This window comes from Phodopus roborovskii, unplaced genomic scaffold, assembly GCF_943737965.1.
Source record: "Phodopus roborovskii unplaced genomic scaffold, PHOROB, whole genome shotgun sequence".
Taxonomy (NCBI): Eukaryota; Metazoa; Chordata; class Mammalia; order Rodentia; family Cricetidae; genus Phodopus; species Phodopus roborovskii.
In genome coordinates this window covers 423,547-495,635 of record NW_026126446.1, presented here as the reverse complement: position 1 = coordinate 495,635, position 72,089 = coordinate 423,547, and the positions used below count along the sequence as shown (strand labels likewise).

General features: G+C 42.5%; 1 protein-coding gene across 1 annotated transcript; it reads right to left on the bottom strand.

The window, feature by feature from the left end:
• Nucleotides 1–39,350: 39,350 nt before the first annotated feature.
• Ugcg (UDP-glucose ceramide glucosyltransferase) lies at nt 39,351–69,095 on the bottom strand. The gene is made up of 9 exons (XM_051187876.1): nt 68,595–69,095; nt 51,233–51,374; nt 47,926–48,028; nt 46,531–46,632; nt 44,592–44,704; nt 42,494–42,672; nt 41,382–41,468; nt 40,267–40,456; nt 39,351–39,697 (listed from the first exon to the last, which is right to left on the bottom strand). The coding sequence occupies exons 1-9, from the start codon at nt 68,690–68,692 to the stop codon at nt 39,527–39,529; spliced, it is 1,185 nt and encodes a 394-aa protein (XP_051043833.1). The 5' UTR covers nt 68,693–69,095; the 3' UTR covers nt 39,351–39,526.
• Between the last annotated feature and the right edge of the window lie 2,994 nt (nt 69,096–72,089).

Here is a 72,089-nt window from a genome sequence, read left to right as displayed (position 1 = left end):
GTTACAACAAAGCCCGTGCATCACAAACCAATCATCTCATAGCATCCAGTGTGAACCAATCAATTTGAACTATCCAAGCCCGCGCTTTGCCCAGGAAGTCTGCTTTCGCTAGGGCTTCTGGGTGGTGTGACAAGGCTCATTTCCTGTGTTCATTCACTCACAGGTGCTGTCATAAACAGTCAAAAATGTGACCTTTTGCCTACTCACTGCTAGGGGGCAGAGTCTAGGAAGAGTTAGGCTAAATGTTTCCATCCTTACAGTGTTTATATCACTTCCACCCTCCCTTCTCCCCCATGCAAGCCCTTCCACGCCTCTGAACCCCCTCAAATGCATGACCAATCTCTTACAATTACTGTCGTCACATGTATAATCCTGACTCCAATTAGTGCTGCTCCTATGTACTTGTGATTAGGGCTGACCATTGGGATTGGGGTCATTCCTGGAAAAAAACAAACTCTCCTGTCTCAGCCACCTCTGGTAGCTCTTCACCCACGGGTAGGGACTCCTGAAAGCCCAAGTTCCAACCCCACAACTTCATTTACACTGGCATATCAATCAGGTGGTGTTCATAATGCAGGTCTTGTTTAGGCAGCCATTTTTTTTTTCTGAGATCTCATGAAGGCAGCTTCCCTGTTAATTCTAGAAGACACCATCTAGCAGACTTCCTGGGCTCTGGCTTATGCAGTCTTAGATGGAAAGGTTTTCATTCTTATTTGTATTTATTCTTTGTGTCTTTCACACTATGCATCTCTATCCCATTCATCTTCCCATCCCTTCATATTTGCTTGCTCTCTGCCTTTTGCAACCTCCCCTCCCCAAATAAAATAAGATAAAATTTAAGAGAAAAAAGAAAAAGGAGAAGAAAAACATTAGTCTTGACATGGAGGCTGTAGTGTGACACAGTGAATCACAAAGTAGACCCTCTTGTCCATATATCTTTACTTGCAAGTGTTCATTGCAAAGAGGCTTGAGGCCTCTGGGTTTTGCTACACTGTGGATTGATGCTGGGCCCTCACTGGGACTCCTCTTGGTCATCCTGTTGTCACCCTGTTGTCATGGAGATCCTGCCTGCGGCTTTGGGTCTGCAGGACCAGCCCCTTCATGTACTCTAGATGATCACAGATGGGGTGGATGTTGGGGTGGGCCAATACATGAACCTGATTCTGAGCCTGGGTAGCTGCAGGGATGGTTGGTCCACCAGCTCTCCCCTGTCCTCTCCACCAGGGTGAGCTCTCCAGCATTGTCCTGGTGAGTTCACCCCTGGCATGGATGAGCAAGGGGCAGGGCGTGTTCTCCTGCTTTCGTGCCCTCAGTGTCTGATCTCCTACCCCTTCACCTTCAGGGCCAGCTCTACTGTGCTGTCCAGGTGAGGAATAGGGGCCACTCTCCTTGGTGCTGCAGCTGATGAGGGGCAAGGCCACTCTCCCACCAGCCTCGGGCGTTGATGGATGGTGGGGGTGGGGTGGGGTGAGAGCACCTCCCTCCCACCCAGGCTGCCACATGACAGATGAGGGACAGTCTCCCTTGCTCAAAACTTCAGGGCTGCCTCACCCACACATCCACCAATAGGAGTGGCTCTATTGAACTGCCCAGGAGAGGTGCAGGGCCTGGATGGAGAGGTTTCAAAGCAGATTGTGGTGTTGTATGTGCAACTGTGTAAATCTCAATCAACTGTATACTTAACATGAGTAAAACTTGTAGTATCCAAACATACTAACAATATACACGCACACACACACACAGAGTTTGGGACTTGAAGGAAGCCACCATATAGCATCTTTTATGCAAAGCTGAGGAAGAAAGTTGGAGAGACTGTAAGCTGGTTGGACACTGGGACAGTTCACAGGCTCAGAGTCACACATGGTTTGGGAGAGAAGTAGTGGCAAAGTCACGTGAGTTTTGCCTTCATTCTACGTGGCTACGATGAGGACCTGTGGGAAGGAAGCAGAGCTAAATTTAGATTCCATAGCAAAGTCAGAAAGGAGAGTGTCTTTCTGGGGAAACAAGACTTGAAACAAAAACCCAAATGGTGAGAGAAAGTTGACTCTGCGGAGACCTGGGAGGAATATGGAAGGGGAACAATCGGAGAGTCCAAAGCCCCTGACATGGGTTTCGGTGGGACTGAGACCATGTGATGAGGTTTTCTCAGAGGGGTGTGTGTGGGGCTGGACTCTGTCTTCACTTAAAATGATGGTATTTAGTTCAGGGTGGACTTTTCCAGAACCAATCTGGAGTCTTTAAAGTCTTTTTTAAAACTGTGGTTGCTAGCTGGGTGGTGGTGATACACGCCAGCACTTTGGAGGCAGGTAGATCTCTGAGTGCAAGGCTAGCCTGATCTACAGAGTGAGTTCTAGGGCTACACAGAGGAACCCTGTCTCAAAAAAGGGGGGGTTCTGTTCGCTGAGGCTTTGGGGCACTAAACTTTCACTTGAAGGTACAGCTTTATTTACTTTTGGCCCCGTGGGTAGAAAGAAGTCCAGTAAAGTGGCAGCTGCTACTGCTATACAAAAGTAGGGTTGCTTGACAGAAGGGGTAAGTCCTGTAGTTCTGTGACTCCATGATTTACTGCAAATGATTTATTTGTTTTGTTTTATGTGTGTGAGTGTTTTGCCCACATATATGTCTATGCACTATGTCTGGACCTGGTGCCCTCAGGGCCAGAAAAGGGCATCCTAGAAATGGAGTTACAGACAGCTATGAACTGCCGTGTGGATGCTGGAAACTTTACCAGCACCCTCTGCAAGAACAGCAAGTACTCTTGACTGCTGAGACATCTCTCCATCCTCTTGTTTTATTTTTGGAGACAAGGCCTTGCTATGTTACTGAGGATGATCTCCAACTGCTGATTCAAACGTTTCCTGCCTTGGCCTTAGTAGTGCGGGGACTACAGGCACACACCGCTGTGCCCAACACTGTGACTTTTAGACTTGAAGTTAGATCATTGTAAAAATAACCCAAATGAGAAACAGCTCCCGACATTCATTCCTCCCTACAAAGGGGCAGGGGATGGCTGTGTTCAGAGGAATTTGTCATGGCACAGAGTACTTGAGACTCCAAGTCCAGCAGTGTCCCTTTCCTTCTTAAGACTGTGTGTTCCAGGCACAACTAGACCCCCCCCCACATTGCTCTAGAGAGGGAGAAAATTCTAGGGCCCTCAACTGTGCCATCGCTTCTAGCCAGTTCTCCCAGGTGAACCCTATGCTGATGGGCTCAGTGCGGCCAAATCCAGGGTTCGGTTCCTAGCATTACTTAAAACTTTGTAAACAGTGAAAGTCTAACCAGCTCTTACCTCCTAGCCCTGGCCAGGCCTCAGGCCTCTCAGACACTATTGGAGAAAATTTCTGAAGTTCTCCTTGTCATTACTTCTACCAGGAAGAGACAACTTGTGATGTTCTCTAAGTTTTTCCTTTTCTGGTTTCTAGAACTTTCTGTAGGAAATTGAAAACCTATTCCACCATTCCATACATAGCTCCTTCATTATTTCCCTCTTCTAAGGGCTAGATAGAAAACTGTTTCTTCTCTCCTAGCAGCCATTATACAAATATCTGTTGATAGCTTTCCTCCTTCCCTCCCTCCTCTCCTGCCCCTCTTCCTCTTTTCTTTCCTTCCTACTCTCATTGAGAGATGTATTTTTGAGTGCTTGTGTGTGTGCTCCTGAACTGGGGCCCTAAGGTGTGAGTTGGTGCTGCGCTCAGTCCTGTTGAGCAGACAGAGGAGACCATTACAGTGTAGTCACTCTCATGGAGAAGTAGTGAGGTGCTTTTAGGAGAAGAGAGGAAAATCTAAAGCCCAGCACCCTTTAAAGGAAGAGACCAAGACTCAGACAAGGAAGCTCCACCCTCAACTTCCCAGAAACACGTTCTTCCTCCAAGTTTTACTCTCTAATAAAAACCTACCTTTGGGACCCAGAAGATCTTAAAACTGGCGAGCACTCACTCAACTTGTACAACATCAAAGCAGAGGGAGTTGTTGGACAAGCTAAGCAGACAGCAGTCTGACAAAACACATGGCTAAAGCCAAGTCAAGGGCAGTGTCTGCCAGTCCCATATGGCTGGCTGGGGCCAGCCTGGGCTCATTCTTACTTCAGTGACCCCGGGTATGTGTGGGCTGCAGAGAAGACGGTCCTAGACCTGACAGAGGCCCTCACAGAACTTCCCACTTGGTGTCATCATGTTTCCAGTGCCAAATCTGCTTTTATATGTTAGACTTTGTCAGCATGTGTTCGGTTTCCAAATAGTGGCTCAAATTCCTCATGGAGACCCAAAGTCTGAGATGGGTGCATGTGCATTAGATCTCTACTGAGACAGGTTCTTCCTTAAACTCTCAACCAGATCTCTCCTGTCCTACTGGCTCCTGCTAAGAGTAGCTTTCACACATTTCCAGAAAGTCTTGAAATATTTGTACATTTTTACCTCTGTAACACATGTCTATAGGTCTCTTACAGGAACAGCAGCAGGCAGGCACCATGAACATTGAAACACAGGACTCTAGCCTTATCTTATTAGCCTGATCCTAAACAGCTTCCCTCCCACAAGGACATTGTTAATAGGGATTTGTGCAGGAATTTAGATCCTGAAACAGGCATCAGCTAAAGAAGGAAGATGCTTGCTTTGCCCACACCTAGATGACGGCCAACGCCTGTTGCTCCAGTTGGGAAAGGCCGGAAGTCTACTCTGCAGAAGTCTGCTCACTCCAGTTTCCCAGGTCTTTTCTGACCCAGAGTGACCCCTCCCAACAATGACATTGTTGAATTCTAGGTGGAAGCCAAGAGCAGGTAACTGGCAGCTTGGGAATCAAGAAAGCCTGGAAACATAGGTGGAACATTTGACCTTAGGTAGGCTTGGTTTCTTTGTAGTCATAGGTGACCTGAGGTGCCTCTGTGACTTCTTGGCACTGGTCTAAGTTGACATAGTCTTTCATTTCCAGTGCCATGAATGCTGGTAAGGTGGCAGGCTCCTTAGCTTTGCTGGGCTAGAATGGCCATCCAAACAGACATGTACATCGGGTTCAGTTGGGCTCTCCAGATTCTTCTTTGGCTTCCTCGGGGCCAATGTGAAAATTCTACACTCTTTAAAAAAATATTTAATCCCAGCACTTGGGAGGAAGAGGCAAGTGGATCTCTTTGAGACTGGGTTAGAGTGAGTTTGAGAACAGTCATGAAACCAAACCAACCAACCAACCAAACAAAAAATGTCTAGATGCTTATCAATTTTAAATGCTTTTTATTTTAATCTTTTAAATGTGTATGAGTGTTTCACCTGCATGTATGTGTGCCACATGTATGCCTTGTGCCCACAGAGGCCAGGAGAAGGCACCGGATTCCCTCGGACTGGAGTTACAGGTAGCAGTGAGCCTCCCTGTGGGTACTGGGAATTTCTGAACTTGGGTCCTCTGTGATAGCAATGAGTGTTCACAACTACTGAGCCATCCATCTCTTCAGCCCAGATATATTTGTGTGCATGATAATGTTCATGTGTGTATGATATATGTGTGCCCATGGGTGTGAAGATAGGCTATTGCGGTAAATAAGGATCAGGATAAACAAATATGCCGAATAGATGTTTATTCAGGGAGAAATAACTTACAACCTAGACAGATGAAATTCAACCCCATCCTCTCCTGTCCCAGTCACGCCAGAAAGAGAGCGCCTTTCCTGGCCCCCTCTGACCTCCTTCCACAGGTCACTTCCGCCCATGGCTCCACCCCCCCAATGGGCGTGGTCAGTGCTACAGAAGGACTATCTCACTACAATAGGCAATACAAATCACAGCATGAGTGTGGAGGTCAGGAGATTTTTTTGTCCTCATATTCTACTTTGTCTGATGTAAGGTCTCTTTGCCTCTGTGTATGCTGCACTAGCTGGCATGTGCGTTCTATGGAATCCTTTCAATGGCATGCTGGGATTGCGGCATGCTGGGATTGCAGCTATGCCCTATTGCATCTGGTTTTACATGAGTTCTGGGGATCTGAATTCAGTGCTTGCATAACAATTTCCTTACTGAGCCATCAATCTCCCCAGCCTCCACTTTGTTAATACAGCTCAAGTAATTAATACCCCTTAGGGGAAATCCAAATGCAAAGTGTGCCTGCCAAAGAGAGCTGCAGCTGGAAGAGCATTGGAAAAGTCAGATCTCTTCACCAACAACCTGTTTGGTGAGTGTTGTCCCTAAGAAATGAAACTTTAGTGTGTTACCTTATCAAATAACATCCCATAAAGCATTGGTTGTGAATGCTGCCCACACACATTGATCGCCTAGGAGACCCCAAACAATGCCGACACCTCGGCCCCACTCCAGAAACTGGGACTTAATTGTTCAGGGAGACAGCGATTGTAAAAATTTCCCAGCCAGGACTGAAAAAAAAATAGTGTTCTAAAGGACACCAGCCTCCAGGTTCCCATGCCTGGTGGGTGCTAAGCCAAAGGAAAGGCAGAGGCCATGTTTCAGAGGGTCACAGAAAGGCTGCTGTAGAGGTGGGGAAGATGTCAGCCACACCCTGCAGAAAACAAAAGCATTTGTCAACTTGTAGCATTAGCCTTCAGCAGCAAATCTCCAATCATTTTCCCCAGAGGGCTCCACCCATAATGTAGCCCTTCTTTTCTCCCACAATTCCACACTCAGCATCTATTAATACTTTAGTAAAATTGGAATTTTTCTGAGAAGTTGATCCTAGTTTGTCATTCAATCTATCACCTGGTTTTTAGTTATTTGCTTATTTTTATTTTATGTGTATTGGTGTTTTGTCTGTATGTATGTCTGTATGAGGGTGCCAGATCCCTGGAACTGGAGTTAAAGAGACTTGTGAGCTGCCATGTGAGTGCTGGGAATTGAACCTGGGTCCTCTGGAAAAACAACCAGTGTTCTTAACTAATGAGCCACCTCTCCAAGCTCCTATCTCATGATTTTAATTGCCACAGGATCAATCTTCTTTTTATTTAAATTAGAAACAATCTTATTTTATATATCAATCCCAGTTCCCCCTCCCATCCTCCCATGCCCCAGCTGACCCTCATCCCATCCCTCTTCTGCTCCACAGAAAGTGTGAGGCCTTCTATGGGGAATCATTAAAGTCTGTCACATAATTTTGGGCAGGGCCCTGTGTATCTAAGCTGAGAGAGTATCCCTCTATGGGGAGTGGGCTCCCAATGTCCATTCATACACTAGGGATAAATACTGAGGCCCCGTAGACTGTTCTGACCTCCTAACTGACACCCACGTTCAGGAGGCCTGGTTCCGGCCTATGCTGGTTTCCGAGCTGTCCATAAGTTCCCCCTTTTCCAGGTCAGCTGTCTCTGTGGGTTTCCCCAGCATGGTCTTGACACTATTGCTCATCACTCCTCCCTCTCTACAACTGGATTCCAGGAGTTCAGCTCAGTGTTTAGCTTTTGTTTCCATCAGCTACTGGATGAAGACGCTAGGATGGCATATAATGTAGACATCAATCTCATTATAGGGAAAGGACATTAAAGGGAGCCTGTCCACTATTGCTTAGATTGTTAGTAGGGGTCATCCTTGTAGATCTCTGGACATTTCCCTAGTGCCAGATTTCTCTTTAAATCCATAATGGCTCCCTCTATTACGGTATCTCTTTTCTTGCTCTTCTCTGTTCTTCCCCAACTCAATCTTCCTGGTCCCTCATGTCTTCCTCCCCCTCCTCTTTTCCCCTTCTCATTCCCCTAACTTCCTCTCTCCTCCCTCCATGCTCCCAATTGGCTCAAGAGATCTTGTTCCTTTCTCCTTCTGCAGGGGTCCTCCTTGTTTCCTAGCTTCTCTGAGGTGTGGATTATAGGCTGGTGAGCCTTTGCTCTATGTCTAATATCCATATATGAGTGAGTACATACCATATTCATCTTTTTGTGACTGGGTTACCTGACTCAGGATGGTTTCTTCCAGTTCCATCCATTTGCCTTCGAATTTCAAGATTCCATTGTTTTTGTTTTGTTTTGTTTTTTCCTGCTGAGTAATACTCCATTGTATAAATGTACCACATTTTCTTTATCCATTCTTCAGTTTAGGGGCATCCAGGTTGCTTCCAGATTCTGGCTATTACCTATGAACATAGTTGAACAGATGTCTTTGTTGTATGAATGTGCATACTTTGGGTATATGCCTAAGAGTGGAATTGCTGGATCTTGTGGTAGACTGATTCCCATTTTCCTGAGGAAGCACCACACTGATTTCCAAAGTGGCTGTAAAAATTTGTACTCCCACCAGGTAATCCTACATTCAAAACAGCTAGACAAAGCAGCTTACAGACTACAGCCAGGATTTCTGCATCCTCTTAGAATCCCCCATGACAGTGCCCCTTACCAGCAGGAAGTAGTTTGGAAAGAACAACGCCCAAATTCCCAAATATTGTCTATAAATGTTTGTTTTCATTTAAATGGACTTGGTTATATAAAATAAATTTTTAAAAAGTGTAAAAAATAAACTCGTGGAATTTCAGTATTGACTGATCTGCCCTCCTGACCTTAAAAAAAAAAAAAAAGTTTGTACTCCCACCAGCAGTGGAGGAGTGTTCCCCTTTCTCCACATCCTCACCACCATAAACTGTCATTGGTGTTTTTGATGGTAGCTATTCTGACAGGTACAAGATGGAATCTCAGAGTTGTTTTGATTTCCATTTCTGCAGGATCAATCTTAATATTTAAGTTTCCCTGATTTGCAAAAGTAGTCCTATGATGTTTCCCAGAAATAATCACTTTGACAAACTTCATAGTTAGTAAACTCTTTCTGTGTGTCAATCACTCTTCCATGTAGCAACTAATTTACTCTTCACAATATTTTAAGACCTGGCTACCATTATTCTCCCATTTTACAGAGGAGGGAACTGAAGCATGGAAGGTTACTCAGTTTGTGAATGGTAGAGTGGGGATAAGACACGTGTAATGTGGTTTCAAAGCCCTTGCCACACTGGAATGCCTCTCATTTATTTGTTCTCTCTCTCTGTGTGTGTATGTGTGTGTGTGTGTGTAAATGTATATTTCATGCCAATACATATATGTATATATGTAAATCAAAGGTAATGTACATATTTTTTGTTTTTTATAAGACAGGATCTCACTATATAGTTCTGACTATCCTGGAACTCACTATGTAGACCAGGTTGGCCTTGAACTTGTAGAGATCCATTTGCCTCTACCTCCCAAGTGTTGGGATTAAAGGTGTGTGCCACTACCACAGGGCCAAGATTTTTGTCTTTTATTTTATGCATATGAGTGTTTTGCCTGCTGTATGTATGTGCACTGTGTGCATGCCTGATGCTTGAGGAAGTTAGAAGAGGATGTTGGGTCCCCTGGAAATGGAGTTATAGATGGTGGTGAACTACCATGTGGGTACCAGGAAGTGAACCTGGGTCCTCTGCAGGAGCAACAAGTGCTCAACACCTCTACCATCAGCCCTGTGATATTCATGCTTTTGATAGATCCAGTGACCATTCTCAATCCCTATCTCTTTCCTAGTTTTTACTGTAGAAGACAGAGAATCAAATACTGTGTCCGCTTCCTCAGGAAGAAATGTATCTTTGGATAGTAAACACATCAAAACTCTGAGATGTATAGAAATACAGAGAAAACTATTGTGTGTATATGTTGTGGGGAGGGCTAAATATTGTCCCCCTTTATGCAAATGTTAAACTTCCCAACACCAGAGGAAGTGACTGTGCAGATAAGGCCTTTAGACATGTAATTAAGGCTAAGTGAGGTCATCAGCATGGGCCTCACCCAATAATAACTGGTACCCTCCTAAGAAGAGATTAGGATGCAGATGTTCACAGATGAAAGACCACAGGAAATCTTAGGAAGGAGACAGGCATTTACAAGCAAGAGAGACATGAGAAGTCAATCCCACTGACAGCTTCTGACCTTTCATTCCCCAGAACCAGCAGGAATAAATCCTGCTGTTGAAGCTACTTGGTCTGTGGTGCTTTGCTATGGCAGTGCTGGCTTAGTGATGCTGTAGGCATACAATAAAATATAACCAAGGAAAGGCCTCTTGCAGAAGGAACATGTAATGTTTGCCTTTCACAACTTGTTTGAAATAATTTTTCTTTAAACAATAAAAATAAGATTTTTTTTAAAAGTTAAGTAGGATGAAAGACAGGAAGGCTGAAGTTCATAGTACAAGACCTCTCTCTGGGACCACATATTTGACTATGAGCTGCTTACGTAGGACATGTTGCTGGTTACAGAGTTTACTGTGTCCAGGAGATAATGGCCCAAGGCATTAATAAAAAGCCACCCAGCTAGTGATGGCAATGGTATCAGACAAAAGTTCTCAATGTATCCTCACAAAGGTGAGACAGCAAACAGGCCTATAATTCAGTCTATAACTGGTTCCATAGTGGCTATTTTTTCTTTTCTTTCCCTTTCTTTCTTTCTTTCTTTCTTTCCTTCCTTCCTTCCTTCCTTCCTTCCTTCCTTCCTTCCTCCCTCCCTCCCTCTCTCTCTCTCTCTCTCTCTCTCTCTCTCTCTCTCTCTCTCTCAAGACATAGTTTCTCTGTGTAACAATCTTGGCTGTCCTAGAACTAGCTCTGTAGACCAGGCTGGCCTTGAATTCACAGTGATTCGCCAACCCCTGACTCCTGAATCCTGGAATTAAAGGTTTATGCCATCCACCCAACACAATGGCTATTTTCCTTAAAGACTTTATTTTTAATTATGTGCATATGTGTGTGTCTGTGTGTGGGTTTGTGCACATGAGTGCCATGCCCTTGGAAATTCAAAGAAGGTGTAAGATCCCCTGGACCTGGAGTTACAGTCTGCTGTAATCTGCCCAATGTGAGTCCTGGAACCAAACTGGAGTCCTCTGCAAGAGCATCATGAGCATCAACTGCTGAGTCATTTCTCCAGACCCCTGTAATGGCCATTTTTATATTGGTTCTCAACACAATAAAGAGTGCAAGCAAAGGCAACTATCTAAGACAGGGACCAAATTATACTGTCCACACTTACCAACAACCTCATGTCCGCTTCACCTGTCAAATACCTATTTGTCCTCTCTTTTCTTTTTAACGATTATTTATTATGTATAAGAATGTTTTCCAGGGTTTTGGGTTGTTTTCGTTTGTTTTGATTTTTTTGAGACAAGGTTTCTCTGTAACCTTGGCTGTCCTGGAATTCTATAGACCAGGCTGACCTCAGACTCAGTGATCTGCCTGCCTCTGCCTCCTGAGTGCTGGGATTAAGGGCCTGCACCATTACTGCCCAGCAGAGTGCTTTATGTTTTGACTGTGCATATGTAAGCATACTGCACATGTGCCTGGTGCCCTTAGAGGCCAGATGAGGGCAGCAGATCTCATGGAATTGGAGTTACAGATGGTTGTGAATCACCATATGGGTGCTGGCGCCCAAACCCTGGTCCTCTGCAAAAGTAGCAAGTGCTCTTAGGTGCTGAGTCATCTCGTTGACCCCAGTATTGGTTTTCTTATTTAGGTAATGCTTTCCAGGGAGGAAAAGTTCTTCACTCGCTTTAATTTGGAAGTTTTGGGGAAATGTTTTTTGAGAGCTATCAGACCTTACAAGCTGACTAGTGGTCTGAACATCCGCATTCCACCTTTCATTTCACTTAGTGGTTAATACATTAGAAAGTATATTAATTTTGTCTTCAAGACTCTCATTGATTACAGCTAAAAGCGAGGAAGAGGAAAGAGTAATGGGGGTATAAACACGAGTCCCCTCTAAAGAAATAGAAGGGGGAAAAAATACCCGGCTTCCCAAGGTCTGGCCCCACCTACATTTTAGTCTTATCTATTTTCCTTCCACCTCTCACTGGACTTCATTCTCCTCCATAGATATACTAGCTAATCATTCCTGGCAACCTCTTGGCTGCCGGAGGCTCTTCTGCCCACAGCAGCTACACCCTTCCTCACTTATTTTGTTTTTCCTTCTCAAGACCTTTCTTTAAGTTAGGAGTGACATCTTGCCCACGTCTGAGTTCTAAAGGCACGGGATCGATTCCTTTCTCAGAGTACTGTGCCTCTTCCTATCTCCTTGCACAGTTATCTTGTGATCTCCCAACTGCACTGTGAACTGCAAAGCAGCAAGCCAGTCACGCGAGGCAGCTGGGATTCTGCTCGGCCTTCGGTACACACTGAAGAGTGACTGACAGGCCGCACCCAAAGCTCATTATGAGAGTGAACACAGCTCCTGAGGTTAAGGCACTCAAGAGTGGAACACTGAAGGAGAAGAAAACAGTCTCCAGGAGAAGATTTTCATTTGTTGCGGGGCCTCTAAGGGCCTGGATGGTGGGTGGGTGTGTCGGTAGGAAGAGGGAAGGAACGCGTACACCACTGTGAGAAAGCCGCAGGCTGCCAACTGGCAGAGGAGGAGGAGGGGCAAAGTGTGGCTATAAACTCTCTGCCCTCCACTGAAATTTCCTCAAGTCTGTGCTGATGATTTCATGGTGGCTTGAAGAGGTGGCAGTTAGGGGACATGACCAAAAAGTGAAGTTAAATGGGTGACAAACAGTAAAAGGAACCACAGGGTAGGGCACTGAATGGAGTGATTGTCTCCAGAGGAAAAGGAAACTGAGCGTGAGTTTTGTTGTAAAAACGTGAGGTTTTAGGATTTGTGTTGGGTTTGGGGGACAGAATAAAGTGGAACTTCTGCTTTCAGGGGTCGGGACACTGAGATTTCAGGGGACAGTAATTCCTGGGACGACAAGGGCTAAGTTTGGGATTCCATCTGGATGTGTGTCCAGAATCACTGAGAACTCCTGAATCTGAGTCATGGCTTTCTGTAGCCAGAGGGCACGCCTTGGCATCTTCAGCACTCCCTGCACTGGCAAAGGTCACCTGAATTCCAAGAGTGTTCTGTGAAGGTGGGGTGTAGCCTAACACCCTGTCTCAGCTGATGGGCTAGAACAGCACAGTAGGACTAACACAGAAAGTGATGGGCCTCCCAGCATCAGCAGCGGAAAATTACAGGCAGGCTGGAATCAGGGGACACAGGATTTTTCTGTTACTGCTGTAACAAAATTACAAGGAAGTCAATGACTTGAAACTCACATTTTTCATTTACAGGTGTGGAGGCTTGAAGTTGGAGATGGGGCTCCCAGAGCCAGAGGCCGAGGAGGCAGCTGAATTACTGGCCTCACCAAGCCTCCAGAGGATTGTCCAGTCTTGTCCTTTTCTAGCTCAGGAGCCCTCTGCTTTCCTTGTCTCTTAGATGTTTCCCACCATCCTGGAAGGTCGAAGTCTTCGTTCTCCGCCCCTCTTCCTCACTTACGGAGCCTTGGAACTGTATTGGGTTCACTTGATGTATATTGTGTAGTCTTAGTGGAGCAAGGTGGTGATGCACACCTTTGATCCCAGAACTCTGTAGGAAGAGACAGGCAGTTCTCTGTGAGTCCTCCACCAAGTTCAACTCAGGCTGCGCAGTAACACCTGTATCAAGAAACAAAACAAAACAAAACAAAACTAGTATAGTCTTATGTAAGAACCTTTATTTAGTAGGCTTTATTCCATATGTAACCTTAATTCTTTGTCACATGATGTAACTTCTTCACATGTAATTCTCACTAGAAGATCAGGACATGAACCCCCTTCAGTGTGTGTGTTGAGGGAAGGGATTAGTTTGCCTAACATTAACCAAGATTTTGTTTCATTGTAACTTGTAGAAAAGGTGATTATCTATGTTTCCTTTCTTTCCTTTGTTTGTTTGTCTGTTTTTTCAAGACAGGGTTTCTCTGTGTAACAGCTCCAACTGTTCTGGAACTCACTCTGTAGACCAGGCTAGCCTGGAACTCAATAAGGAAGCTGGTGCACTCCAACAGTCAGCAAGTAGATGCAGGTGGATCTCTGGGAGTCCAAGGCCAGCCTCTAACTGTTTAGTTTACATGGCTAGTTCCAGGACAGCTGGGGCTAGGTGAGAGAGAGAGAGAGGGGGGGGGACTCTATCTCAAAACAACAAAACCAAACAAATAAGTTAGATAGAATAAAGAGACACCCTGAAAGATGGTGTTGAAATCACAGAAGGAAGCTCCTGCCCCTCCCAAAGCCAAAGCCAAAGAGAAGAATCCTTGAAAGACAAGAAGGCAGTGTTGAGAAGTGTGCACAGCCACAAGAGGATCCGCATGTCACCTCCAGATGGCCCAAGACCCTTCGGCTCACGAGGCAGCCCAAACAACCTTGAAAGAGCATGCCCAGGAGAAACAAGCTTGACCACTATGCCATCATCCAATTGCCCTGACCACTGAGTCAGTCATGAAGAAGACAGAAGACAACAACGCACTTGAGTTCATTATGGATGTCAAGGCCAACAAGCACCAGATCAAACAGGCTGTGAAGACCTCCATGACATTGATGTGGCCAAAGTCAACACCCTGATAAGGCCTGACTGAGAGGAAGCATATGTCCAGCCAGCTTCTGATTATAATGCTCTAGATGTTGAAAAAAAAAAAAAAACGGGATCTTCTAAACTGATCTGGCTAATTTTAAATATACACTTTTTTTCACCATAAAGAGAGAGAGAGACTCTGAGTGCTGGCTGAGTTTTAGTATAGGTATAACATTTGTTCCAAGATATAGAGAGAATTTTACAATGAGCTGCCTAAATCTCTCACTGAGAGCTTTGAAAATTTTGGGAGAATAGTACTAGAAGATTAGAAACAATTATGGAGAGGGTTATGCATACATGTGTGTGTGCAAGTATGTTCACCTGTGTAGATAGGTATAGAGGCCACAGGATGAAATTGGGATGCATTCTTCAAGTACATCTTCACCTTTTTTGTTTTGAGACAGGGTTTCTCTGTGAGCTTAGAACTCACCAATTTTGGCTGAACTGGCTCAGCAATAAGAGCATGGGATAGGCATATCTACCATTCCAGCACTGGGGCTGTGGTGGGCCACACCAGGCCCAGCTTCTTCTGTGGATGCTAGGGACTCAAACGCAGATCCTCATGCGTACTCAATACTCAGTAAGTATTGTACTCACTGGGTTTATGTCTTAAAGGAACTTTTAAGTGCTAGGTCAGGGAGTTTGGCATTGCAACATTAACCCATAATAACCCCCACAAGCTTTGCCAAGGCAGACATCATACATGGATCATCTGTATATTATCAGTGGTATGTTGCAATCAACTCTCAATCCTTCACAACAGCTGATTGTGCACGTATATCTCTTCCCAACAACTGCGTGTTCAATGATAACATATTGGTAGTTTGTAATCTTCCATGTTGGAAGTAGTACTTTATAGACATCAGGCGACACTATGAACCAGGGCTTCCACTCCCCCCCACCCCGACTGTTAAACATTCACCACACAGCACTGCCTGCCCTGCAAGTATCTAGTGCAGTGCCAAGACACAGCAGGTACTAGATAAATGTTTGCTCAAGAAATAACAACTTGAATAAGACTAAACAAAGACTCCTACCATAAAAATTGAGGTTAAATAAAGATGTATTAGCTGGATGTTAGCACAATACAAGTTTAGAAAAGAAAAAGAAAGGCTGATTCAATGTCATGTTGGAGGGAATTTTCTAAGGGTGGAACAAAGAATTATTTGGCCCTGTGAATCTTGCACAATCCGTTGCCCTCATGAGAGAATGGGTGCATTGCACTACAAAGGAGTTCTCACCATCTGGAATGACAAATAGAATCTAACAAGATGAAATCTCACAGACACAAATATAAAGTCCTGTTCTAGGACTGTGTAAGAAGGAAAACAACACAAGTTGTAAGAAAAGGAGGGAGTAGGGGTGGGGATGTAGCCTGGCAACAGATGACAAGTGAAGGAAGACACAAGCACCATGCTCAGGTGCAGGTGCCACACAGACGAGCATCCAGGGAGAGTGAGCAGATGCAGAACTTAGTGCATGGAACCACTACAGAAGGAACTGTGGGTACTCTCTCTGGAGAAAGAAGGACTGCAATGAATACAAGGTTGACACGAGAATTGTGTCATGTAGATAAAGTCATGATCATGCCCAACTTTAGGAGACACTTTCAACATTTGGGGCCCATGTAAAGAGCAACACCCAGAGCAAAGATGTGTTTAGTCAGCATCCTGAAATACCACCCCTACACCAGCAGGGAGATGCCCCTGGGAATTATGTTCCAGGAAGCATCTCGGGACTCCTGAGAATCCCCCTTGCTTAAATGGATGCAATCAGGGATGGACACACAAGTGTCCCAGAGGTGCAGTCAGAGATTCTTGTAACAGAAAGAGTCCAGGAAGGTTCTAGTGGGTGACTTAAAAGGCTTGCAACTCTTTAAAAATTATTTTCATTTTTATTGTATGTATGTGTACATGTGTGTGCCTGTGCATATGCACATGTACCATGTATGTGTGTAGTGCTCATGGGGACCAGAAGATGGAGCTCCATTACCTGTAACTGGAAAGAGAGGTAGCTGTGAACCACTCCATTTGGGTAGAGGAACTGAAGCCAGGTCCTCTGCCCAATCAGCAAGTACTCTTCATCACTGAGGCATCTTCCCAGTCTCCCACCCCTGAACTTCCAACTCATGAAATTCACTAATCTCAGAGACAGCAGCTATCACCCAGGAGGCGTCTGCTTGTGCCAGGCATTGAGTTAGGTGTTTCGCATACCTGACTGAAGCTAAGGTTCAAAACAACCCAACAAGGTACATATTGTTATCCTTAATTTACAGATGAAGAAATGGAGACTCAAAGATTAATTGTTGATAGTCATCCAGTAGAGAAATGGGGTGAGGGCTTGTACTTGGGAATATATGATTCCTCGAGTCCTCTAGAGCACTGCGGATGGGAGGAACGATGATTCTCCCTCCGTTCCATTGTGGTTAGCTGTGTGATGCCTGTCAACACCAACACCACAGTCAAGGGAACTTGTGGGAAGAAGTTTGCTGGGAAGGACGCAGAACCACAGCTTCCAGTGCTGTTGTCTGGAAAGTGGGGGTGTCTTACAGGCAAGACATTAAACCCTTCCAGAGCTGACGACACTCAGGCTGTAAAGTGTCCTCTAGGCCCAGGGTGGATAATCTGTAGGATTAGAATCTTATTCCACTCCATCCCTTAGACTATCATCACAAATTCACAAATCTCTGAGTAGAATGACACTCACAGAAACACAGATCTTGGTCGAGTCCACCTCTTTAGATGAATGAATATGAGTCACGAGTCTATCTTGCCTCTCCACCATGGTGATTTGATTTGGTCTTGATGGTGACTCTGTGGATTCACAATCACCCCCAGGATTGCTCACAAGGAGTCAGTGTCAGACTGGAGCCAGTTTCTTGGGAGCCGCCGAGTAGCTGATGTACAAGGAATCATGATCTTTGAATCATCCACCCATTACATAACTAATCTGTACCACAGAGCTTGGGTGTTCACCGTGTGTCACCATATACCTCAGCCACGCCTCTTCATTGCTGGAATAGCTTGCCTGGCTGGCTCCTGAAGCATTTGAAGATGCTAGCTTACTTGGAAGAACCAATGCCTTTCCTATTGCCTAACGATGGCCGTTTCCTACCTGCCCGGAGTGTCTCTCTACAGTGTGAGAATATGCTTGTGGGCTAACATTGAATCTTGAGCAATTACTTTGAATTTCTATGGAGCCACCCTTGTTGACAATGCCTCATACTCACACCTAGAATTACAGTCTGCTTATTATCAGAGGGCAAGCACCTGTCCTCACAGTCAACACAGCCTCAATTATAGGCAGTGATTGTTTCTCACTCCATTTCAGGCTTCCAGAGGTTCAATTTATTTTTGGCATAGCTATTTTGCTTCCTGAATCATCTCCCTCCATATATGCATTCTAGCCCCCAACACGATTCACACACAATAAACTGTCACAGAATCACAAATACTGGCACAGTGGATGAGGAATTAAGCACAGGAAGCCTTGCCCAACATAAAGCAGCAAGTGCCATGCTCTTTCAGTCAGCTATAATGCTCACCTTTAAGATTATATCCCAGAGTGTGGCCACGACAATGAGAATTACATTGATAAAATGGCAGCTCAGGTTTTTATTTTTGTAGAACATGCTAATATTTCACTGGGATTTATCAATTTCAAAATGTTTTAGAGTTATTAAAAGATGCTGGAAGCCAGGCGATGGAGGCACAGCTTTTAAGCCCAGTACTCGGGAGACAGAGGAAGGTAGAGCTCTGAGTTCCAGGCCAGCCTGGTCTACAGAGAGAGTTCCTGGACAGCCAAGGCTATACAGAAAAACCCTGTCTCAAAAACAAACAAACAAAACAAAAATCCAAGATGCTGGAAAGGACCGAGGAACCCACAGTGGATTCTGACCCCGGTCATCCATGACTTCAGAGGAGCACATCGGGCCTGATTCTGTGTGGATCTCCTCTTCTTACCTCATCGCACACACAGTGTGCCCTGCACTCGCACGAGATGTCTGCCTCTTACTCTGGCATCTCTTTCTGTAGATCAGGAAGGTAGGGGGGTTGGTGTTGAGTTTAGGATGAGCTAAGGGAGGCTGGGTATCATTAACCCAAGGGCTCTGAGAGTATGCAGTACTGGACTCCTGCCCTCCAGTGTTGTAACCACAACAAAGTGTTAAAGCCCCTCTGACTAGACGGGTCCCTTCTTGCCTGAGACAAAAGCTGAAGATGACTTCTGCTTCTGCACAAAGCTCTGGCATTTCAAGTGCAGCAACATTAAATGGCTCTATAGCCAGAGTAACTTGAGAGATCGCTTTTTAATCACTTCTTGCCCAATGTCTCATACAACATAGTCACAACCCTCCCAACTTAGGTCATTGTCAGATGGGCTGAACAACTGGTGAATAGTTCAAATGCTTAACCTGTAATCCATAAGGGTGTCTGTCATGAGGTGCGCTCTGTGGCACTCTATTGGAAAAATTAGAGGGAGGTCTGACAGCGAGATACCACCTACTTACTCATTCTCAAGTAAGACAGGCTTGTCTGCTAGAACATGACTCACCTCTTATCACCAGCTGCAGAGAATTCCAAAGAATGCTACTTCCTCATTAGGTCCATCAGCTCTGGATGCTCAAGTGAGAAGAGATTTTTAAAAGAGAGGTTTGCTACCTGCAGAACAAATTCTCAGGAATGGAAAAGTTAGGTCAAAAGACATATGTATTCACAGTTTGTGTACAGTTTGTACCAAGTTTTAGGTCTACCAGCAATGTAGATGGACAATTGCTCTTCCACACCTTTGCAAATAAAATAAGCTCTTAAACTTGGCCCATTTTCTAGGTGAAACTGGAAAAGAGTTGACAATGAACAGTGACAGTGACATCTGTCCCTTGTTACTGGAGACTGTTTGGGAAAGGAAGCCCAGATTCTGTAAATGTTCCTGTGGAGTTTCCCCCAACCACTGTGATTTCCTGAAGACAGAATAGGATATAGGTGGGAAAGACTATGGGGCAGAAGGCGAGAGGGGAAGGAGGAGATAGGAAACAGGAAGCAAGTAGAAAGGAGACGAAGAGGAAGAGAAAGTGTAGCAACAGAGAATTGGACAAATCAGAACACAGCAGGAAATGACAGTCTCTGGTTTCCCCCTTACATTTCTGCCTTATTTCACTGGCCTCGCCCCAGCCAACCTACACATTTCCACCAGGCACTCCACTTCCTCTGAGCAAGGAGTTGCTGACAGTTAATTTCTCCTGCCATTCTCAGACCTCTGGCTATGGAGGCATCTGATGTCTGAGAAGTCCCTGCTAGCAATTTTGCCAAGAGGGGAAGTTCAAAGTGAAGGTGAGGTATCCAAAGCTATGTCCCTGCTGACGTGGGATGTGAGGAGTGATCACACAAATTCTGATCCTGCCCTAACACCTCCCCTGTGTTATGAGTGAGGGATTAAAACTACTGAGCCAGGGCAGAGGAGATGGTTGAGTGAAGGGACCTTCAGCCAAATCCGATGATCTGAGTTTGGTCTCTGGGTTTGATTCCACTCACCTGGTAGAAAGAGAGGAATGATTTGCACAAGCTGTCCTCTGATCTCTACATATATGCCAAAGGCACCCATATATACAAGCACGCAAGATAAAATATAAAAACTACTGAACCAAAGCTTTTGATAGTTATTCGTATGTGTCATGCAGAACGTAGCTACCAGCGGAAAAGCTGATGTCTGCCTCTTTGGGGAGACAAAGGGGCTTTTCTACATTACCCCAAGGGTTAGTAGCTTGTGATGTTTTCTGCGCAAGGAAGGCCTATAGAGCCAGGTCGCTACATACAGAGGAATACAGCGCAATAGCCTCACCCTGGCCTAGAACACAGTACTGGTGAATAGAAGACAGCGGAGGACTTAACGGGGTCCTGTATGGGTGCTCTCTACAGTTGAGGCTATACGGCTTCCCCACCATTTTGCTCCTCTTCCTCCTTTTCTGTCACTTCCCACATCTCTACCTGCCCAGAGCTCTTTCTCCTCTCTCCCACCTCACAGGGTCCACTCACTCATGGCTTCAGCACTCGGGCTTTCAGTGTTTGCCTCTTGTTTGAGTCTTCTTGCCTTTCTTACCACATCTTCAAATGCCATATTTGAATGTCTACATTGCCCCCAAAATCTGAAAAGTCTTATCAATAACATATCTCCTTCATAATGGTAGGAACCCCAAGGGACTTCTTCCCTGAAGGTGGAGACTCAATCCTGGACTTCAGACAATCTCTCACAGTGACACACATCTCTTGCTCCTTAGCACTCGTACCCAAGTTGTATGCTGGACTGACATCAAGACCTGTGAAACAGGGAAGAAGAGAGGCATGGCCTAAAATATGGAACAGAACAGAGGAGATTAAATCCCCAGGCAAGATGGGGAAGAGTACAATTGTACCTGCTGAATGGGAACAAATTACAAAACGCTGTCTTCCTGACTAGATAAAACACTTCCGTAATCAGAGCTGCATACAGATGTGAGAAACTGCGCTCCTCCCCTGAAAGGCCACATCTGGAGCAGCAGGATAACCATACTCCCCCCCTACCTCCAACCCCACCCCCTCACCTCCCGCCCCACAGCAGCATAAACCAAACAAGAATGTTAGAGGTGACATAGGAGGAACCCTGAGCCCAGACTTTCAGCCATTATTAATTGCACACTCATGCGGAACTCTTCCAGGAAGGTGACAGCATTGCTTTTGGCAACCACTCATGGCAGAGGATGGGGTGGATGGAGGGTGGGGTGAGGGTGGGGGTTGTAGAGCTGCCAGTCACACGTGGCTACCAAGCTTGTATGCTTGGTCCATATTGAGATGTTCTTTGAGCGTACTCACCACTTTTTGAAGGAAAATATAAAAATAAACATGCGGATACATTTTACACATATTGGCTATATATCAAAACAGTACTAATTTGATTATGTTGTATTAAGTAAAATGAGCCGTTAGTAATTCACTTCTTCTATCTTTTCTTCTTTACATTTAAAAATGTGGCAAGAGAAAACTTAGACTTCCTACCTGTGTTGTGCTTAGACTGGACAGTACTGCTCTCAAGGCTTAATTAATATTTTTTTGTCATGATATCTGTCATAGCAGAGGTTAGGAAGTTAATGTGTGCAAATTGATGAGTATATTCTCTCAGTGCACACAAGAGCAGGATGAGTTGGGCATGTCCAGGGCCAGGAGTGAAGATGGTTAGAACAAAAGCCTTTATGATTTCCTCAACGTCAGACTTGTGGTTCACACCGGTATTCTAGTCTCCCACACCACAGCTAAAGATCTGGATTATTTCTTCTCTGAACACTATATTTAACTGCACATATAACCTTCTACTCCGAGAAGATGAGGAGCCAGCCACACATTTTCCCTGGTACTAAGGCATCCTAAGTGTATGCTGCTTTCCTTCATTTGGAAGGAGGCCCAGAGTCTCTATATGAATTTACCTTGGGGACTGAGTGGGGATTTAGGCAGCGTGTATATTTAGGGGCTCAAATAAATCCTCTTCACCTCACTTAGAAAGAATATGGTAGTTTCGTAAATCAAATAAAACCTTATGGGCAGCTGCCCAATGTTTCAATTCTTAACTTTTTTCTTGTTTTAAGTCAAGATCTTGCCTTAGCCTTGATATCCAATCTTCTTGCCTCATCCTCCCAAGCGCCAAGACAGTAGGCAGTCAGGGCACCAACTCCTCCGCTGATTCTGGACCTTTCAGCTGACTAGTTAATTAGATACCAACACACAGTCAAATTTAGCACTTTTTGGCAATGATCATAACATTTACTTATTTATTCATTCATTCATTTATTTTTGAGGGCATGATGTCTGTGTAACACAGTCTAGCCTTGAATCTGCCTCCTAAATGCTGGGGTTAAAGGTGAGTGTCTCCTTGCTGGGCCACGTGGCATGCCTGTAATAGCTCAGTGTTGTGTTGCCTGTGAGATTTACCCCCTTCCACCACCGTCACAGGAACTGGGGAGATAATTTCGGTGCAGTTCCCCCCATTTGCACCCTTAGCCTTCCAGTGCTCACAAGGGTTCTGCCACTGCTTGAAGGTGTGCACTCCTCAATGGTTTCATAGTATGAGTATATTGTTAGTTTTTAATGAGTGAGGGGCACGGACTTCAGGCTAATGCATTGCATATGGCACTAAAGTTCGTCCTCAGCTTTTGTATTTCTCTGTATACGTTATACCCAGAAATTTCTGGCCTGTTTGTGACAACTTCTAGTGACCAAACTGAGAAACACAAACAAACAAACAAACAAACAAATGTGTAGCCTAAGTATCTGGGAAGAATACAGTTTTGAAACTTTTGGCATGATCTTATTTAGGTCTGCCTTTCCTTTGTCAAGCCCTCATTCTTCCATATGTATTCTCAAGGGATCCGCTGATGAAAAGATGTAAAGCCCTTTTCATGGCTTAGCCTTCTACTTGGTTCTAGAGCTTGGAAGGCACATTGGGATGTGTTGAAAACAATACTTTTAGTGTCCCACAAAGAGGTACAAAGCTGAAGTGACACGGCAAGGCACTTTTATTTTGCTCATCTCTCCATCCCCATCTCTTTGTCTCCATCTCCATTCCCCTGCACCCCGTTTTCAACTTAATACATTTCCAGTGACATGGAACTTTTTACAGGACCCTGTTAACAGTGGACAATGACTGTTATCGAAGTGTGCACAGCATTCCACAGAGGATGGGTAGAGATGTGGGAAGTTCTAGAAAAGATGGAGGATCCAGAATAAAACGATGGAGAAGCTGTATAAGGAAGGATGGAAACTTGGGAGATGACTCTGATTAAAGTGCTTGCCTCTTAAGCATGAGGACCTGAGTTCAGACCCCAGAACCAACACAAAATTCAGGCAAGGTGGCATGTGCCTGTAATCCTAGCACTGTGAAACACTGGAGATAACCCCAACCTGGGGAATCTGGCCAGCCAGTCTAGCCTAGGTGACAAGTTCTAGGTCCAGTGAGAGACTCCAACTCAGAAACAAGATAGAGAACAATGAAGAAAGACACTTGAGGTCCTGACCTACACTTGTACATGCACACAGGCTCATATGTACTTGTACATATACAAACATGTATACACACACACACACACACACACACACACACACACGGGGTGGGGGGCAACGCTTTGTGCTCTCCTTTTGCATCACTAAGGCAGAGATAGCTCATCCGAGCAGGGTCCATGGTTAATTTGCCTAGTGTGAAGACTGAGGGGAAGAGAGCAGACACAGACAGAGAACACACCACTGCCAGTTTCCCCAGCAGCCTCCTCTGAGATACTACTGAAGCGGCCTGCTCTGTATCATGGAGAGGTAGGTGCTGGGGCCCTTCTGCCCAATCCAAAAGCCTCAGCCAGGCTTGAGACCATATCTATTCTCCATTTTCCTTTTTACCTTTGTACTAGGGTTTGTGACAGCCTAGAATCTTAGCCAAGGCTATCAAAAATTTCCCTTCTAATAAGACTCATTGGATTGAACTTTTAAATTTTATGTTTTGAGAGTTTCATAGATGAATACTGTATCTGGTCCTCCCTCTAACTTCACTCACGACCCTTCTTCTCTCGCAAATTCATGGCCTCTTAGTGATCCAAAATTCTTATGACGCTGTGCCCTCTAACATCCAAATAGACTATTGTAAGGTCTGTCTCTAAACTGCCATTGTTTTCTTTTGAGATTATAATTTAATCACAAGTGCATCCTTTGTCTTGCTCACAAGGCTGAGATTTTTTAGATTATTTTATCGACTATTTTCTTGACTAATTTCCTCAAATAGACTACATGAGTAGTATACTTTCTGTTCCCAAAAGCATTCCTACTGCCCATAAACTATGGGATTTGGGCTATAAGAGTTTCTGGATCACAATTCATCCCTTCCCAACAACCTATAAATACTATTTATTCTCTCCCAAGAACCTCAAACTCTGCTAATAATCTTTTGTTAGTTTATTATTTTGTCTGTTTTTTTTTTGTTGTTGTTGTTGTTGTTTTGTTTTTTGACAGGATCTCTCTACATACCTCTGGCTGTCCTAGAACTTACCAGGTAGACCAAGCAAGGCTTGAATTCAAAGATCCTCCTGCTTCTGCATCCCAAGTACTGCCTGGCTCTAATAGTCTATTCACTTTCTTTGTCAACAGCTTCCTCCTTTTGGCTAATGAATGATATACTTACCATCAGAATCAAGACATTTTGCCAAGATTTGTGATATAAACCTGGGATCCTAGCTATATGGGAAGCTGAGACAGGAAGATTACAAGTTCAAGTTCAGGCTAGGATCAAAATTTTAAAAAAGTTTAGAAGGGTTTAAGGATACATCTCAGTGGTAGAACATTCACCTAAAGTGCAGGAGGCCTTAAATTCAATTTTCAGTATCACACACACACACACACACACACACACACACACACACACACACACAGACGCGCGCGCGCGCGCGAGCTAGAGAGAGAGAAGAGATTCATAGAACACTTCTCCTCCTCCTGTTTTATGAGGCAGGGTCTTTTTGTATAGCCCTGGCTGTCCTGGCACTTGCTCTGTAGACCAGGCTGGCCTGAAATTCACAGAGCCCCTCCTGCCTCTGCCTTCCAAGTGAGTGCTGGGATTAAAGATGTGTGCCACTACTGCCAGGCAGGACACTTCTTAGTATTTTGTCTTTACATTAAACCCACTAGGATCTAAAACTTTTTTTTCTTTCTCTAGTTTGTGTGTGTGTGTGTGTGTGTGTATTTTGGAAATATTATTATGAAATTAAGTGTCCATCTGACTGATTGTCTATGTCCTCTACACATAGTTTCTGTTCATGTCTTAGCCTGTTTATAGAGACCAGAGGTTGACATCTGGCATCCTCCTCTGTCACTCCCCAACTTGTATTATTACTATTATCATTATTCTGAGACAGAGTTTCAGTATGGAACCTTGTTTGGCCTAGAATTCACTCTGTAGATCAGGCTGGGCCTTGAACTCATAGAGATCTGTCTGCCTGTGCCCTTTGAGTGCAGGAATCAAAGGCCTGTGCCACCACTGCCTGGTACTTCCCACCTTGTTTTTTGAGATAAGGTTTTGTATTCATCCATTGGCTAGCCTGTCTGGTCATCAAGCCCCAGGGATCTACCTCTCTCTGTTTCTGTGGTTATAGCTATTTGCCATCATTCCAGGGAGGTGCGTGCGTGCGTGAGTGCGTGCGAGCGAGCGTCTCTGAGCCAGGCATCCAAATTCAGGGCATCATGTTCATGCAGCAGGCAATTTACCAACTGAGCCATCTCCCAGATCCATAATTTCATTTCTTATGCTCTAATCACATTTCTTTCAAAGTCCTCATCATGTTCCCTTAGCACATCCTCCATTATGTCTAGAATTCACTTTTGCCTCCCATTAATTCTGCCTCTATGTTAGCCAAGTCCTCTGGTCATAAAATTTAGTCTCTTTCTTGTAAATGACACATGCCCTTTGTTTGTAATCTCTTTGCCTGATGATCTGTGAAGCCAGCTGTTATAATTCCTCAAGCAGTCAGCGGTGGCCCAGCTGCCACCGTAATTAGAACCAACATTCACTGAGGTAGGGAGCCAGGACTTCTCTGTTAAAAAAAGAAAAAAAAAATTGGGTGTGTGTCTGCTTTGATCAGATTCTCCCAGAGATGGTCACAGTAAGGGAATGAGGGGGGCAGTGGTGACCCTTGTCCCTATATGCCAAGCAAACTGCTCTTAGCATTGTTGGTGTTTGCATTTGGAGGCTGAGTTGACAGAGGTTTACTGGCCTGTAATGTGGGTACCTGGATACTGTGTGTGCCTGGAGCCTCAGTGACCTCCCAGGTTGTCACGTTCCCAGAATTCCCCAGGGTTGGGCAAGGACACACTGCTGGCCTCAATCAGCAGCATGGTGGAGGACAGAATGCTGTCCTGTTTTCATTCTACAGCTTTGGATCAGTCTCAAAGACAGAACTGCAGTACTTTCTCCCTGTATTTCAACCTCTTTCAGATGATCTATAAAAACAGAGCTACACACACACACACACACACACACACACACACACACACACACACACACACGCATATGTGTATGTATATGTATATGTGTGTATATTTCCACTCTCCCTTATACCAGAGTTCAAAACCACAGTTTGCTAAAGGGTGTGGGGGAACAACTCTCTTGGCAAGAAAAATTTTGGTTAACTTTTCAGTGAGTTTTCCTCTAACACTGTTACCTCTTGCAGGTACCAGTGGTTGGCCAGTCCATATCTGCTGAGTGGCCTGAGGGCCACTGCCTTATTGCTAGAACCTCCAGGGAAACTTCTTTCTGTTGGACAGTTTCACTTAAAGAATAAAATGATGTCCTAGGGTCTGAGGCACAGCTCTCCAGTTCCAAACACTCCCTGTGTCCTCTCCCTCTCCTCTCCCTAATAATAATATAACCCATGTTGGCCTTGAACTCAGCCTCCTCCTGCTCAGCTTCCCATTAACCACTCTTGCAATGTCCCCAGAAAGCAGCTGAAGGTGTCAGATCTGTATCTCAGGAAAGCCTGTGAAAGTGCAGAGTCCTTGGTTTCACTACACAGGAGTTGAACAGTGTTGTTGGCATCCACAATAATCACTCATACATAGTTAGAAAACTATAGAACCTTCAAAGTCAGGTGGCTAGTTCCAGAAAGACCTGGATACCTTGTGCTTCTTACAATCCAGGCTGAGATAGAGCATATTTAGAAATGGTCCTTGGATGATGTAGCTAGAAACACTTCAGCTACATAAGAGCTCTTGAGTGTTGCCAATGCGTCTCATTCAGTTTGTGTGCAGTGCTTTCCAGTGGATAGTTTGGCCTGGAGGCATAATGGGCTACTCTAATACAAACGCAGGTCTGTGCCATGAGGCCTTGTGGCTGTTTGCTGGGCTCTGTAGGCCAATCCACCAGTTCTAACACTCTGGACAATGTTCAGCAGGTACAATGATACTATTTAAAAATAGTTCAAACAAATCACATTGATTTCTTTCTCCTTGGGTGCTGGTCAGTTCTCCTAGAAGAGATCAAGTGACCCTCTCTATCAGTTTTGAACAGTGCTGTCTCAAACCCCCAAAGGAAAGAGCTGCTGAGTCATATTACAAAGTGATTGAGCCCGGGGAGACACTGGGTGTCCTGCCCAGTCAACTCCCTGCTATATTCCCTTGAACCGAGTTTCTTGATGAATCTGGAGCTGGACTGGTGGGCAGCAAGTCCCAGAGATCTTCCTGTCTCTGTCCTCAACAGCACTGTGGTTACAGGCTTGCCATACCTGGCTTTTTACATGGGTTCCAGGGATTTGAACTCAGGTCCTCATGCTTTCCTAGCAATCATTCATACCCACTAAGCCCCTTATCTACCTAACACAGAGGTTTTATTTTCAATGAGTCACAAGATCCTAGTTCTTGAGATTTTGTATCAGAAAAGATTTTACAGAGAATGTGACTTTTCACACAGTCACAGGAAATTCCTTTTCCTTTCTTTCTTTTTCTTTCTTTCTTTTCTTTTTTTTTTTTTTTTTTTTTTTTTTTTTTTTTGAGACAGGGTTTCTCTGTCTTTAAGGCTGTCCTTAAAGACCAGGCTGGCTTTAAAATCACAGCAATCTGCCTGCCTCTGTCTCCTGAGTGCCAGGATTAAAGGTATGTGCCACCACTGCCAAGTCATATAGAATACTAAAGCCAGCCTTGAACTGATAACACTGGGGTCCACTGAGGTGTCCAGTTCGCATAGAAAGCAGGTGGTTATGTTGGTACCTGAACCCAGACCTGTGCTCTTTGGTGCTATGTGACTTTTTTCAGGGATAATAGTAGTGACGACTGAGTGTTAGGACTATTTATCTTTATTTGATCATTAATTCATTCACTAGAAAGAACTTTGTGTCAAATCCTAGGCTAGGTGCTTGGGATACAAGGGCAAATAAACTACTAATCCTCTCTGCCCTTGACAGCCTCCATTTAAGATGAATTCAACAATGTAAGGGACAATTAAAATAATGAGTGTGTTAAGAGCTAGGGCAGAAGTGAAGGATGGGGCTGTGTAGGCACAGACCTTGAGTATAAATAGCAAGGATGTTGGGAAACCCTCAGGCAGGGGACATCTCAGCTAAAACCTGTGGGTAGAGTGGGTATTGGTTCGTAAGACGAACCAGGGGGCCCAGTTAAGGAAGCAACATGCACCAAGATGAAGAACAGGAGAAATCAGGGTTCTGCAGAGTGGATTAAAGAAACGTACTGGAAGTGGGGATGGAGGAGCTTGGCAAGAGGAATTTAAATGGCCTCCTAGGCATGAGAAAATTCCCAGGCTTCATCCTTAAGGCTTCATAGAGCATGCCAGTTCTAAAAAGAAGGGCCTATAATCCCAGCACTTAGGAGGTGAGGTGGATGGAGGCATCTCAGTTAACAGCTTTGAAGTTGTTCTGGATGCAGATAATTGAGGAAACGACAATGGAGGCATTCTGGCAGGTTGGATCATCTGGGCTACTTGTCCTGTCTTCATTGGTGCCTGGTCCTTTTTTTCTAAAAGCACACAAACTTTTAAAGGCAACATACATATTTGTAACACATGTATGGAATTTGTGGTGTCCATAAGTTGGTTAAAGATGATCTTCTGTTCTATGTTGGAGCAAGTAAAAGACATCTATCAATTTTATAAGTCCGTTTGGACTGCATAACAAAACTGTAATATAAATCTCTATTCATTCCATATTAAAGAATGATATATAATAATTAATCATGTGATGGGAGATGCGATTCTGTAAATATGTTTCTCATACTGGCTAATGAATAAAGCACTGTTGGCCAATAGGAAAGGAAGATAGGAAGGACTAGGAGACAATGAGGAAAGAGGAAGTAGTAAGGAGGAGTCAAGATGGAGAGTCTGGAGAAAGCAGAATGCCGGCCGGCTCCCCGGTAAGAGAAGACCACGTGGAAATACTAGATTAGCAGAAATGGGTTAATAATTAAGGCAGAGCTAGCCAATAAGAAACAAGTAAATGGCAACAGAATTATATCAAATACAGAGTCTCAGTGTGTTAATTGGGGCTGGCGGTGGCGGGACCAGGCATGGCGGCAAGGGACAAGACCAGGCGGTGGGCAGAAAAACCTTACTCCTTACAATCATGAAGATTCTGTAGCTAAGAAAATATATCACATCTCATCCAGTCTCAGAGCTATTCCTATGTAGAGGAATCAGCATGTATGTTACCTGTCTTGTAGTTTTTATTGGTTTCTTTCTTTATATCTTCAGCCAAGATTTTCAGGAGGTCTCCCCCAATCATATTTGGTCTTTATCATTTTTGAAAGAATTCATAGCTTTTCATTTCCTGTAGAAACAAAGGCATAATGTTTTCCCCAATGCAACACATTTCCTGACTTTCATTCTGAAGTTAAGACATCCTTAAAATATATAAAATGGTATAATTCAGCAATTATTTTCCACAATCCAATGTCTCTCAGTAACTGTTGTGTTTTGTTTATTAGTATTTAAAAATTTTAAATTAACAAATCACTATATAGGGTCCAAATATCCTTTATTATAATATTTCCCATCCTTGTGTGGCTTATTCTTTTTATATTACTTTACTGTCTCTTTAAAGATTTCATTTTATTATTTTAAACTATTACATCTTCTCTATGAGTGTCTTTACACCTAAGCACATTTTCAAGCATACTGTATCTGTTCAGAGGCCTTTTAAAGCTGGACCTAGCTTTCTGCATGCTATTGCAAAGCCCTTCTGTGTGTTTGCAGGCTCCTTTTGTGGCTTGGATTAGCACATGGTGCTGGTGCTGGTGCTGGTGGCTGGCTCTGCTCCCTGTGGTCCCTGAGAGCCGAGCCTCATGCTATGAGCCTAGCTGCTGGGAGCGGTATGTATCTGCTCTGTGAAGTTGCTGGGCCAAGCTGCAGCAGGCATTTCTACCTAGTCTCCTGTGGAATAGCAAGCCAGCTGCTCACAGGCCTTACAGTTCGATATGCGTGCCTTCAAATTGTACACCAAATGTAGTCGGGCTTTCTTTGGACTTCCAGCCTCCAAATAACGACGTGGAGACTTCTTATTAAGTATGAAAGCTTGACCTTAGCCTAGGCTTGTTCCCACTAGCTCTTAAAACCTAAAGTAACCCATTTATATTGATCTATGTTCTGGTTCTGCCACATGGCTGTTACTTCCTCTGTATCTCGACTGGTGAATTCTCTACCTCTCAGATTCTTCATAGAGTTCTTATCTCTGCCCAGAAGTCCCTCAAAGCCTCTCCAGGCTAGCTATTGGCTATTCAGCTCTTTATTAAACCAATCAGAAAGTGCCTTAGGCGGGTGAGGTAAAACAATGTATCTTCACAAGGTGTGATCAAATATCCGGTAACACCACCCATGCTATGAAGGAAGGGGGAGGGAAGCTAGAGAGACAGGGCTCAGTGAGTGAGGGAGTTTGCTGTTCTTCTAGAGGACCTGTATGGTTCCTGTCAGCCACATCAAGTGGTTCTCAACTGCCTACTTCAGGAGATCTGAGATCTTCTTCTGGCCTCTGCGTGCATTGTACATACATGTTGCACTTTCCTACACGCAGACACACATATACACATAAAAATAATAAAAATCTAAAAAACAATAAAGAAGAACTTAGAGGGAAGGATTGCTAGGTGTGGCAAGGTTTAAACAGGAATGGGAGAGAAGATGGAGTACGTAGGCAGGTTAATAAAAATTAAGGATATAAATAGTTACATGGAAACCCACTCCTTTACAAGCTAATTTAAAAATGTTAAAAAAAAAAATAAAAAAGACTTTGGTGCAGGACATTGGTGGCACACACCTTTAATCTCAGCACTTGGGAGGCAGAAGTAGTTGGATCTCAGTGAGTTCAAGGCCAGCCTTGTCTGGAAAGTGCATTCCAGGACAGCCAGGACTATTACACAGAGAAATCTGTTCTCATTTAAAAAAAAAAAAAAACAAACAAAAACAAAAACAAAAATACTTTGAATGTTGGTCCCATGCGTGAGTAAATGATGCTAATCCCAGAAACCTCAAGTTATCAAACAAAATTCCCAGTGCTGAGCATGAGGTATGTCCCTAGGAGTCATTGATCAAGAAGGCTCCAGAGGCTTCCAAAAACTATACAGGTTATGGAGTTGCTGCTGGCTACCCACAAGCGTGGGATAATATGACCCTACTGAAGACATCATACATTGTTTGCAGAATATAAAGAAACCATGCTGTACCCAGGCTGGGAGCTTCCTCTATGCTCTCTAGTATTCATAATGCCAATAGTAAAGGCATCAATAGTTTTCCACAGCCTTAGACCATGTATGCTACCATACCAACTTGCCAGACAAGGAGTGCTTAGTGATGCAATAGTGTCACAACTATTATGATGGTAACCAACTGATTTCTGATTAGATCCTTAGGAGAGTTTATTCATGGTAACTGTGGGCCTAGTCAAAAATGCTCATGCTTGGGGAAGTCATAGGCCACTAGGAGCAAACCAACTACTTTTGTCACGCTAATTGGACATATTATCAAATTGCCTCTTAAATATTTGTTTATACCCATAGACTAGTACTGTCTCCAACCTCGGTCAAAGAAGCTTCTCTTTAGAGTGAAATGTGATTAAGGCTGAGTTTCATGGCTGGTTGTCAGGGTGCTGAGGACAAAGGACTGTTGAGTGCTCAGTATTAAATGGGACACCCTCGTCAACTCCTTCAAGCCTCCAGAACATAGAAGATGGGGCAGAAAGACTGTGAGAGTGGAATGATAGGAAAAGGGGGTCCTGAAAAGCTATCTTATGGGAATGACATGGCCATGGCACTGCAGAACTCACAACAGCTACAGTTGCTTAAAGACAGCCAGTCATAGGCAGGGGAGTGACTTGAGGGGGCCCTACCTTGTCCAGAGGTTCTAATGGCTGTCAAGGCTGCTGTAGGAAAGGAAGTCATGGGCTTCAGTGTTATAGCCACTAGTAAGTTACTCATGCTTCAGTGGACAGCTTCCCATCCATGCTTACACAAGTAGTCCTGCTTAAGTTCAGGGGGTCACCAAGCAAAATCAAAATCAAAACAAAAGACATGATCGATGGGGGGTTGGAGGGGAGGGAGTTGGGGGGATTGATGAGAAGAAGGGAAGGGGGTAAGTGGGGATGGGAAGAAGAAAAGAAAGAATAGATGAACGGATGTGACCAGAATTATCATATACATGCATGACATTACCAAAGAATAAATTAGTTTTAAAAAGAGAGAGAGAGAAAGAAAAAGAGAAAGGGCAATGAGACCAAGTGCTCTTGGTAGTCAGAGGCTCCCATTGGCTTCGCCTGTGATTTTCCTCTCAGACCGCAGAAAGCCATATTCTATGAGCACATGAATGCCAACCTCCGGAACAGATGCATCTGTGACCAGAAAAGACAATATGCAAAGAGGACTACAGAAATGCTACATGCATCTCTAATGTAGAGGCAGCTAGAGCTGACTTATAAAATGTAGAAAATATACACTAATGCAAAAAAAATCATCAAATAAACTGAACAGATAAGTATTATAAAGCTTTTCAGGAACAAAGGAGAGCTGATTTTTTCTTTTCCTTTCTTTCCTTTCCTTTCCTTCCGTTCCCTTTCCCCTTCCTTCCTTTCTTCCTTCCTTCCTTCCTCTCTTCCTTCCTTTTTTGACAGGGTCTCTCTACATAGTGAATTCCAGCTGGGACTACAGAGAAAAGTGTTTCTCAACTTTCCTAATGTTTCTACCCTTTAATATAGTTCCTCACATTGTAGTAAACCCCAACCATAATATTATTTTCATTGCTACTTCATAGCTGTAATTTTGCTACTGTTATGAATCATAATGCCAACATTTGTGTTTTCTGATGGTCTTAGATGACACTGTGAAAGGGTCATTCAGCTCCCCAAAGAGGTCCTGACCCACAGGTTGAGAACCATTGCAGAGCCGTGGCACTCATTCTGTAGATCAGGCTGGCCTCAAACTCACAGAGGTTGCCTGCTTCTGCCTCCAAAGTGCTGTGATTAAAGTCTTGCACTACCACACCCAGCTGCTACAGCCAAGACTTTGCACAGTTTTAGCATCTTACCCCTGGAGCATAGAGACATGATCAGAAAATGCTCACAAGTAAACGTCAGAGACACTCATTCCAAGAAGAGCACCAAGGTGGAGGACCCTTTGCTTCAGAGCTGAAAATGGGCCATGAAAACATTTACTTGAAATCTGGAACTGGAAAAATAGGGAAGGAAGTCACATTTTGGGGGAAAGATCCTTAATGCAGACAACTTCCAGGGGCCCACTCACTTCTAAAAATGTTAATCATTTCCAACCCAACCCTATCTTGCCTTGGGGAAACATTGTTCTGAATACAAAGAGTTTGGAAGAATAAAAATTTGTTTGGTCATATAAATTGTTTTTATGATCAGTATGTAAAATAACTCAGAAGACAAAGGCAAGATGACCTCTTTGAGCTCAAGGCCAATTTAGTCTACATAGTGAGTTTCAGGACAGCTGTCTCAACATACCCCACTTCTCCCCCCCCCCCCCCCGCCCAAAAAAAACCATTTAGATAGGGTTAAGAAATTGCCAGGCATGGTGGCACAGGCCTTTAATCCCAGCATTTGGGAGACAAAAGCAGGCAGATTTCTGTGAGTTCAAGGCCAGCCTGGTCTACATAGCGAGTTCCAGGACAGCCAAATCTATACAGACAAACCCTGTCTTTAAAATAGAAGGAAAGGAAGGAAGGAAAGAAGGAAGGAAGGAAGGAAGGAAGGAAATAGATTTCTCTATGTTTTCATTAAGACAGGAACTTGTTGTGAGGTCCATGCTGGCCTTGAACTCACTCTGTACATTGCCAGAGATCCTCCTGTCTCGGTTTCCCTAATGCTGGGATATTACAGTGGTATACTGTCACTACATTTTCAAGATATGGCTGACATTTTGATGGCTCATGATTTGAAATGCAAAAATGAACCCTTGAACCAGGCATTGGTGGTGCACACCTTTAATCCCAGCACTTAGGAGGTAGAGAGGCAGGTGGATCCCTGAGTTCCAGGCCAGTCTGGTCTACAGACCACATTCTGTTACACAGAGAAACCCTGTCTACACACACACACACACACACACACACACACACACACACACACACACACACACAAAGAAACCTGTCTATTGCTTTAAAACCTCCAGTTTTAAACAATAAGGCCAGAAAGAAGCCAACACCAGAGGTTAAGCTGAAGTTAGGGCAATGCAGTCCAAGTAGGAAATTAGCAACAGGCGGAGAAGCAGTAACAAATGAAGACACTGTGGCCAGAGCTTGTGGGTGGTGGGTGGTGTGGCCAGGATTTCCCCTTCTTGAGAATTGAAATCAGAATGTTTGCTTTCACCAAGTCTTGCTGGGAATGTGTCATGACTTTCATTTCTCCCCATCCTCCTGTCCTGGGATCACTTCATTCTGGTTGCTCCACCCAGCTGACCTAGCCCCTAGAGATGTCTTTCTTTAGACGTTTCTTCAATAAAAGAGGGGATGGGCATCATCAAGGGGCAGAGCCAGCTTTTAGCTCTGAAAACCCCATTCCTCTCTTTTCTGAGGAATAGGATACACCATATGAAAAAAATCACAGCACAAGGATGCTACTCCTACACAAAAACTCCCTCATTCTGTGAGACAGCTCATGGTGATGGATAGAGATCCAGCCACACTGGGGATGCTGCCTGCTCCTGAACTCACTGACATTGCCCCGTTTCCATTATCCACCCCACCCCTTCTTTCTAAATTCTAAAATCTCTTTCCAAGATGCCGCCCCCGGAATTTTTTTTCTTATTTGGAAGCAGAAAGGAACTAACCATCACATTTTACACACTTCATCTACTCAGCCAAGGAGAGGACTTCAGAGGCCATCATCGTATATGGTGGTAAACTGGGTTTCAGAAAGATTAAGAAAGCTGGTCAGAGTCCCAGGGCCACCAGGAAGCCCATATAACCTCAGAGTTGGAAGTCTGTCTTCTTGGATTTTGTAAAAAAAAAAAAAAAAAAAAAAAATTACGTGTATTGGTGTTTTGCCTGCATGCATATCTGTGCTCAGAAGCCAGAAGGGGATGTCAGATGTCTTGGAACTGGAGTTACAGATGGTTGTGAACAAACCACATGGATGCTAGGAATCAAACCTGGGGCCTCTGGGACAGAAGCCAGGGTTCTTAGTGGCTGAGCTGCCTCTCTAGCTCCTTCCTGGATGACTTTATCCTGTAGATTACAAACAGCTACCCAAGATTCTGTCCTTTGCTGTTATCTGCTAACACCCCGTATTATAATCATCACCTTCAGGCATCAGCCCTATCAAAATGACCCCTCAACCTCTTCCACTTGAGTTTTAAGTAGGATCTTGCTATGTAGCCTAGGATGGGCTTTCTGTTTTAGCCTCCCAAATGCTAAGATTACAGGTACCCATGATACCCAGCCCAGTCCATCACTCTATTCCCTTCTCATGCTCCAGTGTTTGCATCACAATCAATTAGACGCTCCAACATTCTGCCTGTTGCTCTGGCTATCTGATGTCAGTCATGAGAAGAGGTGACAGAAGTCACAGATTTGTGGGGCCGGGAGACAGGTCACAATACAGTGGGAGACATGCAGTCTGCAGATGAGGCTGGTAAACCGATCCTCAGTCCTTCACAAGAATGATGTCCCTCAATTGTTTGAATCATGTAATTATATCTTTATGCTATTAGCATGGATGTCTTGATGACTAATAGTCTGAACAGCATAACCACATGAAAACATCCCTGGAACACCTAGACTCTTCCAGCCTCTCCCAGAACTGGGAAAAGGCTCTGTGAAGCCTTAGCATGCACTGGTTCTTTAGGCTGCTGCTCTGTATTTTAACTAATAAAAACCCTTCTAGAGAACACAAACCAAGCCTGCAGAACAAGAACACAAGGGTTTTTGTTGCTTTGCATCTGTTCATGTGGTGTGCCTGCCTGTGTGGGTTCATGTGTATGTGGGCCAGAAGCTGATGTGGCTTCTTGACCACTCTCCACGATACATACAGAGAGGTAAGGTTTATTCCTGAACCTGGAGGTCAATTAGGCTTGTCTAATTGTCTAGCTAGCCAGCTTGCTCTGGGGAACACAACACAACACATGCTCGACAGTCAACATGGATTTTGAAGGATGCCCCTGCCCCCACCATAACCAAACTTGCTCTCCAGAAATTGTTACTCATGGTTTATTGAGGTCAGGCTTGGGAATGCCTCCAGTTCAGGAGAGGCCTGCCTGGACAGTGTCTGTGTGGTGCAGCTCAGTACCTCAGGCAGCAGGACCACCTAATCCTTCCTTAGGACTGATTTACCTTTCTTAGCTGTGGAAGTGATAAAATCGAAAAGGCTCAGGAAGCTGGGTGAGAGCTTCCAAAGGGAATGCTGGGTCTGTAGTAGGGGTCATTGCCATTAAGGGTTAGTTATTCTCCAAGTGCGGCCATTGCAGAATTCAGCCCCACCCAGGATGATAAACGATGTGTGGATGGGGCACAAGTACTTTACCTTCTCCAGCCTAGGGTAGCCCAAATGAAAGGAAGGTTTGAAAACAAATGATATGTCTGAGTCAGACCACGTTAGATCACTGATCAAAAGCATAAAATAAAGGGAAAGGGAGTAAACCAAACCACACTGTTACTCATGTTGATTATATCCAAATTTTTATTTTATGAACAAAAAACTTAAGACAATGATTTTAAATAATAAAACATGATATATTCTAGACACTTAATTGATTTTTTTTAAAAAGACAGTTTATTATAAATTTGGACTCCTACAGTTCTGCTGTGATACTTCGACATTTACAGTATTTCTTACTATTTTTCCTTCACTCCAAACTTGCTAAACAAAGAGTCACTCTCTGCATACTTGAAGCTCCACTTTCAGGAAATACTCCATGACCACATAAAACACAAACAGAACTTTTTTTTTTTTTTTTAAATATTTACAGAACACAAGAAGTTTGTCCAGCCATTTGGATTTTGTTTCTTTGCCCATACTGAGATCAACAAAAAAGCTAAGTAGTCAGCAAGATTTCACTCCAGCAGTGCAAAGGATGGCATCTACAAATGACAAACATGCTCAGCAAACCTCAACTCATGAAAGAGTGACTAAAAAATAAACACATAGTGGGTCATAACCAGACTGGTTTTCACTGTGCAACTTTCCTCGGGGGACGATATTACCTATTTCACAGAAAAAGAAAAAGAAAATAAAGAAAAAAAAAAAAAAAAGAAAGAAAAGAAAGAAATATGCATCCAAGCCTTTGCTTATAAAGAAAATGCCCTTCAAACAAATTCATCATAAGGCAAGAGAGGGAGAGGGAGAGAGAGAAATAGAGAGAGAGACAGAGACAGAGAAAGAGACAGAGACAGAGTGGGGGAAGCCAGGGGAAAGAGGGAAGGGAGGAGTTTGGCCCAGAAAAATGTGTGGTATGTATTTATAGTATATACACATTTACAGATATATTGCAATTTAGACCGTGTGTATAGTCGTTAGGCAAATGGACTGGCTCAGTAGGATAAAGTGTTCTCTGTAAGTAGGAAGTTATTGCTAATAGGCTACACGCTATGGACTGACACCGAAGCCACAATAACATAAAATATGAAGCTGCCATAGTGCTGGTGTTAGCAGCAGGCATCAGATGGACAACATGCCACCAAGTTCTGAAGGAAAAGCAAAATACCATGTAAAAAAGATGGGGAGGGGGGAGGCTGATGCACTGTCCCTTACATTTTTGCTTATTTTAAACAAAAGTCCAGTTCACCACAAGTTAAGCACAGGCTGACAAGCAAGTTTAGCTGAGTGATGGAGAGAGGAGAGTAAAGTAAGCATGCATTTACAGCCAGGCTGACCTAGACTACAGTCATACAAATGAAATACAAAAATCCAATTTAAATAAGACTAGACTATTGTAGTAAAAAAAAGAAAACAAAAACCCCAAAAAAAACCCCAAAAACAAAAACAAACAACACACACACACACACACACACACACACACACAGTAGACTCAGATACTGATTTTAAGAGCAAACCTCATCGTGTCCTCTCTTAATTCTCTACTGTAATTTATTTACTGATAGCTAGAATATTTACTTACTTAAAAAAGATATTAAATACCTATATCATGAAATTACATTCTTATTAACAATACAGACATACTGGGTAAGAAAATAGCTCCTGTGAACTGTGTCTGAAATGCATTTTCCTTACAACTATCAAAACATCCACTCACACTAGAACAAGATCACCCCCCACCCCCCACCCTGAAAAAAAAGCTAAGGAAAGATGGGGCAGGCTGGGCAAGGAGCAGGGAAGGAAAGATTCAGCTCTCCTAATTACAGCACAGTGATTAACATGGTTCAAGACAGAACCAACAACAGTTGGTCCAGAAGATGCCTTCAATTCATGGTTAGGATTAAAAACCAATCTCAGCCACTTTTGGTTCATTACAGTAAGACCAAAAAAAAAAAAAAAAAAAAAATCTCACAGATTCATATAAATACTAGACTCCAGCTCTTATTATTATTATTATTATTACTTTTTAAAGTTTTTTCCATTTGTTTTTGCAAGGCCTAGCTACCGTATTACAACTTCTAACTTCTATTTGCTCTGCAACAACTACAAGAGGTAGGCATAAAGCATGAAAAAGTTTCTCAGTCAGAACCTCCCTGTGTATCGTCATTCACTTCACACAGGGGAGGCCATGAGCTGTCCCCTTCTCTCACAGAGCTGCTATTGTCCTGCCCATACAGATCATAGAGTGAGCACACTCAGGTAAGAAACTTTCCCTACTGAAGGATACTGTCATAGTGTTTGCTGCAGAGCAGTCATGTATATGTGTGTGTGTGTGTGTGTGTGTGTATACACACATATGTATATATATGTATATATGTATTTATTTGTTTAAAAAAATAAACAAACACAACAACAAAAAAACAACCCAGTTTCCTAGAACCAATTGTGTTGATTCTCTACTTCCACAAAATATACTATTGGCCAAGACTACAGACCTGTTTTGTTTTTTTTTTTCCTTTTCACAGATGCGAGTGCCATGCAAATAAATTAAAGAGTAGATACCAAAACATACATGTGATAAAACTACTGAAGGTAGATCTTTAAAAGCATTTCTATAAACATAATTTATAATACTTCTGTTCCGTCCAGTCCATACAGTTGCAAAGCTCATGTTACACGTCAAGGATTTCCTCTGCTGTTCCTCCACAACGCAACCTGTAGCGACCAGTTCTCCAGCTTATAGTAGGGTCCCATAATGCCGACAAGAAAATGTATATTGTCATGGATTCACGGATGAACCAAGCCACAGCATAATCAAGTTTTGAAAAACACAGTGTGCCACCCTAAGAATTAAAAGTAAAAAATCAGTTTTATTTCCTGTCAGACTAAATGCAAAGTGAAAGAATAAAAGTCTAGGCTGGTGAGATGGCTCAGCAAGGAAAGGTACCTGCTAGCAAAGTCTGATGACCTGAGTTCAGTCCCCAGAACCCATCTACCCATCTGGTAGAAGGGAGGAAAGGCTTGCACGTGGGAGCAAGGAGACCTCTCTCTCTCTCTCTTCCCCCCCACCTCTCTCCCTCTCCCCCCCTCTCTCACTCACACACACCACTCTTGGCACCACAAAAATCGAAGGTGACTCCTTGGGTGAGATAATTACCTTACAATATAGTCTAAGGAAATGCCCATTATTAGTAAAAGCAGCATTAAAATAACTGCAGTCTCAGTTTGAGTATTTATTTGCTTAACATTTTTTTTTTTTTTTGAACTGACTATAAGTTCCAAATTTTGCTTAATTTTATGTCTGCATTTTATTCTTCAATGTGACTGGGATTTTTTTCAACCTATTCTACATTAAAATAGTTTTGGTCTGTCACCAAATTACTCCGAGCCCTTTCTTGTTGTATGTACATACCTGGACACCCCTGAGTTGAATGTAGTCAAATATAAACCAAGCCAGGCAATGGCACATGAAGAAAACCATGATATCCCATCTGAACACATGGTGGGCTGCCCACCCAATAATTAAACTGGCAACAAAGCATTCTGAAATTGGCTCACAAATTATTGTAGCAGGAAGCATGTTAATCCTCAATTTGGTCCACCTGAAGAAACAAAGTGCAAAATGGATTTTCTTTAAGACAACATCCTGGTTGTAAAAGTAACCACCTGACCCCACTCCTACCACGACAGACCCTCACCAACTACCCCCACCAACCACCCCCAGCACCACAGACCCCCATCAACCACTCCCACATAAATGATCAACTTTTAACCCTGTCACAGAAAGGCTATCTATCTTGGAAGTAGCTCTTTAGACCATGTTGGCTTCGAACTCACAGAGATTCACCTGCCTCTGCCTTCTGAGTGCTGGGATTAAAGGTGTGTGCCACCACCTCCAGAATTCTTTTTTCTTTCTTTTTTTTAACTTGGCTGGAGTGACAGACATGGTGCCCAGACTCTTCTATTTTTGGTTGTGAGCCTAGTTGGTTTTTTTGTTTTTTGTTTTTTTTAAATGAGCTTAGTTTTTAACGGCTGAGCCATCTCTCCAGGCCTCAGACTTGCTTTTATGAATCTCTTTTCTATTTTTATTTAGTAAATAAAACTGGCTATACATTCATTTACATAATCTATACCCTGAGAAATACAGAGTTTAGTTTCAACATCTTTTGTTGTTTTAAAAATATTTCAGTATTACTAAGAAAATATATTTAGGCATTAAATTTCTCTTAATACAGAACTTAAACTCTGTTTCCTGGAAGCAAATTAATCTTTAGATGTATTCTTTTTTTTTTTTAAGACAGGGTCTCTATTATGTAGCTCTGGCTATTCTAGAACACACTATGACCAGGCTGACCTCAAACTCATAGAGATTCGCCTTCCTCTGCCTTCAACGTGCTAGGATTCAAGGTATGTGCCACGATGCCTGGCACTAGATTTGTTTTTTAAATCATATTATATGTACCATGTGGCAAATCACACATGCACATTCCTTTTAACAAGGTATAAAATGTTAGCTTATTGATTTACCTGATCATTCTGGATTGAAATTGAGAAATTGAGTATGAACCAGAGTTTTGCATAGCAACTTGAGTAGACATTGCAAACCTCCAACCTCTGAAAATAAAGACAATGATAATATGATCTATGTTGATGGACACATTCAAGCCTGACTGGTTCTGCATTTGTTAGTCACTGTCAGAGTAAGCAGCTGCTGGTATTCATGACAAGCTTGGTATTTCGGAGCAATTGCAATATCCCACAACTGTATCACATTCTGACCAGGAAGAACTACATTCCCTAGGTTTATAGTTCAAGAAACTTAAGCCATTCTCAAAGTACTCAGTGAGAAGAGATCTGCACTCAACCGTTTTGTCTCTGGTTGCTCTTCCTGTGCGTGTGCATGCATGCGTGTGAGTGTGCATTCAACAAGAAAAGTTACCAAGTGATACTGTGTCTCACAGGAGATACTAGGTGACCATGAACCTCATAAACACCATATGGAAGGACTTTGAATATATTCTTCATCAAAAGAAATTTTTTAAAATAAGAGATCATACAAGGAAGTGATCTCCTTTAAACCCAAACACGGTATCTGTGATGGAGAAATGCTAAGTCATGAAATAATGTGCTAAGAAATGTCAAAGTTTGGGGCTGAAGAGCTAGCTCAGTGGTTTAAGAGTATTTATAACTCTTGCACAGGACCTAGGTTTGATTCCCAGCACTCACATGGTGGCACACAACCACCAGGTTCCAGGGGATTAGATGCCCTCTTCTGACCTCCAGACCTCCAGGGACACCGGATGCACACATGGTGTACATTTGTGTAGTAAGTTCATTTTCAAAAACTACCAAGATGCTTAATTTTTCTCACACACACACAGGAATGTCTACCTATATTCTCTCTAAAGCTTCCTGTTAGCTACTTCACACGCCAGCAGCTGCAGGAAAAGGGGGAAGGTCCTTGCTTCATTAGTACCTATCTATGAATACTGAACATGAATGCTCTGCCAAAATTACTAATTTTTATATTCATGAGCAGAAATAATAAAATAGCCTGAATCCATGCTGGAACAGAAAGAACAAGCCAATAGAAATAAGCTAGAAACTTAAAAAAAAAAAAAAAAAATCAGTTTTCTTACCGGTCAGCTATTGCTTTGGCCATAAAGTAATCTTCAGCAATGTACTGAGCAAAGGCTATCAGCCCTCCAGCCTGATCTAGCACATCCTTCCTCATTAAACAAGACATTCCTGTCACACATTTGAAGCCAGTGACATTGGCAGAGATATAGGATCTTGGGTGTGAAGTTCCAAAATATACCTGCCCAAGAAAACAGTGACATGATCAATTAGGCTTTAATGTAATGTTAAAAGTACTCTGTTAAATATGATTGAGTATCCTAGTATGCTCACATTAGCCCCCTGAATAAAAAGCCCACAAGTGTATTACTATAGTACAAGCAGTTACTGATTCATTTGGCTGACTACTCTTACTAGCATCATTATTGAAAAATAGTTACTTCCAGAGAGAAAAGCATATTCTACACTTGGATAAATATTATCTTTTCTAAAATTGATAATGGAATTTGGATACAAAAAAGAATAGATATTAATTGGCATATAAAATATCAAAAAATACTTAATATCTCCCTATTTTATAATATTCAATGGCATGTATGTGTGCATATGAGAATGTATATATATACCCAGACCACATATAGGTATACCAATGTTCGGGATAATTCTATTTCTTCTTAAAGTTATTTTTAACTTGGTGTATTCATGTAAGTATGTGTGGGGGTTACAGGTGCTGTGGAGGCTAGAGGGTAAGAATCTTATGATAATGGGAATTACAGGATATTGTGAGCTGCCCACCTTGGGCGCTGAGAACCCAATTCTGGTCCTCTGCAACAACAGTACTTACTCTTAACTGCTGAACCATTTCTCCAGCCCCTAATCTCTTACTGTCCTTTCTCTCTAACACCTTGAAGTCCTGAGATACGCAAGTTGATACATCTACAGGGGACTGACTGCCACCCTTCTACATGCATACACTTGAACACACATATAGACACTCACCCTCCTACACCTGAACACATACACACACCTGAACACATACACACACCTGAACACACATATACACACTCACCCTCCTATATACATACACCTGAACACATACACACACCTGAACACACATATACACACTCACCCTCCTACATACATACACCTGAACACACATATTCACACTCACCCTCCTACATGCATGCACCTGAATACGCATATACACACATGAGAGTCAGAGACAGATCAAATTACCAAAGGTCAAGTCAAAGTTCCAACAATAATGCGCCTTTACCCTTTCAGATTTGTGACAACCAGAAAAATAATCAAGTGAATATAAGATATATTGAAGAGAAAGTGGATAGACATCAAAACTGAAACCGAGTCTTTTTCCCTTTTGACACAAAGACAAGTCTTGCTTTCTGTTTAAAAGTATAGTAGATATGACAGATTAGGAGTTAGCTAATAAAACTGTCCTTTGTGAAGCTTTAATATGGGAAAAGCCAATGAAGTGAAAAAACTAATATATAAATTGCTTCTAGAGTACACTTTCAACCATGTTTTCTAAAGGGCACATATGAAAAACATAAAAACAAAACCCATCACAATGTGTGCCAAAAATGACCGAATGAAACTAAACCTTAATTGCTGTAATTAGTGGGTAGTGGGGTTGTATGCTTCTGTGTCTCCATAATGTATCACCCCCTACAGACAGGAGGAAGAGGAGAAGAGGAGGAAGAAGAAGAGGAGGAAGACATGTTTTTCAAGATAATTTATTTTAAAAGGAAAAGGTATTTTGTTTTTTTAAATAAAGACTTGCAAGAACATTGTTTTCTTGTTATTTGAAGTGCTTTATAATATGTCACAAAATACTTTTCAGTTTAAAAGGATATATGTAAGTCAATAATCTGGAATAAATGTCTACAAGTCAGTAAACACGTTATGGAGGAAAAAATGCATGTTCAGCAGGTGGCAATGCCACCAGCAGTTTCCTATGCAGAGCCGCTCCTGTCAGGGTAAGGGCAGCTGGCAGTAGGGGACCCTAGGGACCTGAGGACTTCCTCCCAGGAACCAGAGTGCTCTCTGCAGGCTCCCACATGGGCAATACAGCTAAGGTCAGGTAGCCCCATCTGAGAGAGAACAATGAGCCGGTGTCACAATTTTACACACTGTACTTACCTGCTCTAACGTGGCAGCAAAGCCCTGTCTGTCCGCTACATAAGGCAGCCCATGAACCAAGCCCACCTTCTCCGTCATCTGATTGACCATGTCAGTTAATGTGTCAGGAATGACTAAAATTTAGGGGGATGGGGGGGAGGCGGGAATAGGGAAAGGAAACAAAACACAATTTTTTAGTGAAACGTCCAGTAATGTAATATTTTGTAAACTAATAGATTCTTTTGGACATTTGGATTCAATAAATAGCAATCATTTATTCTGAGAACACAAAACTTCAAAAAGCTATACATTTTTAACCTGACAGGTAGAGGCCTAATATGTGCCAGAGGCAGTTTCTGTTTTCTTGACTTAATGTAAGTCAACAGTCTAGAACCACCTTCTACGACTCAACGCGAGAATAGTTCAGAGGCAGAAGGTAGTTCAGCTGGCATTGACCTTGGAAACCTGAGAACTTCCTTCCTAATGAGGTACCAGCAGCCTCTATGTCAGAACCTCCAACTGAATGAAGCCAATGTCCTATAGTACAATCAGGAGTAGGTCAAAAGGCCTCAGGTCTTCATACATCTTCAACCACAGGAGTGCGTCTGCTTTCTCTGTGGGAGTAAGATGCACCTGATCCCACCACAGGGTTGCAAAGGCATAAATTAAATGAACATAACCTAAATTTACAAACATGAAGATTGGATATGAATTTGGGCCATGGGTCCTCAATTTGTAACATTGCTCATTAATTTGTAAGGATACTGAATATCAATTTTCAAATTTTTATCTTAGTAATGAAAAATTTGAACCAATGTCCAACCTTCAAATGGTAAACACTTCAAATCCTACACGACTGTTTTTATTTCCTTCTATTCGTTAAGAACTACATGGTATAAAACAAAAAGAGCTGTGTCTGTGTTTTAAATGCCCATATGACAATAGGGCCTCAGGATGCAGGCCTGGCTACTCGGATAGGTCAGGGCTGCGGCCACAGCTCAGGGGCACAGAGCACTTGCTGGTCATGCATGAGGCCTGTGTTCAATCCCCAGCACTTCAAGATACAAAATTCTCCCCTATTTTAGAAAGTGGTTCTCAACCAGGAACAATTCTTCCTAAGTAACATTTGGAAAATTGAGAAGGGGGAAGGATGCTGGTGGCAGCCAGCAGGTCGGAGGAGCCAGGCATGATGACAACATTTTCTCAGTGACAAACTCTTCAGGCCACTCTGTCACTAGGACTGAGGATGAGGAACTCAATCTAACAAAAATACCATAAAGCTTAATACAAATGTTTACACTTATAAATCCCAAGTTAGGTATGTAAAAGGCTTTTGCAACAGGCAAGGTGGCTCCTACCTATAGCTCCAGTAGTCAGAAGGGAAAAGCAAAAATAGCCACAGGTTCAAGGTCAGTCTGGTCTACATGGTGAATTCCAAGGCTGCATAATGTGACTCTGTCTCAAAAGGCCTCAAAAATAACTATTTTAAAAGCTAAACTAGAACAAGCAAGCAAGTAAACAAACAAAAAAACCTTCTTGCTAAAAATCTAAATTTTAAAAAAAAAAAGACTGCTTTTTAATAATTTTATGTATTTTGGAGAACATGAGCTCATTAATCTGACTCTTTGGGTAAATAGTTTACTAAAGATACAAGCAAAAGTGCCCAACAAATAAGAAATGTTACACCAGAGCAAGGCTATACTGTGCATGGGATAATGGATCATGACTACTTTTTTTAATGGTTGAAACTTTCTCTTCACAATGTAGGTGTTTTAATACATGTAACATCCAGGTTAGCTTAAAAAATTAAAATCTTAGTGAGCAAAACTGACATAAAGCCATAAGTAATGATGAAGTAAATTTTCAAGCAAACCAAAGATTAGTAAACAATATAATTTCAAGATGTTTTTGACATTTTATTATTAAATGAGTAATTGTATAAAATAAAAAAAACCCTCACCTCTTATTCCACTATCACAGATCCATATGAGATCATATTTTGCAACTTCATATCCTGGCATCAAATTATTAATTTTAGGATTAATGCCAACCTTTTTGCCACCTAAAAATGCAAAGGCATAATAATAACACATTTATATAATGCTGGAAACACTATAAAGATACACAATGGAGAAAGAATACTGTCATGTTTCATAATTTAAACATTTTTAAATATCTCCCCTTACTCATATCTCTAAAAATGACTCATTCACAAAAGGAGAATTTTGACTTTATCTTTGACAATAACACAGTCTGTTTCCTTGTCTGCAAATTCTTCCACTAACACTATGGGCACATTACAACTATGTAACACATTACAACGTAATGATATTAAAACAGCCATGTGCTGTGTATCTGAACACTGCTAAGATTCCTCATCACAAACCAGTATGTTAAGTATACATGTTAATTAATTTGATTTAGCCATTCAACAGTATATACATATTTTAAAACATCATACTATACATTATGGGCAATATGAGAGAGACAGCTAAAACTAAGGGTCAATTGAGGGGGGCATATGGAAACCTAATATAGTAGAAGGTTCTCAAAATATGCGCATATATGAAAGAAACCTAATAGGATTCACCAAATAATGGGAGACAAAGCCCCAATTAGACACCTCTCCCTACCCAATGAAACCTTCGGTGTGGGGAATGGATTACAACTGATTAAGTTGTTGGCCAAAGGGGTCCCTTAAAATCCTGCAAGAAACCCAGGCTACTGGCTGCTCTCTACAAATTGATGGTGAGTCCCTACTGTTGAAGGCAACCGCTACATAACTCACTTAACATGGAGAGGTCGAGCTGGTGACTGCCTGCCTCAAGCCTTCACCCCTACTGGCTAGTGTTCATAGTACTAGAAGGTACTCTGTACACTACCAGAGGAGAAAGGAAAACACTTGCCTGCAAGACATGCTGGTACAACAGGGGCACAAAATTTGTGCAAGTAACTAAGTAAGGCCCATTCCATGAGATGGAACCCATGCCCACCACTACTCAGGTGGCCTACAGCCTGAGAATAGATGAACCATAGACTGAGGGGAAGATCAAAATAGAAAAAAAGGGGGAAAAAAAGATTTTATAAAAAAAAAAAAAAAAAAAAAAAATATAAAAACAAAACAACAAACACTCATGCCTGATTATTGAGTAACATGTTATTTGTGTGTATGTCATTTGGTAACCAAGACTTTAGAACCATATCCATCCTGTCCCCACTCCCCAGAAAACACACTTAGAGCAAGCACACAGTCTGGCTTTACTGAGCAAGCGCCTAACCCTGAGTTTAATGCAGAGCAGATCACTGACACCGAAAATTACCAAAGCAAAATGGCCAACACAAACTTTGTATTTACCTATAAATAATCTAGCATCAACATTCGGGTATTTTCCAAGCAGTTTCTTACACACGTCGATGGCTGGATCATCATGATCTTGTACACAAAGGAGCACTTCATACTAGTCAAAAGCAGAAATGCAATATTGATTAACCTCATTGTTATCATTATTAACATTAGTAAACTGTAAGGAAAAGAAGAAACTATGTACATAAAGTTTACAAGCTTAGGGAGAAATCCTAAGGCACACAGATGCTCATGACAAGTATGGCTTGGGTGGAGACAGCTTCTCCAGGCCAGGGACCTGTCTGTCAGCATCAGGAGGAGCCTGGCAGTGCCTGGCAGACCCCACCCCAGTGACAACCTGCATATCAAGCTTGTTCATGACCTGAACCACTGAGCACACATTTGATGCTTAGGAGATGTGCAGGAGTATAAAAACTACACCAAGAGGAAGCAAAGCCAAGCACACTCCTTACTCTCCAGAACTCTGCCCTGGAATGTAGCATCACTACAAATTACAAATGGTGTCTCGGAAAGAACAAAGTGAGATTGGAGTTCTTCTGTTTTTAAATTTTATTTTGCTGTTTAAATTTTTTTTTTTTTTTAGATAAAATAGTATTTGACTCAATACTTACTACCCTGAAAAGCATACTTCACTGACCTAGTAAGTATGAAAACATCCAGAATTTCATTTTGCTTGATGGCATTTCGTTGGAAAGGCATTTCTGATAGCTTGCATGGCCCTGCCACAACTGTCCTGTAACTTCTGAAGTGCTTACATCACAGGGGCTCACTCAAGCCACAGGGAAGCCCACTGTTTGCTTCTTTATACAAACAAAAGAAGCAGAAACAAAATGTTCACGATGCCTCTGGCATGCATCTTATCTCATCAAAAACTGGCAGAAAAGGTATCTGAGGTTGAGCCACAAGAGGACTAGAACCAAAGTCAGTAAAGTGGGGATCCTGATTTTTAATTTAAAAAGTCCTAATAATTAAGAAGATGGTGAAAACAAAGAATGGGTCCCTCATGATTCCTACCTCTTTATTCAAATTCTATCCATTATCTATTTCAGTGATGACTGATCAAAAGTGCTACTCAAGAAGGGTTAAACCAATTATTAGTCATCTGGCCTCAAAAGACCAGATGAAAGTCTGAGAGAGCAAAGGCTGCCATCCCTACCACACCCCTGACACGTCCCAGAGGGCCAGGCCTACAAGCTTCCCCATCTCTCAAAACACTTAGTAGAAGAAGACCATGCCCTTAATAATGAAGATTAGGAAAAAAAAAAAAAAATATGAAGAATAGAAAAATTAAGTGACTTTCTAAGTGGCAAAAACAAAGCTAGCTTTCTTCCTCTCTATTAAGCTGCTCAGCCAGGCACACCCTAAAGAATTCCTTGCTTATGCTTTACAATATGCACACTTCACAGGTGTGAATAAGCAAAGTGGAGGAAAGTGCTTCTAAGTAATGACTCTGTAAGACACTAAGTAAGGGGAAGAGACTTATTGTGGTTTTCTTCCCAGAAACACAAAACTTTATAAAATGTAACAGCAAAATATATTCAATGGGAAGAGAAAACATAAACCATAAACCAGGTCACACCAAAATCTTAATAAAAAAAAGATTGTGTGTCTGAGTGTCTGTGTGTGTGTGTCTCTGTGTGTCTGTATGTACCTGTGGAGGCCATTAAGAGTCCGGATTTTCTGGAGTTAGTTATGGGCAGTTGTGAGATACCAGGAATTAAACTTAGGTCTCTATAAGAGCAATTCTATCCAATTGAAGGAAGCGTTCTAAGTGTTTTCTGAAGCATCGCACTATAACAAGGTATCACCTCTGTGTCCTTTTATTTGCTAGGAATCTCTACACTAAAACAGTCCAATCCCTCCAATAATAACTGGCAAAATAATAGAAATGGTTAAATGTTTCCTAGCTGATACATTAAAATAACTTTTGGGGGCAATTTTTACATTCTAGAAGACTGGACACATATACATTTTAAAAATACAGTACATGTTAAAATATACCTTTAAGATATTTTAAGAGAGGCTGGAGAGATGGACAAAATACCATTCAAAACAGAATTTTAAGCGGTGGTTCTGGAAGTTGAAACCAGGGCCCTATACATGCTAAACACACACTCTTATTACCAAGCCACACCCTAAGTCCTAAAATATGTTTTAATATGTAAACGAATTATATTGCACATCAAGCAAAATAACTCCCCTCCCCATTTGCTTCTTGTAGCCTACACTGGCTCCCAGTTCCCTGTGTGCCAGGGACTATGGCTTTTAGGCCGTATCCACACCTAGTTTATGCTACACTGGTGGGAGCTCAGAGCTTCTGCACGCTGGCAGGCAAGTGCTCCACAGAGGCACATCCTACCCTCAAGTACACACATGCACACATATATATCTTGAGCTACTACTTATAAAGAACTTCATACTATAGGTTTTACAGAATTTTATATGTGAATTACAATAAAATATAAATCCTGTAACTGAACTTGGATTCTTAGTCCCTAGAGCAGTTGGTGGTCCAGAGCAAGTGACAGGTCCACTTGGGAGTTTGTTCATCTGGGTAACTTCTGAGTGGGGGGCAAAAAAAAAAAAAAAAAAAAAGAGAGAGAGAGAGAGAACAGAAAGGGGAGGTTTTTAAAGAAGATACCTCTAAATTCAAAGTTTTGAAAGATGATATTGAATATGTTGTCTGTACTCAAGAACCAGATGGTTTTGTGCTACACTTACCATGGTGTTAATATGTTTCAAGTAAAATACTGTCAGAATGAAAGTCTCCTTTAGACGCAGGTACATTACGGATTTCTCCGGCTTTCAACTTCAGAAACTAAACGACTAGAAACTGCCTCTGGTGTATGCTATTACTCATTCCATACTGAAGACTAACACAGCTTTTCTCTTCCACCAATTTAAATACACCAGGATACTACAGGACATGAAAAGAGCCACATGGAATTAGTTCTTTGAGCTTTGATGGGACGATGGCAGCAAAACCAAAATGTTACAAGCACTCGGGGTGGATATCTCACTATAGTGAGGTTACACTCCACATCAGAAACACGCGGATGCTAAGGCACATGCCAAGATCTGTTCATAATCAACAAAATTTCTTTTCATTCACAAAAAGTAAAGTTTGCTTTACATTCACTTATTGAATATGAGCTTGAAAACCTTCCAACTTTCTCAATGCAAGCAAGCTTACTTTAATTTTATGAATATAAAAAAAAAATCAGCACTTCTGCCTTCTATATAGTGTTAAAATTCCCACAGTCTAGTCCATCTCTCATGGGCACAGCACTACACTTACTTTGGGATAATCCAGTTCAAAGAATGTCTCCAAGTTGTTGATTAGGTTAGGATCCACCCCCTTCAATGGTTTCAGAAGAGAGACACCAGGGAGCTTGCTATATGGCTGCTTGTCTGTTGCCTTCTTGTTGAGGTGTAATCGGCTAAAAACCAAAAACAGCACAAGAGTCATAGTTAGAGGATATGTTGGTGAGAAACGAAAAGGAAGCATACACTGGCACACTGATACATTACTAAACTCTAGCAGGATTTTTCTGTTCTTTCCTTTCTTTGTTTTTTGAAGCAGAGTTGGGGCTAAATATTTTAATAAAGACTTTTAATTAAGCACAAGGGTCAAAAGAAAGAGAGGCAGGCAGAATAAAGCAAGACACACCCAAAGGCATTGGTTTGGGCACTACTTCAGAGGCAGCTGCTTTTGTTTTTAGGTTTTTGTTGTTGTTGTTGTTTGTTTATTTAAAGACAGGGTCTTGTATAGCCAAGGACACCCTTGAACCTTGAGCTTCTTGCTTTTAAGTATTAGGATTGCAAGCATGCACCACCATGCCCAGTTTACAGGATCAAACCCAGGTTTTCATTCATGCTAGCCGAACCCTCTACCAACTGTGTAACATCCCAGTACTAAGATGAGAATTTTCAAAGCTGACATCTTTCTGAAAAGGAGACCTGATAGTGAAGAGAAAATGAACAAAAAAAGCCTTCAGTACAGGAAAACTAGAAGGAAGCAGAATGGATGTCCCAATGAAGACCAGCACACAAATGCACCCTGCATGCTTGTCATTCATTGCTGTACCCTCAGTGCTTAGTAACCATGGGGTCACTCACAGAGTAGGTGTCACAGAGCAGGCATTCGGTAGAAGCATACTGAAGAAATGAATGGCAGGCAGAGGGAGACAGCTTAGTAGGTGAGATGTCTGCTTTGCAAGCAGGAAGTTCAGATTCCCTCTTGCTGACATGAATGTCCTACCTCTCAGACTGCCAAGAAGTAACCAGAGAGCTATTAAAGCAGGTAAAGCCTTTACATGTACTATATGTACCAAAAGACCATGGAAATGTAATGAGCACACTTTGAGAAATTACTATAAAGCAGCAGCAGGCAGGCTGTACATAAATAAGCAAGAGAATAAGGCAAATGGAATGTCTAATGGCAATAAGCTCAGGCTGGCAGGGTAGAAAAGAAGGTTGAAGGAAGGAAAACAAACAAAACAAAAACAACTCAGATTAAAAAAAAAAAAAAAAAAAAAAGATACCAGAAGATAACACCAGCACTACCAGTTCACAGAGAAGCTGGCTCAGGTTCACATCACGGGTCCATGCCAAAGACAATACTTCTCCTAATGAAGGACACCCAGCCAACTGGAGAAGATAGGATGTGCCGAGTTAGCATCAGTCGGAAGAGATGTTATTCAACAGTGTGGTGGATTTTCTCCCTCTATACTTCTTAGCATAGTGCAGGTCCATCTCATTAGCCAGTCTCCAGGCAGTCAGCAGTAATTAGATATGAGAGCACTCATGGGTCCATATACAAGGTGTCCTAGGACCCAGGTGTCTCCATACTAACATCTCTGCAATCAATGGCATCTTAGACCTGCTCCAGCCAGAAGGCCATCCTGCCAGGAGTGTGAAGGAAGACCAACCGAGACCTTCTTCTGGCAGACCAAAAGCACCATTAGTATCCTCACATCTTCAATTCAGAGAACTGCACTACAGATACTACACATGCATGGATGACTTGGTACACCAGCGACAGTGCCCCATGAAGACCAGTCAGCTTAGGTTTGCAGAGGAAGGTGGAGTGCACCGCAGTAAGCGCCTGTGGTAGAATGCTATTTTAAGGTGTGTGACTTCTGTCCATGCAGCATTTGTTTAACTCAGTGAAGCTGTGATTCTTTGCCTGTCTAAGACACCTGATGTCCTAATAAAGACCTGAGTGGGCCCAGCATGCAATTGCAGAGGAGGAATGAGACACTGTCAAGACAACCAGGAATACAGACATAAAAAGAACCAAGTGCAAAGCATGCAACTATGCCAGTGGCTCTCAGTCTGTGGGTCACCACCCCTTGGGGGCTGAACGACCCTTCACAGGGGTCACCTAAGACTACTGCAAAACAGGTATTTACGTTACAGTTCACAACAGTAGCAAAATTACAGTTATGAAGTAGCAATGAAAATCACTGTATGGTGGGGGTCACCTCAACATGAGGAACTGTATTAAAGGGTTGCAACGTTAGGGAGGTGGAGAACCGCTGCTTTATACCAGGAGCAGCTCAAAGGTCAGATAAGACAAAAAACTGCACACAGCAGTCGAAGACACAACTGGACATCGGATTTGAGGAAACTACCCAGAATAAAGGCAAAACATAGACAAAAACCCAGAAAATATGTGTTTTTGTCATTTGAGACAGGGTTTCTCTGTGTAGTCCTGGCTGTCCTGGAATCCGCTCTGTAGGTCCACCTGCCTCTGCCTCCCCGAGTGCTGGGATTAGAGGCATGTGGCACCACCACCCAGCTAAAAGAACATGTTTTATTGTAACATGTTTCTACTAGGACAGCATATACCTTGATCATACTCACTGCTCCTCATAGCTTTCTCTTGTATCCCTCCTTTTGTCCCTATCTGTCCCTAGAGTCCCCCATTCTGTTTTTATGCCTTATTATTACATTACTATTATTATTATTAGGTCTCAGGAAGCCGTATGTCTAGAGATGAGCTCAATGCTGAACTACAGGAGGATTTCCAGTGGCTTTCCCAGCATCCCCTCAGATATGTGTGAAAGGGATTCTCCATGCCCAAAAGGAGTCCTTTCCCCTGCCTCTCTCTCTGGCAGGAGAGGCAGGCACCAGTGGCTGCACATCAAAGCCCATGCTGGCTCCAGGCTCCCTCAGTTTCTACTCAAGTACCTGTTATACGGTTCAGAAGCTGGCGACCCTCCCACTGGTGCAGATACCCACTTGTTCTCCATGTAACAGCAACGTTATCCCCCTCTAATCAGTTATCTTCAGTGTTCTCTCTTGCTTTCTTTTGGATAGTGCTGGCCATGTCCAGTCTGCTTGCTTTCTCTTTGCTCTGGACTCTTCCAGATTCTTCTGGATGTTCTCTCTTATTCCCTTAGCTGGGTGGTGGTAGCACACACCTTTTATCCCAGCACTCTGGAGGCAGAGGCAGGCAGATCTCTGAGCTTGAGGCCAGCCTGGTCTACAAAGCTACACAGAGAAACCCTGTCTCGAAAAATTAAAAAAAAAAAAAAAAATACAGAAAAAAAGAAAACTTCCCCCTAATGATGGTGTGGTCACATGGTCATGAGGGCAGCCCACTTTTCTGTGCTTCGTTTGAGTCTGGCTAATTCCTCTTAACATGACGATCTCCATCCAGTTCCACCCCTCTCTCCTGCAGATGACATAATTTCATCATTGTTGTGTGTGGCTGAATAAAACATATGCCATATTTTCTTTACCTGTTCATCTGCTGATAGATAACTAGTCAGGCACTGTAGCTTGGCTATTGCAAATATGCCTCAATAAATGAGTCTGTAGGGACATCTACTCACTATGGGCTGACTGAACGCTCTGCTACCCACCCAGAAGTGCAATGTTATTTTCAGTTTGAGGAACCCCCTATACTGGTGAAATCTAGTGATTCATACCTGTTGGTCCACTGAGTGTTAAAAAAGTGTCTTAAAACTCTCATGTGAAAGTGCTGACCAATCAATTTATAGACAAATGCAGTCCCGGTAATTCTACTGTATCCAGCAGGCTGTAGCTAAGTTAGCAACAGCAGCAGGAATCTTCTAAACTAAAGTGGTCTTGTAACTGTTAGATTTTTAAGATGCCTTACTTTAAGAATATTGATATACCTCCTTCTCTTGAGCTTTTAATGTTGATAATGCAGACTTTTGGCTTCTAGGTTTATGGACAGAGAGAATGGATAAGGACCATACCTGAAATTTCTCACAAATTAAAACCAGATCACCTTGTGCAATTTCTCTTTGCCTAATCAGTCCTTAGTATTTCTTTCCATATGCCAAGAGATCCATGTGGAGTTTACCCTCCCTAGAGTACCCAATCCCATTTTGGAGAACACTGTTTTGACAAAGGTCTTTGGTGCAGGTTACTTGAAATATTTATCAAAACCATAAAAGAATGCCCATTTAATCAACAACATGCAAATTTAGCACTCTGTTTAACATACACTATTACTCCACACATATCTAGCATTCGTTTATTGAACACCAGACTCTGAGCCCCAATGCATGCTAGATATACCCTTTGTATTTGAAATATATGCTTGATTGACACATTACCTACTGTCAATGACATGTGGTTTAAAAGGGATAAGTGTAGAAATGCTAAACAACTCAGGTGTGTCAACAAAAAGATGTTCTGGAACTAGGACAGCAACTTTGCCCCTCACATGCAGGAGTAATTCCTTAGACTGTGACCAGTGTGTTATAAACCAAACTCACACTAACATTTTTGAAAATGGTATAAACAGACCATTTTCTTGGTAGGCAAGCATCATGAATTTGGACTTGTGATATCTATACAATGCACAGGTCTTCTCACAGGTGTCTACCTTAAACACATGCCAGGTGACTTGCTTTCTGCTGGGAGTCTAGGTGGCATTTTCTCCTTCTGGGCTTCATATTGGGAATCCAGCTCTGCTAAACCATTATTGCATATGGCTTATGTCCTTGACCTTTCTGTCACAATGCATATTTTTTTTTAAATTGTACATAATGTAAAGTCACATATAAATATACAACTCAAGGAATATGCTAAGGGGAAACTTCCTACAACCCATATCCAGGTCATTAAACAACAGCATTGCCAGACACCCCACCCCCATCTCCGCATGTCTAATTTCCTTTTATGTCTGACTTTTTTGTTTGCCATTATATTAGAGTGAGATTTGTACACACTGATTGTTTAGCTACAGCTTATTCATCCTCATTTTAGAATTCCTTCTACTAATGTGCCATATGTTATCTATCTACCTTCTGTTGACACCTGGTTCTTTATGGTGTGTGGCTATTTCAAACAGCGTGAAGTCTTCTCTCTCTTTTAACTTAACAAAGGCTCACAACTCCAAGTCTTCCCCCCTGGACTTCAGACAAAATATAGCAACACAAATTGGATTTGCCTTCCCACCCCAAAACAACCTGCTAAAATCTAGGAGAGAATGATTATAGCTACTTAGAACCAGGTAAAGGAAGATAGTGACTCACAAGACACAGGAACAAAGAAGGGGATGGCCACAACACCCCACTACTCCTTTGAGTTCACCTCCTGGCAGCATTTCTGCAGACTGCTCTACATGCAGGGGACAGAAAAAAAAAAAAAAAAAAAAAAAACACCCAGAACCCAAGAAAGTGAAATTCAAAATGTCTACATCCTGTAAAAGCAGCCAGGCATGCAAAACCTTGGGAAAATACAATCAGCAGCAAAATCAAGAAGCTGAAACCACCCTAAAAATTCACTGGGACTGGAGCTTTCCTTCTGAGCTAAGACACTACACAGACTTGCCTTTCTTCCCTTCAGGCTGTATGTGGATCCTTATCACAGTAGTTCCAAGGGTTTAGAACCCATGAGTATTTCTCACCTTGTTCAAATTAGTGCTATAACAGAGTACCAGCAAAGCAAGCTTGGACCGCTATGGAGGAGGGAGAAAGAAAAGGCTCTTGCTAGGTGTTACCTGAGAGTGGCCCACTCTATTGCTCCCACCCTCCCCTCTACTGAAATAGAACCTGAGTTTTAGCATATCCTTGACCTGGGCAGGGGAGGCACACAAATTCAGGAGGCAGAGATGAGAGGATCTCTGAGTTCGAGGCCAGCCTGGTCTACTAGTGAGTTCCAGGACAGCCTCCAAAGCTACAGACAAACCCTGTCTCAAAACAAACAAATAAAAAGAAGTAACCATGAAAGATCAAAATGAAACAACTAGGATTATTTTTGCATTAAGTGAAAAGAACAAAGTACAGGTCAGGCAGATGGAAGGCAGGAGAAGATATTCTAACTGTCCAAGAGGGGGGGGGGAAGCAAGGGAGGAGGAAAAAACAAAAAAACAAAAAACAAAAAAAAAAAAAAAAAAAAAAACCAAAGAAAAGCTGTATGGCTTGGAATGCTAGAAGGAGGGAGCACAGGAAAGGAAGAGTCAAAAGAAAATGCAGACGAGGAATCCACAGGGCTCCAATGCTGATGGGGTGTAGGTGTGGTTCATGTGCACCTGGACGACTCCAGGGTTGAGCTCAAGGAACTAGTGCTGACAGTCGTAAAATCTGTGCACAGCGCACATACAGACAAGCAGGCACGTACAAACACATACATAAAAGTAAATGTAAGGGTCTCTTTAAAGAACAGCAATAGATGCTGCCAGGAAGGCGGGTCAATAAAATGTTCACCATATTCAGGACACTTTTAGCAGCAAGGACACATGAGATGGAGCCCAGAAGTAGACAGATTTTTTTTTTTTTTTTTTTTTTTTTTTTTTTTTTTTTTAAGTAGCTAGAGCTAACAAAAAGGCTCAGCAGGTAGAAGGAAATAATCGCCAAGACTGACATCCTGAGTTCAGATCCAGATTCACACAGTAGAGAGAGAACTGACCCCTGAACGCTATCCCGACCTCCACATGCTCACCCCAGCATCCCAAATGCATGCATATGGCTATAAATAAATACATAAATACATAATTTAAAAAAAAACTTTGTAAAAAGGGAAGAAAAGTAAATGAAATAGTGAAATGTTGTGTTTGCCTAAGACTAAAGAATTGAAAGGGCCCAAAAGTGACCTGATGGATGGAACAGGGGGACTTCCCTGGGGCGACTTTGTAAGGACATATGCAAATATAGAGTAAGGCCAAAGAACTAGTCAGAGGGGGAAGGAAGAAAGAAAGGAAGGAAAGAAGGAAGGAAGGAAGGAAAGAAAAAGGCAATGGCCTGACCCAGTACACAAGTCAAGGATCAGAGCAATCTGCCAAGAATGACAGTACTAAATACAGACACCAAGCGCTTCCCAACAGGGACCTGAGACCATGCATGTGTAGTGCTATTAATCCACATGGCCAGCCATTGCCCTCTGCAGGATCCTGAAAGCTGAGAAGCTAAATCCACTGGATGGATACAGGACAACTGGGCAAATGGATACATGCTGCCAATCAAGGTGAGGCAAAGGGCGAGGGCAAAGCAAACTGTGTCTTCTGAGCTATGTGGAGAAGTAAAGGCAGCCGGGAGGTGACAGGTGCAGGACACACCTGTGGATGAACAGCCACCAGGGGCTGTGCATCACAACCACCTGGGGAGCTAAAAACTTCTAATGCTGAGACCAATTTAATCAGAACCTCCAGGGGTGAGACAGGCAGCTGAGCTTTAAGTTCCCCTTCCCCCTCCCTGCTACTCCAAAGTGCAAAGCAGAGAGACACAGACCTAAGAGACTGGGTTACTGTAAGGAGAGAAGGCCCGGGGTGGGGGGGTGGGGTGTTTCAGAGAGAGCAGCAGTTGTAAGATGGACAGATGTAGCTCTTTAAGAACAGGAGGAAAGCGTCACCCATTGTCAAAAACATAACCTAGCCATCCTAGGGCTCACTTCAGTTCACTTCCGGGTTATTTTTAGGTCACTTCTGGCAATGTACAGCAGAGCGATTTAGAAGCCTGGGCAGGTGGCAGGCTGCCTGAGTTTCTACCTCAGAGCACTAGCTGTGTGCCCTTGGGCAGGTTGTTTCTTTTATGTGTGCATAATAGTATCTGCCTTGCAGGGTAGGTCCAGAAATACAGGCCGAAAAGTAAACATTCAATGACAGCGAATATTAAACACAACTCAAAACAAACAGAGAAAAAGTTTAAAAATGAAAAAGGACTAATGCTGTAATTAAAGAATGTTTTCTGTCATGTGCAACTTTCTCTGAATTACCATAGTTCAGATAAGAGATTTAGGGATGTTAAACAGTGGAAGACAGAAAGCCAGACATGGAATAGATGGTGTGTGTGTGTGTGTGTGTGTGTGTGTGTGTGTGTATGTGTGTGTGTGTGTGTGTGTGTGTAGAAAGAGATCATGATTAAAACAGAGTAAGTGAACATAGGGTCTAAAACACACCCAACACTCAGTTTTAATTATACCCAAGAGTGAAGCAAAGAGGCATATGCCTAAGATCCCAGCACTCTGGAGTCTGTGGTAATGGGACCCAAGCTCAAGGCTAACCTAGGCTACACGCCAAGAGCTGAAACAAACAGAAGGGAAGCCAATATATCGGCTGTTGTAAAGTTTAAAGTGAAAAAATAAATTATGTTAAATATTTAAGAAATATTTAAAGTTTTAGGGGGCATAGCTCAGGGGCAGAACAATTGCCTAGCACATGTGAGGCCCTTGGCCCTTGGCTCAATTCTCAGCACGACAATGAATAAATGTTTTACGGACATCCAAAAGTATAATGCAAACATGAGACTAAGAAATGTTACTTTTAAAAAGTTACTAGGAGTTAAGAATGGATTGCTGGTGCCCTTTGGTTTGCATGGTTTGAGCTGAGTTCTCCTTTCAAAGATCGAGGCTCTGTAGAGCCTTGATTCTTTGTGTCATCCTTCAAACCTGCCTCAACATGTTAGGTCCCCAAACCACAAGAAAAGTCCCCTCATATGGCCCTGGCAGGTGAAGAAGGAGCCACCCTCAAGCTGAGACCCAGAGGAAGGATAACACCCTGCAGCAGGAACAATATTTAGGGTAACTCTTGATTAGGATGTACTTCCAACTGGATCTGACTTCATAAAGGATATAGGAAGAGACTGTACATACAGTCAAATAGTCCCCATGCAGAGGCTACCCCACAGACTTTCTACTCCAGTCCAGCTGAGAGCCCTCTCCATGACCCAGCTTAATACCTGAAACACCAGCTCTCTCTTAGTGTCAGTATGCACTGTAATTGGGATTTTTAACAAGATCCTTTTTCGTTTGTTTTTTGTTGTTTTGTTGAGACATGGTTACTAGTTTTGTAACCAGGCTGGCCTCGAACTTACAGAGATAGACCTGCCTCTGTCTCCCCCATCCCTGAGCTTTATAACAATATTTTTTATTCTAGTGAATTAACTCTCCTCTTAACAAATTTATGCTTCCCATATTCAGAAAGCAGCTTCTATTATTACAGCTTCGGGGATACAGTGGGTACAAGGTGAATGAATGACCCTATTATGTAATTAGGCAGTGGGTTTGGTTTTACTCTTCAATGAGCAAACTTAAGTAGGCAACTCGAGGAAATTATTATAATTTTTCAGGAGAAATTATTTCCAAACTACAGCTTCCAACTGGAGTTAGTGTGGCTCTCAAAGGCATTCAGGTTACTGAGGCAAGGCCACTGTCAAGTCGGGGCCAAGAGAGGTACTCTGTGTGCAAGGCTGGTCCTGCTAGCTAGAGGATGCCGAGACCCACTTGAAATCCAAACATTATGAGCAGCAAGCCATGGGCAAAAAGAGAAAAGCATTTGGAGTCGCACCTTCTTGGTTGAGCTAAAGTGTGTCTACTCAGAGAAACACTTGGGAGTCACACGAAGATTCTGATGGATGCAGACTGCTTTTGTGGTTTTAACCCATTGCTTCCACCTTCCCATTTTTCTGGTTCCCCCACCTGCAGTTCTGTTTGGGCTTAGCTGCAGCAGAAGGAAAGGAACAGCTTGGGGGGCGGGGAGGAGGTGGCAGACTGAGCAATGGTGGCCACAGACAGGGCTCATCTCCAGAGGGCAGGCAGTAATCTTAAACAGGGTGAGGCTCCAGGACTTTGCTTAAGGCTTCCAAGAGAATACAGTCTGCAAGGGCAAAGGTCACCTTGCTTCATAGCCCCAGGTTATGCTCTTGTTTTGTTTCATTTTATAAGTGCTGCTGTGTGAGTCCAATAAACCAACTGCTCAGATGCCAAGAATTTCTCTCTGGTGCTCCACACCATGATCTTTAATATTCCACACCAAATCAGAATGACTGTGGGCTCAGCTGTCCATCACAATTCTCCCCAGTGATTAGTGACCTCTATCATCGCAGCTTATGCTTGGGCTCTGGAAGGCTGTTGCTGTATTCATAGTTAGTGTGGGTTGGGTTGTGACTCATGGTATTGCCATGGAGGGCTTATCTCTTAAAGACGGGCATCTAAACCAGCTTCAGCAGCTCAAACCTATGTTCTTAGTACAACTGTGACTTTGCTGGCACAAGGTTCTCAAGAGAAAGAGAAACACACAGGAGTTAGCTAACCATAAGAAAGTACAAACTGTGTCCACCGGACAATGGACTCACATATCACATACTACAAAGGAGTCATGTTACTATAGGAGGCTAGCAGATCTCAACAACAGACTCACAAACAAAAACAACCCACCTCCCTAACCCTCCGGTGAGGCCTCAATTAACTCTGGTTCAGTGTTTTGCTGATAGCAACCAAGAAAGGGAGCTCACAGAAGAAGGATAACACAAGACTCAGGAGCATGCAATGAGCCAGTCCCCATTCCTACACGACTGACTCCCATTCAAAGCAGACCCCAGCCTTTAAACTACTTTGTGGATGGAAAGAGACCAGGGACATTCTGTGACATTTACATTTGTGAGCCCACCCTGGCTAGCCCTGGGCTCTATGTTCCCCAAAGGACAAAACTGAGTGTAAAGCTTATTTTTAGTAAGACAACTGGTCCCTTAGGAAAACCTTTTGAGAAACACACACACACACACACACACACACACACACACACACACACACAGATATACATGGATTGAAAAGAATCTGTTACTATTTTACCCTGATACTGGTTTAGATATAGTGAGAACATGATTTCACTTGGTCCAGTGTCATTAAAATCTATGTTCACTAAAAGTATCCCAAATGTTGACCATTTGCCTCAAACCACAATTACCACCAGAGACTAAATTAATGAATATATGAACACACATACTCACACACAGCTCCAGAAATGTCACTAGAGAAACTCAATAGATCATTCATTCAACAAGTAGTAATTTAATGTTTACTGGGTCCTATAGAAACAGTGGTAAATAAGTCAACATAGGCTCCCTCAAACATTTATAATATATACACGAAAAGGGAAAATCACTTTCTATTTCCACTTAAATGGATTACTTCCCCAAACCATGGAAAGACATAAGAAGTGCCACTTAAACCTCTCAAAAAAACCAAAGTCCAAACTGACTTGAATGAGTAAGAAGTAGTAATGCAAAAATTAAAGAAAAGATGTTTTAAAAGATAGAGAAGGAAAGGGAAGAAAGGAGGAAAAAGGGGGGGAAAGGGGAGGAGGTAATAATCCTGAGGACAGTACAGTGCATTCAGAGGAATGCCAGTAATACAATACTGTTGAAGAAAGGGATGGGGCTATGGTCCCAATGAACTGTGTGTCTGATCCAGAAGCTTGATGACCTGAGGACAGTGGGTAGTAATGGCAAGAGCTAAGCACATAACCCAAGACATCAGAATGATGACACCATTACAATACAAAAACATGAAGCAGAAAGGGGATGAAGCTCTAGACAGGTGGAGAGCAGAGACATTTCCAACAATGCAGGACAGTCATGGGGATAAACCCTGTGGAGAAACAGGACAACCGATCAAGAGAATAGTGAATACTAAAACTGAACTATAATCTTCATGTTACTCTTTAGACCCATCACATGAGCCGGGCAGTGGTGGTACATGCCTTTAATCCCAGCACTCACGAGGCAGAGGCAGGCAGATCTCTATGAGTTTGAGGCCAGCCTGGTCTATAAAATGAATTCCAGGACAGCCAAGGCTACACAGAGAAACCCTGTCTTGGAGGTGGGGTGGGGGGCAAAAACCAAAAAGAAGTATTTCTGAGTTTGGAGAGATAGCTCAGCAGTTAAGGGCACTTGCTATTCTTGTAGAGGACCCAGGTCCAGCTCCCAGAACCTACAAGGAGGCTCATGCTATAAGACTATAACTCCAGTTCCATGGGATCCAATGCCTTCTTCTGGCCTTTGTGGGCACCAGTGATAGACATGGTGCACAGGCATATATAGACACAAAACACGAATACCCATAAAATTCAATAAATAATTTTTTTTTCTTTTAAGCAGAATCTCCAAGCTGGCCTAGCACTTAAAATTAACAAAACAGTAAATTCTAATGCTAATCATTAGAGCAAGATACAGAAGGGGAAAGGTAATCATTAGATGGAGAAGGCAGAATGGGGAAGAGAGAGCAAGAAAGGATGGGAGATACATCAATCATCAAAAAGGATGGCTATGCTCTAGCAGAAGAAAACAACTGCTTTCAGACTTTTGTATGTTTTCATCCCAGTTCCCAACTAGGAAACCAAACTCACTCTGACAAAAAGGAAAAACAAAATAACCCATAAAGAACACTTAGCCCACACTGACTGTCTGAGACTATAATCACCTGCTATTTTTAGAAAATCAAAATCCTGGGAATAAGACCCTTCCCATAAGTATCTGCCATCTGAAATAATACTATGAAATGACTGTGCCTCTGTTTGACATTAAAGTCGAGGAAAAACAAAGTGGGTGGTAGAGATTTTATGATTAGAGACCTATTTCATAACATGGGAAATACCTATTTCTATTTTATAGACAACTACTCTCTATTTGGAGGGGGTAGTTATAGAAATTGTGAGATGGGTGAAATCACAACAAATAACTTCACTAAACAAGAGTTGGTCAACATGTTAATTAAATGCAACTACACTGTTTAAAATACAGGCCAAGACTTTTATCTAACTGTAAGAAGATACAATAGAACAGATTAAGCATGCCATTGATACACTGTATTTATTTTTTTAAGCAACTTTCCAAAATGCCTTACATTTCTGTTACAATATGGGTGTTACTTATGCATCTTTAACACTTGGGAGCCCACCCTCATGTTGACCTGACCCTGATACAGAGCTGTGCCAGTGTTTAGAACCCTGGCAACTGCTAGACAACCAGCTGTAAGTACAAGTTTTCTGAGGGAGTGCACCAACATCTTCCCAAGCCATCTTTGTCTTACTTAAAAGGACAGGAGGGATAAAGACAGAACATTCATTCAGAAAATATATCCTTTTATTAAAATAATGATACCCCCCCCCAAAAAAAAAAGCCAGGTGACTCCCAATACTCAGGAGTCAGGGGCAGACAGCTCTCTGTGAGTTTGGGGCCAGTCTGGTCTACAGAGGGAGTTCCAGGACAGGCAAGGCTACATAGAGAAACCCTGTCTCAAAAAAAAAACCTAAGTAATAAATAAATAAACAAACAAACAAATAAGATTCTGCGCAGTATTTTAACAAAATACTATTTCCATAGTTCTTTAACTTTGCTAAATACTGAGACTTCAATTTTATTTATGCAGTAAGGAAACAGCAAGAAAAAAAATACTCTTTTCTCTTCTTGAAAACAATTCCCATCAAATTGGGAAGTGTATTATTTATTATTTATAGTGAAACATACATGTAAAAAAGTGGGAAATGAAGGTGGGATCAGATCTCAAAAAGATACTTATCAAAAAACAAAAAAAAATTATTTTTGTTTTTTGATAAGTATCTTTTTGAGTTTTTATTTTTGTGAGACAGGGTCTCACAATATATTTTAGGCTAGCTTTCAATGCACAGTCCTCCTGCCTCAGCCTCCTCGAGTGCTGAGATTATAGGTGTATGACAACTATTCTGGTTATTTGTTTTATATTAACTTACCATTTCAAAAGTATTTACAAGGCCTGTAATTAGCAAATGAAACCTGTTATAAATTAATTATGTTTCCTTTGTTTGATATGCACATCTCTTTTCAGGAATTTTGTTTTTGTGTTTTTGAGACAGGGTCTCCCTGGCTGGCTATCCTGGAACCCACTATGAAGACTAGGCTGCCCTTGAATTAACATAGATCCACCTGCCATGTGTACCACCATGCCCAGCCCCAAAACATGTTCTTATCAGTAAAAAAAAAAAGAAAGAGTAATATTGAGGCAGGAGATATGGCTCAGCAGGAAAAGGTGCTTGCCACCAGGCCTGACAAGCTGAGTTTAATCCTAGCCCTACCTGGTAGAAAGAACCAAACTAACTCTTGCAGGTTGTCTTCTTACTTCCATCACACCACACACACACACACACACACACACACACGCACACGCACACGCACACGCATGGGATTTTTTTAAAAATTTAAAGGTAATGTCCTGGAGTATTAAAAAATAATTACAAAGCCTTTTTACAGCCCTTCAAGGAAGCTAAATTTTTATACTATGCTCAAAACGGTAAAATTATAGCTGGGAGTGATTGGTACATGCCTTTAATCCCATCACTCTGGCAGAGTCAGGTGAATCTCTGGGATTCAAGTTCAGCATGGTCTACATAATGAGTACCAGGATAGCCTGAGCTGCCTAGTGAGATCCTAACTCAAAGACAAACATACAAAAAAAAGTAGGATTATTTTGAGAAAAATCTGTTTACAAAGCATTAGTCAGAAAAATAAACAAACAAATAATGAAATACAAAAATTCTAAAGTCTAGGAGTAAACACTCTGGTTGGTTATTTGAAATACTGGATACATCAATAAAGTTATTGTTCAGGGAGTGTGACGCTTACTGTGTGCATACACTGGAGGGGCCTGTATTTCAGAATGCTTGCAAGAAGTGTTTGCTCCAAGTTAAGCTGTAAATTTAATATTACAACTAACAGACTAAAGACTCCGAAACAAAGACTCCAAAATTCACCTCTAAATAATAATGTATTTATAAAAGTCAAGAAAGTTTGCAAAAGAATGAATGAAAGGGCTGTCTCACCAGCTAATAAAACAGAATAGATCTTGTACAGAAAACAGTGGGACCATGAAACGGCATTAAAAGCCCTGAAATACACCCAAGTTCAAAGAATTTAGTCTATGAAAAAAGCTGTTATTTTTTTAAACAAAGGAACAATCAAAGCACTTGATAAATGATCTGGGAACAAGTTGGTAAATATGTAAGTGAAACTAAAATTAGGGTTCTAAATTCTCATTGTATACCAAAGAAAAAATGCTGAGAGAATCACAGTATAATAAGTGAAAACTTAAAAGAAATTTCACAACATTAGAAGGAAACAGACTAACATATATAATAATTGGGAATGCAGACAATAAAAGCAAAGAGAAGTCCTGTCCACTTAACACCCCAGTCTCAAATTGAGAGACAATAAAATTGACTGGGGGAAAATTACAGCATGTGACAGATTAACACAGGAGTTACTTTCACATTAAACAGATGAAGCTGGCAATAGTTACCTTCATATTAAAAAGATGAACCCGGCAACAGACTGCAGTACAGGCAAAAGATTATGCCCACATAATTTATGGTTAAATGAAACTAGCATATAAAATATCTGAAAAGCTATTCAGTGGAACCAATAACTAAATTGATGAAAATCAAAACAAAAGAAATGGTGAAAAATAAGGGGTGCAGAGCAAGGAAATAACCCTCATCCAATATGGCCAGGACTATGAATGAGTAGCTATAACATTTTTTATAAGGCAACATTGTATCAAAGATTAAAAGATGTACCATTTTTGGTCTAATACTTTCCCCCTCTGAAATGTGAACTAAGAAGATACACTGTAAGAATTCATTACAGGGACTGGTAATGTATCTCAAGGATAAAGCACTTGCCCAAAATGTAGGAGGCCCTGGGTTTGGTTCCCAGCACAGGAAAAAGTTAAGAAATACAAATAAAATCATTACAATGCTGCTTAATGTTTATTAAGCAACCAAATTGCCTATCAGTAACAATAAATAAATATTAATGACTGGTAAGCTAAAATGCTATGCACCTAACAACAACAACAAAAGATGAAGAGAGCTCAAACATTTGTTGATATGGAAAAGACAACAATCAGGTCACTTTGAAGGCAGTTCCCTATGAGCAGTAGCCTGGGGTGATTGGTTCTTTGTGCTTACTTCTAGCACCTAGAACAGTGCCCTGCACTGCTTCTCAAAAACCACTTATTAAATAGGTGAGATTTTAAAGCAGGCTACAGAACAACAGTCATGACTTGGTTTCCTCTCTTCTCCTTTGCCTGCCCTCTTCATATAAAAAATGTAATTGGGAATATAGGCACAAAAGGTTAACAGGGTAATATTTTGGTATATAACTATCATCTTTATTCCTTTCTGTACTGTCTAAGTTCCTTATATAGTAACTATTGCTTTTTTTTAAGAGCCTGTGTAGTTATAATGAATACAGATTAAAAATTATAAAGTTAGCAATGTCACACCGCCCGAGATATGTTTTCTTTCACTTTCAAAAAAAAAAAACAAAAAAAAAAACAAAAAAAACAAAAAACTGTCAGCTTATCTTGTACAAGTGTCATCTTTCTCAGTGTCAGGAAATGGCGCACCGAATAGAGAAAAAGCATATCTTTTCTATTAGGGGAAAAGCATATCTTTTCTATTAGGGGAAAAGCATCGATAAGTAATTGCTTAACATCCTATTCTACCCTATTCCTATTGCCCCCCACTCAAGCTAAAATGCCAAGTGAGTTCATCTCTTTCATTTATTTACAGTGACTTCCTTTTAAAGATATTTCACCTATATCATGGCTCTCCACTCCATCATCCTGTTCTGTTTTATTCAGTCTCTTCTGCTTTATAGGAAATAACCTTATTTGAATTTTTATCATGTTTCATTCTTCTAGAATGTAAGCTTCCCGAGGGCAGGAGATTTGTCCTGCTGTCATCTCTGTGTCCCCAGTCCAATACTAGGTGGTACCTAGTAGGCCTCGGGAGGCACCTGTCAAATGAAAATTTCTATGTGGAGGGCAGGTAGGATATAACTCCAAACAAGCCAATAAATAGAGAGAGAGAGAGAGAGAGAAGTAAGTCATTCTGAAATGCCACTCTGACAGGACTGAAAGCTGTACAGACTGGCTCAGAGACGACGGTTTTCAAGGCGAGCAGGTGCTCCACACCTATGTAAGCACACAGCTCTTCCAGGAAGGAGAAAACCCATAGGGAAGTCTCAGGGTGGTGGTAAGCAGCTCCCGGAAGAGTGCTAAGGACCATCACCATAAGAGACGTGGCCCGCGCAGGGGGGGGGGGGCACAACACACCATACATCTTGGCCCAGATGAAAAAAGATAACACGAATCCCCTACACAATCAGACCAAGCAGGAAACCCTCCACCACACACAGAAGCAGGCTCTTTCCCTAGGGCTCTGCAGGCGCCTGCAACCCAGAAGCCCTGTCGCGACACCAGCGCTAGTCCCTCTCCAGGACCCCGCGCCGCACTGTCCCAAGGAGACCAAGGCGGGGGGGGCACCGTTTGTGGATCAGCTTTCTCTACCCCCAGAACCCGCTGCCCTCCACGGCGCACATGCCTGCCAGCCTAGCTGGTCCCCAGGCCCCGACCCTCCAACTCACGTGTAGATGATGGACATGAAATGCATCAGCCACAGCACCACGAAGAGCACGAAGCCGAACAAGGCCATTCCCTCCTGGGCCAGGTCCAGCAGCGCCATCCCCCGGCCCGCTGGCCCGGCCCGGCCCGCTCCGGCCGCCGCGGACAGCGCTGCCGCGGGAGGAGGACGCGGGGGCCGCCGGGTGCGGGGCGCGGGCCGCGAGTGGAAGGTGGGAGAGGAAGGGCCGGCGGGGCGGCGGGCGTGCGGACGGAAGGGGCGGGCAGGGCCTGCGCGCCCCTGGCCGCTGGGCGCGCGCTCGGCACCGCGCGCTCCTCAGCGTGCGCGCGCTGGGGGGCTGCGGGCTCAGCGCTAATCTGGCTGCGCGCTCCAGGCGGCCGTTGCCGCGCGCTCGGGCTCCTGTGGTCCAGACCCTCCCGACTGCCGCCGCCGCAGCCGCCGACCCGCTCGCTTGCTGCGGCTTCGCCTTCTGATCCGAACCCGCTGCCGGCGCCCGAGTCCCGGCACTGTGCGGTCCGCCCCGCCCCGCCCTCCGGAGCCCGCTGCCCGCCCCCCGGGGCGGCGCCCTCGCGCCTTGGCGCCCGTCCGCGCGCCCACGGGCGGAGCTGCCCCCGCGTGCTCGCCGCCCGACAGCCGCCAACCGCTGCCGCGGCCCGCGCCCGCGCCCGCGCCCGCGAGTTCAATCTTCGTGCGCCCCCCGCACCGTCTCTAAGCAGCACGCGCCGCCTCTACACTTCTCTTGGCCAAATCCGGAGGAGCCAAGAGACTGTGTTATTTAAGGAATCTCCAGGATCAGAACTGGAAGAATCCCTTGGTGCTCGACTGGCCCAAGATTGTGCGTCCACTAGGGCAGCTGAATGTAACTTGTCTAAAATGTAGCCAATAGAGTTATGGAAATGTAGCTAGTTCAAGTAGGGGTGGGCTGTTAGTGTTGCCAGTACACCGAAGATGCTGACAAACCATCTCATTCATAAATCTTGTGTTATTTGCGGAATGATAGATTTTGGACATATTAGTTAAATTACGTTACATTTTTTAAGGCTGTTAAAATGTTGCTAGTACTTAAACGTTTAATTACACGTGTGCACGACACTGACATGGAGAAACAAAGGCTGAGCGCTGTGTGGGAAGCCTAGATGTAGCCCAGTTACTTCTGGGACTGAGGCAGGAGGATTACCTGCACTTGAGCACACAACATTCTAGCCCAGACTGGGTAAATTCAGTGAACACCTGTGGTGGAAAAATAAAACAGTATCCCAATTTTACGTTAGTCCTGGGAGAGGCTGGTAGTAATGTTTCCATTTGTTTTTTCAGCCTGGATACATTTATATTATTTAAGATTGTTCTGTATTTAAACTTTATTATTCAAGTTATTTTAAAAATAATCCATGACCTGCCTCTATTGATTGTAGTTAATAATTGAACAGCCTCATCTGGGCCGTGGTGCTTCACGCCTTTAGTCCAAGCTCTCAGAAGGCAGAGGCAGGGGGATCTATGTGAGTTCGAAGCCAGCTTGGTCTACAAAGCTGCACAGAGAAAACCTGTCTTGAAAAATCCAAATAAAACAAAATAATTGGGCAGCCTCATTCTATGATTTAAATGATAAATAAACTACAATTACAAGAATTTAAGGTGTGCAATGTCGCTTGTTCTACTGGCGTGATATCATTGAGAAAGAATCATGCTTAAAAAATAATTTAGCATTGTTGAGAGTTACTTGTTGGTAGTTACAGCAGGATGGGATCCATACATGGAAATAGTAACACAAGTTTTTTAATGCTGCGATTGTGGTTAATCAATTCTAAAACCCACTTTTAAATAATTCTTAAAGCATTTTTAAGATTCCTAAATGGAAATGCATCTCACACTCAATAATAGAATCTTACAAATATAATAATAGGCCAGCTTTCTTTTTCTAAAAATTTGCTTCTTATGGGGGTTGGAGATATGGCTCAGCAGTTAAGAACACTGGCTGCTCTTCCAGAGGACCCCTGTTTAATTCCCAGCACCCACATAGCAGCTCACAATTGTCTGTAACTTCAGTATCAGGGATCTGACACCCTCACACAGACATACATGCAGGCAAAACATCAATACACAGAAAATAAAAACAAATCATTAAAACATAAAATGTGTGTTAGTGGCATACAAAACAATACTGCTTCTTATCAAACTCCCTTGAACTTGTTCAATGGCATAAATTGCTCAATTTGTACATTTTGTTGCATTTTTCATTTTTCCAAATCTTTCCTGAACCCTTACAGCAAAAGATTCCATACGGTACAGTGAGCAACACAGAGGGCCAAAGAAAGTTGGTGTAATTTGGTATAACCTAATAAAGATCAACTATGTTGTACTTCATCTTGGTTAAAATTAGTCTGTTCAAATCTGGATGTCAAACAACAGCCCCAGGCTCAGCTGTTAAAAGCACTTGCTATTCTTTCAAAGGACTCAGTAGGAGATGCTGTGCCCATGGAGGGCAGGGGAGGGTGTCTGGTCCCCCACCAGGTCCCCCAGAACTGAAGTTACAGATGGTTGTGAACAGCCAAGTAGGTGCCACTCGGGTCCTTTGGAAGAGCAGCCAGTGCTGTCCCTCCAGCCCAAGAAAAATATTATCTTTGATGAAATTCCTCAAAGACACCAATCTAAAAAGTCAACATACTGCAAGATTTCAACACTGATACTCTTAAGAATGGCAAAGTAAAAACAAAAGATACCAGTGATTGCCAATTATTCTGTATGATCTTGTGATGATACATGACATATTAGGCCAGAAAGTACACCAAGAGTGAATGCTAATATATGTGGACTTTGGCTGATAAGGATGTGTTGCTTCATCAACTGTAACAAATGTATCCAAATGTATCACTCTAATATGAGAATTTTAACAGTAGAGAAGTCCTGGAGAGAGAGAGGTAGTGGGGTATATGGGAATGTAGGATTTTTCTTTTCAGTTTGGCTCTAAAATTCATATAAAAATAATGACCATACATACACACATATGCTATATAATGTATTATATAAATAAACATATGTACTGAATGTATTCAAATAGTTAATAGTGTTTTGTTGTTGTTGTTGTTTGCTTTTTGTTGTTGCTGTTGTTTGGAAATAGGCTTCTCTATGTAGCCTTTGCTATCTTGGAACTCTCTCTGTAGACCAGGCTGGCCTAAAAGAGTCCCACCTGCCTCTGTCTCTCAAGTGCTAGGATTAAAGCTCAAATGTGTTTTATTAATTATGTAAATATATGTAACAGGAAATGCTGATCAATGAGATCCCATAACTTTCTACCTAGTAAGCAAGCATTAAAATATCTCTTCAGTGCGTGAATAAACTATTCTATATTGCCAAAAGTCACTGGTAAATTTTCTCAGATTTCTTTGTTCTTAAATTTTAAAGTTTTTTTAAAGAAAAAATACATTATCAACCACAGTTCCTCTTTCCTCTTACAAAATTAATTCACAAAACTGAATAAAAAAATACAGGGCCTAGAGGTACA

Bases quoted from the DNA above. Each gene is read 5' to 3' on its own strand.
- Ugcg (XM_051187876.1), bottom strand. From the start codon at position 68,692: ATGGCGCTGCTGGACCTGGCCCAGGAGGGAATGGCCTTGTTCGGCTTC. The intron at 42,673-44,591 runs GTAAGTACAGTG...TTTCTTGGGCAG, and splicing joins TTGCTGCCACGTTAGAGCAG to GTATATTTTGGAACTTCACA. The intron at 39,698-40,266 runs GTATGTACATAC...TTTAATTCTTAG, and splicing joins TTCAACTCAGGGGTGTCCAG to GGTGGCACACTGTGTTTTTC.